Here is a 59,048-nt window from a genome sequence, read left to right on the forward strand (position 1 = left end):
GAGAAAAGGTGCACTATAGGGTCTTATTATTTCCTTCACTTCTAGCTTTGCTGGTGACAAAGGTCAGCAGATTCAGGATATAAAATCAGAACTTGTAAGTCAAAATCATGCCATAAAGTACACAATCATTTTATGGAATCACTAAACGTTTCAAGAATCAGCTGAAACCACTTCAAATGTTTTCAAGCCTCTGAAAGTTTACAAGCAAAACTCAGTCAGACTACCTGAGTTTGAAAATACAATGTAACTTTTAACCAAATTCCAGCCTAGACCTTTCAAACACAATCAAAGCCACCTTGAGAGCATAAAGAAGAGGCCCTGAACTCAATATAGAATTGTCACTGGGAACACTTACATACGAACAACACTTAGTCTCGCAAACAATTCAAAAGCTACAACAACTGCACAATTTCAATCCCTGTTTTCAATACTTTCAAATTCATTTCATGATTATTTGTAGGTACTTCTGATCTTTTAGGATGCCAAGAAAGCTTACAGCAAGTGTGCTATGCAACCGTCATGGTAGCTACACAACTACCATTTGCTTAAAGAGAGTAAAATCAAATTCTACTTACAGCCAACCATCATCATGGCCACTGAAAAAATCTTCTCTCCATCAGTGGTTGGTGCTATGTTTCCAAATCCTATTGTTGTAAGGCTTGTCATGGTAAAGTAGAGAGAGGATATATACAAGGAGTCTTTACTAGGTCCTCCTTCCCACTGCCCTGAGCCAGTGGTGTTGTATCGATATGGTGTCCCGATGCTCAGTGCCAACTGGTAGAGCCAACTATCTGTTTTGATAGTGTTAGTGACTTCGTCTATGACTTCGTAGTCCCCGATGCTGTACCATATGCATGCTAGCCAGTGGGCCACCAGTCCAAACACACACACCAACAGTACCAGTACAGCAGCACCATATTCCAGATAATGGTCCAACTTCCTGGCAACTCGACCGAGTCGTAGAAGACGCACCACTTTTAAGGAACTGAAGAGGCTACTGATCCCCTAGAAAAGAATAAAAATCATTATTTAATCTGAAATACCCAGATGATTAACACAGAAAGGCTGTACAAACCAATTCCTGCATCTGCTTTAAATCTTCTATATCATTTTTTCATGTCCCAGTTGACAGAATACAAGATCAAACCCTCCTCCCCCTTCAGTCTTCACCAGGGTAAATCAAGCTGGGCTCTCATTCAGAGGATAAATTACTTTATTCAAGCTCAGTCTTTCCAAGTAACAAAAGAATTCTGTGGAGTCCAAAGTGAGAAATGCCATGTTTATTACAAAAAGGAGTGATTCGATAGTTTGCCAGTCTGAAGTAAAGAGGAGATTCTGCTTTGACCTCAACAAGGTCAAATGTGATGGGAGAGCAGTCACAGATGGAACTACACCATCCAAGTGGAGTCTTTCCAAAGCTTCTCGGAGAACAGTATTCTATTAAATTCAAGCAGAGGTTTGCTATTCAGGTCCAAATGGGCATCCACCTACTTTAACAACCCTGAGCACCAATAGATGCTCAAAAGAAACATTAGAAAGTTATTGCAATAGGTAACCACAGAGAAATCTGCCTATCATTCCTCTCACCCACCACAGAACAGCTGGGTAACTTCCTCTAGTCCAACAGCTTCCAACTCATATCACCCTTCACGGCTGCTAATATAATTCTGCATAGTTTGTTATTTGTCAGTCTCACTGGCTGACCATGTAGCTAACAACTGTGGGCACATCACCTTTCTGAATGAGGGAAATACAGACATAAAGCATCAGCAAGAAAACCTTTGCATATAGGGTTAATTTCCATTCCAATCAACAGATACTGCAGGTATTTTTCTAAAGCAATAATTTGTGCAGTAGGTTTTTTGTTTTACACAAGCTAAATGAAGTACAAATAAATGGAAGTACAAATATTTACAGAATAGAAGCACAGGGACCATCAAAAAGTTAATAGAGACATCTGAGAGGGAACAAGAGATGTGTACGTCCTCCTCAGCAGACAAATGGTTTGCAATGTATTTTAATAGAGTTTATAGATGCAGAAAGAGAAGAAAAATATGTTCCTGATCTATTGCAATCCCATGATATACCTAACTTGTGCATTAAATTAATTAGTGGCTCAAAACAGAAGGTTGGTAAAGGAAGGTTTCTTATATAAAACATTCAGAAGCTGAAGATATTTAATTTAAAGTAGAAATTAAGACATAGAAAGCAATGAGGCAAACATTCCTAGTTACTGTGCCAAGATTAAATTGCCCTTTTCTATGCATCATTATCAAATCAGTCTAGTCAAAACACTGGCTAATTATATTATCAAATAGTAAAATACCAGAGTTTCTGGAGTTTTCCATACCAGAAAAACACTAAACTCTCCTGCACCTCTGTTTCTTTTCAAAACTAATGTTTGGAGGGTAACATACATCTGATATTTCTAGTTGTAATCTGTTCAACAAAGTTCTTGTATGCTTTACAAATCCTGTCGGAATTTGTTTCAGGTCCCCAAATCCTTAATAAATTGAAGTTCTATATTTGCATTCAAGCTCTCTTGATGACTAATACCATTGAGGGAAGTGGAATTTTCCCATTTTGATTTCTGTATTTTGCATTTTCACACGACACAGATCTAGTTTATCGTTCTTATTTCCATCTAAATGTATATCTACTTATTTGTTTTAGGATACATGTCTGTGAGGCACTCTGAAAAGCCAAGTTCAATAAACTGGGAAGTCCCTTACAATCTTAATTACACAATGTACAGGGGACAATGGACTACTGAACAAAGGTCATACCCTAGAGAAACAATATCTACATTAAAAAAGAAAACTACAGAGTAATTTAATAGTGTATTTAATGAAATTAATCTTCAGTGTATTTCAGGGAATTAACCCTAATTCTTAAAGCTTTCAACTTGCTGTGAAATTGGAGAAAACAGCAGGGTGGTTTTTTTGTAGGATCCAGTTTTATTGCATTAGTTAAGCAGCGTTATTTCCATTTTACCTGAAGTGTCACTGTTCACAACCAAGACCAAGCCTAGAGAAGGAGTCAGAGACCTAGGACCTAAACTGGGGAGTCCCCTTTTTGCACCCAATAGTTTAAGTTCATCCCAGTGGCAAGGCTTACACTGCACTTTCTACTGTAGAAACCAAAACTGAGAGTCAGACCTTGATCAGGAGATTTTTACACATTGACACTCCATCATCCACCCATATTACATCTTCCTTCTCTAAGTGACATTTACATTTTAGCAATTTTATAACTAAAATAGAAATACGGCGTATATTTCAAAGTCTGGGAGAAAGTTTGTGCTGTGATTATTTTTTTTTCCTAAGCATAATCATATCTCTAATCTATAAAACAAAAGGGAACGTTTAATTTTAGCTGACATTGAAATGTATTTGTTCCAATGACTAATTTATGTGAAAAAAAAAAAAATATGTGAAAGACAAACTGCCTTAAGTTTGGGCGATTAAGAAATTCAGTGTTCTAAACTGTGGCTGCCTTTAATTTTGTTTAATTATATTTTTTGGAAGCCTACTAAAGGATGAGCATCTGCACTAACTAAAGTAACCTCACCACTCCAGGAACAGAGAGGGGATTAGAAACCTTGGCTGGAGCATGCAATGCCACTGGGCACTAGAATCATGTAAATAACATGATTTTGACACTGAAGACCCAGCCTTCTGGGAGTAGTATTTGTCATTGTATTGCCCTATTTATTCAATTGGGCAAATTGTCAGTGCTGGTCTGTGTTTTCGCACTGAGAATATCTCATTACATTATCAGCCATTCATCCTGCCCCTTGAGGTTTTGACTACTGTATTTGATCTCTTAATCAGATGAGGACATTCAGCTTTCCCACCTTTAATCATCTCAGCTGTAGAAATCTTTTAACTGAAAAACCACCTACGCCAAAATGGCATCTTTTTGGTCAAGTTTGGGACTAAATTCCTATCTGATACACATCATCAAGTTAAGTGTTACAAGCATGAGCCACAGGAGACTTTCCCAGTGACTTCTAAGGCCATTGGATCAGGAGGGGACACAAGCAGTAGCTCTGAACTGGCCTTCCTTGTACCACCATTTCTACTGAGCACACAGTTAAAGCCATCACAAAGGATGCAGACAGTGCCAGATTTATCCAGGAATACACTTCTGAGGAATAGATGTTCAACTCTGGAATTAAATTAGCTATTCATGATTAAACAAAGCCCACGTTTATTGACATAAGCGCCTTGCAAAGTCTGTGTTCTCAAATTCTCTTGATGAAGAAAGGAAATTCAGTTTGATTGTGGAGGCACAACTGATGACAGCACTCAGTCTGAAATGTAGAGGGACCACTCCTTCCTATTAAAATTACCTGAATCTTGCCATTTCAGATCCTAGATGTTACCACACTGTCAAAGTTCGGTCTGCCCGGATGAAGGAAGTGTCTAATCTGTGCATCTGCATCTGGCTAAACTTCTCTGACTAGACGGCTGAGGAAGATGTTTCCTTCAAGTGATACACAACACGGGAACAGACCTCTGCACCTCAAGCAAGAACAGGCAGCTCTATTCTCTTATGCTTAATGAATCCCTGATAAGCCAGGCAAAAGGAAGCAAAGTCATATTTTAGAGGGTTTGAGATCCAAACATGCAAGAGGATAAAGGGAACCAAAGGAAAATGAAGGTTAACAAATGCAGGAAATCATTCAAATTAGCATGAGTGCCAGAGATGTCCTCCTAAACCAGGAAAGAGAGAGTGGAGTCTGTTCTACACTAAGGAGCAACAGAATAGCAGAGCTGCACCTTTGTAAAAGACAACAGGTTTCATCAGCTGGTTACTTGCTAATCTAATAAGACTCTTCTGCAATAAGAAATTATTGCATAAATGTGAAAAAAAAGTAAAATAAAAAACAAAACCTACCATTAGTTTCTACCATCTAAATATACTAAATTCTGCTTAAACCTCAAAATTAAATCCCAGTATGCTGAAATGGTAAATTCTGACATCATTTTTTTCTATTAGGGAACAATGTGTTTTTACCTCTAGGCACTTTTTCGATTAGATTTCACTCCATTATTTTTTTATTTATTTCTTGTTAGCTGTGGGCACATATGTAACAGCAACCAAAAAAAAAAAACCAAAACATGCATTTTAAATGTGTTCTAAAACTGAAATCCTTCCAGCACTGAAAATGGTGATTGGTACTGCATCTTTTAACAGAAAACATGGTCTCAGAAAAGGTCAGAGGAAAAAAAAGTAGAGCTTTTCACTGTGTTTTGCTGTTTGTAGAGCTTTTCACCATGTTTTGCTGTTCAGCACACTGTGGTTTTGAAGAAGTTATGAAGAGGCCAAGAACCAGAGCTGGGAACCTTTCTATGAAATGCTATAGGGCACGTTGCCACTGCAGTCAAAGGTGTGACTGCAGCACATATGGACTTTCTTAAGATAAATTTAAGCTAATATGCTTAGAGTTGCTAAACATAAGCAATTACAGCACCCTGCATTGCAGCCCAGCTGAGCTCTTTCTCTCTATGCAAGAGCAAAATGCTCCCATGTAAGCTGAGCTCGAGCACACCTGCATAAGCCACAGCCCCACCAGGAGCTCTCACCACCCTCCTGGGATGGGTTTCATTTCACATAATGCTGCAACCTTATGGCCAATCATCCGGTCCATGTGAACTGTCCAGCTCTCCTCCCTGGTGAGTGGAGAGAGAGGCATGTCAGAAGAGTGATTCACCCAATCCATCTCAGAAAGCCAGGGATGGGATGAATCACCTCCGGGAGCTGTCTGTCTCCCCTCCCACTGAATACAAAGAAGCTGAAGCCTATCACTTATACAGCTTACGTGAGGAGAAATTAAACCCATCCTTAGAAATCTGGATAGCCCGGATCTGGGTAGCATCCAAACCTGTATTATGTTATTATAGAGATAGATATTATGGAGCACTGCCTCACAATGTGAGACTTATCTTTCTCGATATGAGCTTGGAGAATAAATGCTATTAATAACAGCAGGCTTAGATTTTCTGCAGATGCAATAGCATGCTTATTTCTTCACTGGATAGCAAATCACCCCATAGAAAGTGATGCTACACTACATTTGGTTCTGACAGGGTTTTGCAGAAGTCCCCATTGGCTTGAAGAAGGAATTGAATCAGTTCATAAAGAAATGAACAATCACAAAGTAAATTGGACTGGGGTTCTTGATTTCAAAAAGGCAAATTATAAATGGTAGTATGCTGAACTATAGAAAATAATAAGTCAAGACAGCTGGACTGTGAGATAGGAGAGTCAGACAGTTGGCAACAGAGGACACCAGTAATGTCCTTACCTCCAAAGGTACAAAATATCCACAGGTTCTATCCCAAAGAAGGGAGAAAACTTAGAGGTAGGCATAAGTTATGAATGCATGAATAATCACCTAAAGGAAGAAAACAGACACACAGAACTGACAATATACAAGAAATAAAAAATGGATCAACAGAAAGATACAGCTTAGAGGGGGAAAAGAGTGTGGATAAAGTGAGAATGACCAAATGTCAGGTTAAACTTTTCCTTGTAAAGAACATTAAAACAAATACCCAAAAATTCTTCATATTCATAAATGAAAAAAAGAATAACAAAGGTGATAAAGCTGCACTGAAGTACAAATAAAGCAGGCTTAGGCTAAGAATTAAATTAATTCTTAGCTTTAGTTTTCAAAGATGATATTGATGTTTTCCAGAAAAGCTAATGCATCAAGAAGGAAATAAACAGATACATTACCTGAACAAATATTAAGGGAAAGAGAAACACGGAGATAAATCAAAATGCAATCAGTGCAGCAATAGGTTTGCTAAGCTTAAGTTAGCTGGGATCCAGCCAAGTTTTCCTAATAGCTTTCTCTGATAACACACCCCAGTCTCTAAAGAAAGAAAAATGCAGTATTTCAGTAACACAAAGGGTGAATTTATTAGGAAACACAGAGAAAACATGAACCACAACTGGGATTGTAAGGTGACTGAGGAACTTGTAAAAAGGGTGGCAAAATGGAAACCTTTAAAAGGAATTAAGTCTAGCAAGGGTTACAAGTGGTAACTCTTGGTGATTTCATTGGTTTCTTAGTGAAGTAAGCAGAAATATTGTATGGTCACAAAATCTGCTGATGGCATACTTCTGGAATAAACTGTCAGGGCAACAAATAACTTGGTGGGAATAAAGGAAAACGTGGTAAAACTTAACAATACAGAGTCTTAAGGCATCTATTACAGCACAATTTTTAAAAAAGAAATAAATTCTACAACTATAAAGATCTTTAGCTGTAAATTACTGAGAAAATGAAATATTTGGGTATATGGGTTAATCCCACAGTGACTCAGAGCAATCAGTAGGTTGCACTCACAGAAGAGGTTAATCCAGTTCCAGAATGGATCAGTTGAGTGTTTCCACCACCAAGAATTAAAATCAAACTCCAGATATGAAGCAAAGACAAATTCTCTGCCTGGAGTAGTATGTACTGCTCTGCCCTAAAGAGATGCATTCAGACTTAACTCCATGCAGAGAGAGGCAGCTGGAATGGCCAAAAAAAAAAAGTTCATAAAATTTCATAACCATGGTTTCTAGACAAGATCAGTTTACTGAGAAATGAAAATAGGCATGTTTATGCAGGGGAAGTGGGGGATGATTGTTCTTTCTAAGCACATCGAGGAGCTAAACATGAGGGAAGGAAAAGAAATATTTAACCAAGAAAGTTGGCACAGGGACAAATGTGCAGACTGAAAATTAAGATAGATTCATAGACACCATGGTTAAGGCAGATTTTGACCAATTTATTGGAAGTGGGATATGATGAACTTGCCCACTAAAGCCAGTGACAACTCAGAAGATCCCTGCCAGTTTTACCCCCATTATTTTTTTTTCTGCTTTTGTTTTTAACCTTTGCAAGGGTGAAGTTAAGCAAATACAGCCTCAAGGGGAGGATGCACCTCATCTCAGCCTACACTATACTATGGAGAGGTCTGTATCTGAGCTAGTCACACTAGTGTGTCATTAGTCAATGGTGAGAAATAGGCATTTTAGAGCAAAGTGACTCCTCAGACCTATTTTGAAGATACATCTTAGAATGTGAGAAGCCATACCCTGAATGTCTTTGTATCTCTTTCTGGACTATGCCTGGCTCTGTGTATCATCAGATGCTTAGTATATTTTGAAACACAGTCCAAATACTTTATTTAAAGAAGCATGGGCAAAACTCATATTACCTTTCCCTCATCAGAAGTAATTATTCACACATGCACAAAAAAAAAAAAAAAAAACAACAAAAACAACCACCCCAATGAACCTCTTCTTCAAAGTCAACGAATAGCTCAGCATTTGCTACTGAAGTAGTGAAAAAGGCACCATTTTTGTAAACCTTAGACAATCTGCACCCAGCAGTGGTTACACGATGGTCCACAATGTAAAAGAAAACCAGGTGCCTACAGATTTTGGGAACAACTGAACTGGTGAGTCTTGCCAACAGAAGTGGGTGAACCTGCAGGCACATGCCCAGAAGGTACTATTCTGTGTGGTGCAGGAGTGGCATCGAGGAGCACATACAGGCTGTTTGTAATTTAACCAGCAAATCATTCCCAAAAGAAATTTTTGTGCTTAGCTACTTAAATAGAGCTTAGCTCTGAAATCCCTGGTTAGCTCCTTAATGCTTCTTTACTGGAGTTAATGTTAAAATAAATCTTCCAACATGAGTCAGAAACCCTTTTATTTTTTTTTTTTTTAGGTAAGCAATTAACATAATAAAGTTGCATAGTTACAAATCAAAATGCTGGAATGAGGAGGAGAAAAGAAAAGCAACATTTCTTATTTATCACCACTTTAAGAACTCAATTTAGGGATGCATTCAATTATGTAAATGTACCAGGAATAAGGGGCTTTGCTCATCCACAAGCTATCTAGGTTCTGGGTCCAGATAAAAGCAGAGCCCATTTAATACTTGACACTGCACCACTGGTAGCAATGGGAGTAGTGATGCAGTGAGCACAAAACTGAGTCCTTGCAGCAAAATGAAAGCAAGTAGGTTTGGGGTTTCTCATGCAATCTCTGAAAGCACCTTTAAATTTACCAGTTTGGAGGGTTTTTTGTGTTGTGTTTTTTTGCTGGTTTGTTTTTGGTTTGGTTTGGTTTGGGTTTTTTTGGGGGGGTTTGTTTTGTTTTGTTTTTTAAACCCTAACACAAACATCAATAAGCTATAACTTTATTAATAAACTTCTAGTGAATTGTTTATGGCACAGCTATGCAAGGTAATAAATTTCACAAAGTGAATAACTGAGGTTATAGAAAGAAGGGTGATTTCAAAATATTTCTTCAATATAGAAGGCAATGGGGATGTGGCATCTTGCACTATTTATTTGTTAGTACATCAGTGTGCCCAACGAGGGGGAAAAAAAAGGATGATAGAATAAAATTTGATAATTTTCGCTTACTTAGGGAAGGTGGACAGAGTATAAAATGGGAGGGAGGGGAAGGTGTGTCACCTTGGGTGGACGTTTTGTGCAGACCCTGGAGTCCTGGTGGACAACAAGTTGTCCATGGGACAGCAATGTGCCCTTGTGGCCAGGAGGGCCAATGGGATCCTGGGCCACATTGAGAAAAGTGTATGCAGCAGAACAAGGGAGGTCCTGCTCTCCCTCTACTCTGCCCTGGTGAGACCTCACCTGGAGTATTGTGTCCAGTTCTGGGCTCCCCATTTCAAGAGGGATGGAGATCTACTCGAGAGAGTCCAGCGAAGGGCTACAAGGATGAGTGGGGGACTGGAATGCCTGCCCTATGAGGAGAGGCTGAGAGACCTGGGTCTGCTTAGTCTGGAGAAGAGAAGACTGAGGGGGGATCTAATTAATGTGTATAAATATATGAGGGCTGAGTGTCAAGAAGAAAGGGGCAACCTGTTTTCACTTGTACCCTGCAATAGGACGAGGGCCAATGGTCACAAGCTGAAGCATAGGAAGTTCCACCTCAACATGAGGAAGAACTTCTTTACTGTCAGGGTTCCAGAGCACTGGAACAGGCTGCCCAGGGAGCTTGTGGAGTCTCCTTCCTTGGAGTCTTTTAAGACCCGTCTGGATGCGTTCCTGTGTGACCTGCCCTAGACTAGATGGTTCTGCTCTGGCAGGGGGGTTGGACTCGATGATCTCCAGAGGTCCCTTCCAACCCCTAATATTCTGTGATTCTGTGATCTATTGCCCGTCCCTAAGCCTGTGACTCTCCATTGACTCTTCCACTGACAGCTGTGTACAGCAATCTCAGTGATATGGATTTGTGCTACTCCCACCAGCACTATTTCAGTGAGTATCTGACTGGATTATTTCATCTGCCTCATCTCCTTCATAAGCCTTTCCCTCTATTGTGAGTGAAGAGATCACACAGGACTCGAGGCTTCCCTTGGAAGTACACCACATGCAATTTGCCCCAACTGGACTCTGCATCACTTGATATGGCTCTGACTACAGATTTAAATGGCTTGTACTCAACATCTGCTTCCCAGTAACATACACAGCATGTTAAAAAAAAAAAAAAAGGGAAAAGTCCAGTGATACACATAATTAAAGTTCAGTATGCCATAATCCACATCAGAGCCGCGCAGCACAAGGCTACCAGGTCACATCTGTCTCATGGGACAACTCTGCCTGCCACCCTCTGCATCGACTCCTGCTCAGGCTCTTCCTTGCACAAGTTGCCCCTAACATCAAGGTGATATTCATGTGTCTCCACGGGGGAGCCTCCAGAAATACCTCTGACCTTGTATGGCATTAAAAAGTTGGTAATTAAACAGTGGCAGAATTTGAATAAAACCTTAGCTTGTATAAAAGCTGAAGAGGTATGGTGCAACTCTGCAATGAAGTGCAATAGAGGTGATAGGCATGAATTAAGTGACAGGGGTGAATATGGTTGACCATGTACATAATATATGCCTAAGGTGGGTACATTTCTATTTGGACATGGTAACCAAGCCACTGTATTACAATAGTGAGGTTTTCTGCACGGTACAGCAGGATGACAGTAGTCTTCATATTTAATTGCCTTCTGACTGCATAACAAAGGGGAAAATGCCAGGTCCCAGGCTTAGCACATCTGTCGTTGTATTGCTAGGAGTTCTCACCATAGTTTAACACATGGCTGACGCAGGGATTTAGTTCTGGGAATTATTTTCTCTGCATCAGCCACCTAGAATTAAGAAAAGTAGCTAGCCACAGACTATCTCAGAGCCAAAGCCACATTCTTGAAACACATTGATTTATCTTCACCTTGCATATGCCACTCAGACTGGGCTACAAACCCTCCTTCAAATATCTCCCAAAAAGGGAATGTCTGCAGTAAAGCACTGCAGACATGAACATGGCTAAACAAGTTGTATCAGCTTTTATTTGCTTTCAATTTACAGACGTTGCTATTTTAGTTGCTGTTAATTGCAGTGGTGCAAAAAAGTTTCTGCCACTGCTGAAACAGACTGATAATAGTAATTAAAAGAAGATTATAATTACAAGGATTCCATGCCTGAATGTGTCCTGCACAGATCACTAAATTTTAAAGGTCTTTAGGTCACATAATCTTGCATTATTAAACAACAGACATAGAACTTCAGAGTTTTAGGTCATTTAAATTTGTCTGCTTCCACTTCCAGCCATTGGCTCATGAAAACTAATTTTTGCAGAAAAGATGATCTTTTATACAACTCATCTGAAAACCACCTATCCATCTATCTCTGTGTACCAATCTGACACCTGGTCCCATTCTTTGAAATATGTGCCATGTCATTTTAGGGCCATGTTTCTGGCAGAGATGAGATCAAGCTCCTAGGTTTGTTTCATTACAAACTCAGAAATTCATTAATCTCAGTGAAAACTCCCAGGAAAAAAAAAAAAAAAAAGTAAAAAATACACCAATATTTTTCAACTGACAAAAGGGGCTTTTTCAGCTGTATTTAACTCTTAATTTGTGGAAGCATTTTTCATTTGGTCAAAAGCTTGTCCATCCAGCTAGTCTTGGGAATATTTACTCTGTATACTAATTTACAGAGGCACAAATGCAGCCCTCAGCAGCACTGTATCACTGCACCTCTACCTGAGTCCTCCCAGCTCCAGGTACTCTCTTAATTCCATGGCTCCACACAGAGACAAGAGCCAAGCACCTGCACAGCATCCTGGCTTCCCTGGGATGTAAATCCATGCATTTGGTCCCAAAGGGAGTTGTAGAATGGTTTGATCATATCTGAACAAGTACTGGGATCAATGTCTTCAGGCACACTGTAAATCCATCAGCTGACAATTTCAGCACAGTGTGACTCTGCTAATTTAGCCTTGCCTGGAACTGATGGTTACCAATGCTATAAACAACCTCTTGGTAGCCCAGACTGACAGAGGTTGGATATTTACCTCTCTCTAGTAGGAAGAACACATGTAAAGACTAAGTCTCAAAGTAATACAGTTCTCTAGCTTCAAAAGTAGGGAATCATGATTTTGTAGAAGTGATGGTGCATACACCAATGCAAAGAGTTGTTACATACAGCTAAATACTCAAGGAAAAAACTAGAAATTAGGAAAAAATTACAATCGCCTCAGGTAACCCCAAGACAAAAATCAAACATCCAGTTGCTACATACTTCACAAAAGGAACTTCATGGGACCAAAATCTTTGGATCCAAACACCATATCCTCCATTAATCCAAACTTTTTTTTCTATATTTTTTTAATTTAAAAGAAGAGTCAGACAGACAAGCACTTTTGGACTAAATCTGAAGTTTTAGAAAATTCAGCCTCATTTCAGAGACCCTGAGCACACACCCTCCACTCTGGTTCATACTTTGAAACTTGGCTGGATTCCTCAGAATGTTTTATAGTGACCCTTCTCACCCTTGTATAGATGAAATGTTTCCTGTATGGCTTTGGGTTAGCCAGAATGTATCTCAGTGCAAGTAATGTTTTCCAGTTAGAAAAGACATCATGCATTTTTCTGATTTCCAGAACTATCATCCTGCCCATTTTCTCAAATAAAGTACTTATCCCACTAAGGATTCCACTTTCCTCTCTCTTAGCTCATTCTTCTCCAGCCTATTTTACCTTGTTTTCCTACCCTTTCAATACCACTTAGCCACTTAATTCCTCATCCATCACATCAATTTAGCTCATTTTACGCTGTGCAAGGTATCTCCCTCCCTCATTATCTCACCTTTCCCCCTCCTTGTCGTACATCCAAATCCCCCTGAGCAGACAGTAACAGCATGGCTCTGCAACTCCAGGCATGGAAACCTACACCCCTAATTCTGCCTCAAATCATCTTCATCTCCCCAGTTCTCAATTTGTGTGTCATAATCCTTTTCATCATAGCCTTCTAATGAAGCTCTACAACCACTCAATAACAAAATAACTTTGATTTGCAGCTATGTTTGCCTTAGGTGGGATTTTTCACGTGACTCCAGACTTGTTCTAATGTTGTCCATGATGGAAATGACACTGCTCCTACTCTGGCCATGACTGACTGCATTTGACAAACTCCAAGTGTTAGAAAGAAAACTCACATTTCCTTTTTTTCAAACTCCTTATTTTAATCTTTCAGTTCATCTCCTTAATTCTGACATTATAAAATAGCACACAAGTGGATAAGGCTTCTTATACAATGACTCACCAGCCTCTGCATGAGGGCTTTCAAGCACCTATACCACATACAGTAACCTACATCTACAACAGAGAGACACAAACTTACAACTTCCTTGGCCATACCCTCCTTTATGCATGAGAGACCTGCAGTAATGTATGTCCCCCACTCACCTAGTCCCTTAACAACTAACAAAATGCATTTGATGCTTTATGTGGAAAAAGGAGGGATGGAGGTGGGGGACACAGGAAATTTGGAAAATCATCTTTCACGCAGCTGATTTCAGGGCTATTCATTCTGATTTGGGTCCATCCTTCACCACCACCCCAAGAACTCAAAGACTACCAGGACCTGTCCTCAAGGTCTTTACTACTAAGCTCTGATTTTCTGTTAGCTTTTTCTGAAATGCCACAATCACCAACTTTAATGCTGAAGTCAAATGCTCTCATCCAACACTCAGGGCCAAGATAAAGAGCTAAAACCTAGTAGAATCAAGAACTAAATGAACTCTTCTCTCTCCTACTTGCCATAAGGAGTAAACATTCACCTCCTGAGGATAAATATTTTAATTAATTAATTTTAATTTTTTTAATAACTTTTAATGAATCAGAACATTTAGTCCAAATTAAGCTTATTGATTTACTTATTCTTTACCTATGAACAGAATTTGAGCACACTGCTGCTAGTGGGTCAAAAAGTTCAATCCCAGAAAAAAAAGTACCAGTTAAAATAAATGTCTGACTGTTTACATACCTGTTTTCAAAATCACTTTAGTTCTTTTCAGGCACTAGGGAAAACTGAAGTGGCAGGGGTTTGAAATCAAGTACATAAGCAGCTACACTCCAATGCCTGCTGGAGGCTCCCGGGCCGTAACACACCATTTCATGAGGAGGAAATGTTACTATTGATTCCCTTACTGAAAAGAAGTTGATTTATTGGAAGGCAAATGATAGCAGCTCCAGGATCACTGGAGCTCATGATTCACTGTTATTACATTTTGCTTAAAGTTTGCCACGTTAAGTGTGCTTCAATTGTAATGCACTATGTCAATGATTCTCTTCACTGTCACAACTACCACAGATGGTTTATTTCCCATATATATGTTAGAGAACGAGGTCAAGCTCACCATTTAAATCTGTACTGCTTGGGCAGAGGAATTTTCTGTTTGATTTACATACTAAGCACGAAAATCTGGAGATAACACTAGAGATGCAATTTTATAAAAATCAGATTCCTCTGAGTCTGAAATTGGTTCTTTTAAAAAGCTGTATTATATTTACAACCTTGATAATACCACCTCCTTACACAGCCTGACTGTGCAACCTGCTTCCAGACGGGCAGCCCTCATATGATCTTGAATTTAAGCTGCAAGTATTATCGCTTCTGTCATATTTGCTATAAATAAAATGGAACAATGTCAAAAGATGGTACTCAGCACAGAGACAGGGATGGAATTTTAAAGGAGCTCTACAAAATCTGCACCGAAGTCGGCACTGAAAAAGAAGAATCTAGATTTTATATAGTGAGGATATATAACTACAGAACTTGAGAACTTAAAAATCAAAACAAAACCAACAACCAAACCACAACATTCAATGGTGTTCTAAGAAAAAAAAATGATAATTTTTTTTTTAAATGAACAGAGTTTTTTTCATCTGTTTATGGCCCCAAAGATAAAAGGCTCTAGAGAAAAATTAAAACAAGCCCTAATGCCATTACAGTTGCATTTTAATAATGAATTTTCTCTACCCTGACTTAATGCATGCATTATTTGTCACAGTTATTGCTTGTTTTCTCTATTATCTCAGGCTGCAAGCTCAATTTTGTAAATGTTAATACATTTAGCACTTAAAAACCTTTAATTCAATGTCTGTTTAAGATATTTATGTTTTCTCTCTTCAAACAGTTTCTAAAATTCCAGCAATAGCTCAAGAACTGTTTAAAAAAATGGAGATGAATCTCCCTCTCAATCAGACATTTAAAAAGACGTCATGCGCACACAAAAAAATTACAGCGTAATTTCAAACATGCTGTTCAAAAAGTAATCCTAGGGCAGGATTTTTAAAATGCTTATTCAGAGGCATTCTCTACTTCCGTATAAGTCAGTGGTACTTTTGCCACCAGTTTCAGCCAGAGCAGATACAGTTCTGAGTATTTACATCAAGCCATATTAGTCTGATCAGTCTGCCCTGCAGTGGGTTAGGATTCCTTAAAGGCAATCACTGAGTATGATCTGAAAAGGGAGGACATCCCAACTGGTCCAGCCCATGCTCATATGGACAGGCAGCAATGCTTTTGGATGATGAGCAAGTGATCTAAACCCCACCTCTGTTCATGTACACTTCCCCACATGGTAGTGAAATTGAAAGACACCTCTTCTCCAGCATGGGAATGCCGTGCAGATCAAGCCCCACAGTTTAAGCCCATCCCTGCACATTTGCACAGAGCTTCAGCTGCCTTTTGTTGCTGCCATATGCCTGGGAACACGCTCCTGAATTAATTCCTAATTAATAATCCTTCTGAGGCAAACTACAATCACTTACCTCATCCACATTCTCAAAGGCATTGATGATGTCATATGGTAAACAGGACAGAAGATCAATCACAAACCATGTTTTCAGGTAGTTCATCCTTATGAGTTTGGGATCAGATATAACCTCTCCACCAGGACCAACAAAGGTCGTGTGAAAGTTCAAAACAATGTCAACCAGAAAAATAACGTCCACGACACTGTCCAGCACAAGCCAGGCAATGTTGTTCTGTTTTGTCTTGAAGGAGACATTATATGGAACCATAATTGCTGTGTAGAAGGTTAGAATTAAGATGACCCAGTCCCAAGTGGTCTTAAAAGCACAATAGTGTAATATAATGTGTGGTGGGGTCTTTGGAGCTTCTTGCTTGTACTGAGGAAGAATATCAGATCCCAGCTGAAGAACCTGTAAAAGACAGAAAAGCAAGTGTTACTGTTTTCACTTAGTATGATCCAATAAAGGGTCTCACAGATTTCTGTAAGGAGCAGCAGAAGATGGGACTGTGCTCATTGGAGGAGCAGAGCATCTAAGGATATTCTTGCAAAAGAGGAGGTGGACTGAGGGCATATCATGCCAATAGCAAGGGCAGAGAGGCTCCATAAACAAGTTGCGGGTACTGCCACACCAGCTTATGCTCTGCAGTTATGAACATGAGTATTTATTAATATTTCAAAGTGTTACAAGAGTAATCCTTCATTCCTGACCTCTTTTTTAAACTGCTGTTGGGCCAGAACAATAGGCTATTGAAGGTAAACAAGACACCATCCTTGCTGGCTGACCTCATTCTAAAGCAAAGTATTGCGTGTACAGTTTCTGCCCTAACACCCTGCCAATATCATGCTTCCTTCTCACTTTTTAACAAAAGTTATTGCTCTTATAAGCTCAATATCACTACTGGATTCTCTTCAATTTCTTGTAATTACTTTCCTTTTTTTCATGTGACTGTAATCTCCTGCATGCGCCCTTCTGTAACATGTGGAACTGGAAACATTGCAAAGGAACCAAGCCAGATTCACTGAAGACGTTTCTCCCAGCTAATCTAATTGTGTCTTATCATAGTCCAACACAAGAAATAAAAGCACAAAGGAACGCACAACATGGCAGCATATTGTACTGACAATTGGAAGATTCATGTGTATTTTGGAACTAAAAACACCTGTTACATTTGCGGATCTGAGGTCTGTACGGGATAAAATAAATAACTCCAACAACTTTAAAACTAATTTCAGCCCTGCACCTATCCTCTACTGGAGCTGATGATACTTGCAGGGACAGCTGGACTGCAAATAGCAGCCCCATATGTGTAGAAATGGTCAAACACATGATGCTTCCTTGAGGAAGAGAGAATGTCTCTGAATAAAGAGCACAATAACTATGAATATTAACTCAAGAACTACAGTTATGGATTCTCCATTAATTCTTTGCAGTCTTATTTTTTAAGATGAGAAAGCAATTACTGAGATCAGACAGCCTAAATCTGGCTATGCTGAAAATCTGTTCTTCAGAAATCACCAAGGCACAACAGCAGCATCTGTGTTGGAGGATGTGGCTTCCCAACTTGTCTATTCTGACCCAATGTCAGGCTCTAACCTGATGGGACACAAACCTGCTTCTGCCTACACGTTCCCACCCTCCCCAAGGTCAGATTTAGAAATCACGACATGTGATTTCATGACTCAGTAAACCTGATGGGACAAAAAACTAACTTATGGTTACATTAGTTAGCCATTTGCTTTCCACAGAGTCAGCTGAGTTGCACATTTATCCTGTGGCCAGAAACCAACTAGACCCACTACACCAGGAGCAGTGAGAGTCCAGCAGAGACCTCCAGGAGGCCGTGGCTGCTTCCTTTGCCAACAGCCTTGTATCACACCAGCTTCAGTATAACACAAAGCCATGTGTTGAGCTCCAGTTGAACATCAATGCCCCACCGAGTGGTGTAGCCCCAATGGCACTTATCAAAGACCCTCACAACATCAAACTCCTGGAGAGACCTATAAAAATATCAAGCTCCAGGTATCCCTTCCCCACTGACCAGGAAAAGACTCACTGACAGCACTCCTATAACCAACCAATGGGCAAAGTTCAGCTGGCCACTGAAGCACACTGAACTCGCTGGTGGAGCCATGGGTCCTTCCCCAGAATAAAAACAAAGATCAACAGAGCAGCCTTTGTCCAAATCCATGAAACTTCATTCAGCGCCAGAACTGTCCCCTGCATTTAACACACCATTTGGGCTTTGACTCATAATCTGGTCATTATGTCCAGTTACCTCTTTGGACTCATCTGTGGTCAACACTTTACTGCCAGGATAAATCAGGACTAGGACTTATTTCCTTGATTTCTCCAGACCTATTTGTTCCCTGCGTTTTTCACTGGGGCAGGAGCTGGATACAGTCTCATTACAGCTGGAATAATAAGCTACTTAGGGCTCAAGTCAAATGCGATGAACATATGCTTGATAGTTCCCTGTGCCTCTGGTGGTGGAGTGCTTAGGAGCTCCCATGATACTGTAAAAGCATAATTATTATTCTTAACATACTATCATGCTAAGTTTGACATGGTGAGTGGGTGGCAAGTGGCTGTGGAGACCACTGAACTATAATGATTATTTCTTTCATCCTGCATGAATTTTTAATTTTAAACCACTAAAGAATACACAATATCTTGTTAGTCAGCTGTATTCATCACAGACTCTGAATTATTCTTGTATACAAGCAATGAAAATCGCAGAATCATAGAATCATGGAAAATAGCTGATAACTGCTATGCCTGATAAAGGTGGGCAGTACACTCTGCAAGGGATGAACTGTAATTATCACATTTCTCCTCAGACCCAGAAGTATGGAAAATGGGGCCTGTATGAAGATGGCATACCTCCACTCAGTTTGTATTCCTCACAGCAGTTTGCCTACAAAGCTCTCTGCAGCTCGAAATGACTTGTAAGAGAGGAGACTGCATACCATCCAAGCAACCTATTCCCTAGTACAACTTTCACCTATTCCTAGGTACAGCCTTCTCCCTTACCTGAGATTTTCCTACTGCCTGATCTAAATCTTTCATTGCTGTGACTGCATGTCATTACTTTTTCACTAGCTACAGTGGTTCTGGTGAAAAATTTCCTCACTCATCCTATGTAACTGCTTTAGACTTATGTGAGTATTGTTACCATATCTTCTCCAGTCTTCCCTTCTCTAGACTCATGAATTAGAAAAGCAAGATGTGAGAGCAACTGAGCAGTCATACAAGCTATTGGTATGGGACAATTCAAGGAAAAACATCCCAGTGCAAATACCTGGAAAACGTGTGTTTCCATTCTGATTTTAATTTGAGATTTTATCAGTCCACTATTATTTAGTCCACTAAAATCATAAAGTGAACAAAAAAACCCCCCAACATTTAAAGCTGCTACCAGTTTTTAGCACTGATCCCAGGACAAATTTTCTGGCATAGGGTGGCTAGGGCTGTCATTTTCAGTAGCCCATATATTTCAACCAAGTATTTTTGACCCATATATTTTTCATCACTAATGGACATGAAGATGAAAGCAGTACCTCTGTTTCATCAGTTAACCTGAAGGCATTCACTTGTTGCACCATCTGTACTGTTAAGGAGATGTTTGCAACCTGCCAAAGAGTTCATTTCATCAGTTCTGAAGAAAAAAAGGATGAGCAAAATACTGCAGGAATGATTTGGCAAATAAGTCGAGATTAAGGTATTTATGTAGCTAGTGTGCCTGTACAAGCCCAGGGACCCTGAAAGGGATACTTCCAAAGAGGTTCCTCACACAATCCCATTTCCCTGGGAGAGTAAGCGACTACCCACAGGGCTCAAGGACACCAAGTCTGGTTCCATGTTGTTGGGAGTTGGCACGTACAGGAGCACACTGCGCACCCAAAGTTAAGCAACAACCAGCAAACTGAGGATTAGACGCACAGAAATAGCGCCATGTAAGTAAAAGTGAATACCAGAGACTGTCTTCACAACTGAAAGAGCATGGCCTGTCCCAGAAACGTGGGCTTGGCACAGAGTGCTTTAGGATGGGCAGAGGAGAGGTTGAAAAAAAGCAGAGTTGGGAAGTGTTTTCCTCTAAAAATATTATTTATACACAGGCATCAGGGTTTTCCCCCCCAACCAGCTCTTCCTGCCTGACACAGGGAGGGGGCAGGTGTCTGTCCCACTTACCTCGGCTAGGCGGGAGTGTTTGTGCACCACCTCGGCCTTGTTCATGGGCGTCAGCTGCTGCAGGACGCTCCGGCTGTTCGTCAGGGCCCGCGTCAGCCGCGCAAACTTCGTCCAGCCTGCCGGGAAGAAGGAAATCTTGTCAGAAGCGCCCGGGCCCCATTGATCGCTAGTAAATCTCCTTTGTGTTCACCCAGACCCGGTCTCAGACTCGAATATTTTCTCTAAATTCCTGCACAGAACAGATTCACACTCCAGGCCTAAAGACCTGGCAAAGGAGGAAAAAATAACGCTGCTTCAAGGCAACCATGCATAAATCTGAGTGAAATCGGAATGCTCTGCCTTGTTCTTTCTTCTGCCTTTTAGAGACATTGGGTTAGAGGGATCACATTGTGCTTTCAGCGTTCTGGGGAGTTACTCTGCTGCTGAAATCTAATTCTAAGCCACAGGAGTTAATGCAAAGTCTCCCCAAGTCTGCAAAACCTGCTGAAGGAAAATCCTCCCCAGCTACACAAAGGCTCCTGCTGATTCAGGGCCACTGGAGCAGCCCCAAAAGTCTGATCCTTAAGTCTTTACTGTTTCTTGCCTCAACTAGACCTCAGGGAAAAAAATTTAAAAAAAAAAAAAAAAAAAAATGCCAACAGAAAAACAAAAAAACATTTGCTGTTAAACTAATGATAAACAGCTCCCTTAATGGTAGCTCAAGATCCACACACTGGGCCATCCCTGGGGGATTTTTTCTGCAACATTCAGAAAGAAACAATTAGTTTGTTACTGACAAGCAGGAACGTGTCATCAAGCCATTCCCAGTGGAAACATGCCCAAACGTGACAGCTGGCGCGGATACAGCAATGGACGAGGTAGCTGGGCAGTAGCAAGGAAAATGACAGGGGTTTAAGCAGTGTGGCACCTCAGTGTTAGGCAAGAAAATTGAAAATCCAAATATCTGTGGGAAATGCTTCCACAAGAGCACCGAAGGAGATGTTCAACATCCCATCCAGCCACGTATAACCTGGTATTTTACTATGGAAGTGTGTATAAAATATCAAATGAGCTATGGACAGAAAACAGGCTCAGAAGAAGGTTTTACTTTCATTTAACTTGAATGTTGAGTATGCGAAAACTGGGGGAAATGTCACATCTGAGAAAGGAAACACAACATTTCCATGTCAGCTAGGTTTATTTTTAAATGCCTGTTTTCTGATAGGAATCAGGGACTTGAAAAGTTAAATGAAGCCCTGGGGTAGATAAAATGAAGAGCAGAGAACAGACAAGAAAACAATAAAACTTCATGAAAAAGATATTTTACAGTTTGGCTTTGCAATTTACTATGCATATGTCACATTCACACAAATGTAAACCCATTGTTGATGATTTAGTGATCAGAACAGATCTAAATATCATGATACATCACCAGCATTGCACAAACCATTTGTGTCTGACTATTTATATATGACCTCAAAACCTGACATAAAAATGCACTGAGAAAAGGTAAAAAATAGAAGTATTTTATTAACTTTTTAAATCTAAACCTTAAAAGCCAACTTCAGATTTGCCTCCTGCTTCTTCAGCTTACAGGGATATTCAATTAGGAACATGCACTTTCTGTATTAAATAAGGTCAAGAGAAACTACAGTGATCCAAGCATGAACTATTCATTTCTAGAAAAAAAATTCTTGTGCTTTTCTTTTTTCTAATTTTCTACGAAACTGTGGCAAGGAGACAGCTTTAAGACAGAAGTCAGAACTGTTCTTTATCTTTCTCAGACAGTCATTTCAAAGAGCAAGTGAGCATGGTAACAGCATTGTGACAGCTCTGCTCCAACATTTCTCATAATTGCTGGAGGCCATAGAGCATCCAGCCAATTGCTTTTGGCATTCTGCAACCACGCTGCAAGAAGCAGAGAATAAGAGCAACTCTCCTCTGGGAAGATGGTCACCCACCTCCAAACCCTGGGCAGGTACAAGAGAAGAGTCATGGGCTGGCAATAATAGGAGACGGCTTCACGCACTCTCTAGAAATCCTTTCCCATGGTGCTTCATAGGCTTAGAGACTCCACTCCCCAAAAACATGAGGTTTCAAAATGCCTCTCCTCTTATAAAAGCAAAAATGGTAAGAAACCCCTTGTCATTGTCTTAGGTAAGAAAAACATCTCTTTTGCATTAACCACAGTTAAAGAAAGCCTGGGAAAGTTTGGGAAGGTGTACCCCAAGGAGCAGGAGGAGTAAGGCACATACCAAACAGCAGGAATCCTTGTGCTGTAAAACTAAAAAGAAAAAGAACTATGACTTTTTCAAATACTCTCTTTCCACCTTGGTGAGATCATCAACATCATGTGAAAGAAGCCACATATTTCAGCATTCAGGGCTACCGCTCTGCTCATCTGCTCTGACCTCTTCTTTTCACAGGACAAACCATTTCATCGTGCCCTTTCTCTACCAAGACCAAAGCAGACTTTTTGCAAAACCCCTTCCAGACCCATTTAGAGAGCTCATATTTCTTTCAGCCCTGTGAAGTCCATAATTCTGGACACTGGAAATACATTACTTTTTTGCATTTTTCTACCTGCTCCAATCTATCCATCTGCAATAGCGTGAAAAAGTACCAAGTTCTTTTGTTTCCTATTTACAACCCAAGAGAATTAAAAACATAGCAACTGCAAGATGCTGGGGTATGAGTGGGAAGGTGCAAATGTATACAGGCTGCCTCGTGTCTGAAATATCTGTCCAGGGTACATTTCTCTGTTTCTTGACCTTGTTGTAGACTAGATAAATTCAGAATTATATTTAAAACCGATGTGTATGTTTAAATAGACCAGGCAAAATTTGCATAGCTGCCTACTGCTGTCAATGTTTCTTCAAACAATTCTCTCCTTTCTTTTCCTCTATAGACAGAGACTTGAAAAGAATGATAATTTTATCCAATGTATTAGTGACCGGCTGTTCTTGCAGATATTTTCAATCTGGAAGGAGTGAAGGAGAGGCACAAATAGCAGGTGCAAGAGGGGAAAAAAAAACATACTTGTGAGAAAAAGCAACACTTCTGATTCTCTCTTCAGCTCTACTGGATTGCGTCTCTTCCACAGTACCACTTGAAAAATAATACCCTGAACTTGCACCATTGCACTCAAATTCTTAGGAACAAAGGCAACATCATCAGATCACACACCAGATCAGGCCAGCAGCTGCTTCGCTTTACAGCTTAAACTGGGTACTTCAGAGGATGATGTTAACTACCTCAAACAGAAATTTCTGGTATAACATACACATAAAATAATTGTTTCCCCTGGTTCTCTTTAATATTTTCTGATTCAGGGACAAAAACAGAAGAATTTGTACCCTTGTTTTAAAAAACCCTCATGATCTGCATTCATTCTCATGACCCAAAAGAAGGGTCAGTTCTTAAACATAAGCTAGCAAAATATTTCCTGGTCCCTGTCCATTACTCAAATTAAAATTGCTGCATTCTCAATAAATTACAGATGCAGGTTTAACAACTCCATACAGGTACAAAAATAGGACATGAAGAAGGCAGGCATGCTTATTGACATGAACTGAACTGGTCTCTGCCTTGGCCCAGCTGTAATGGTGTCCTTCCACACACCCATCTTTCCTCTTCCTCCATGCATTTTAGTCACAATCAAATATGGTACATCCACAAGCTATTCTCCATGTCTCTTGCTCCAATTCAGACTGGCAAACTGACTGTGGGGCTAACTGAGGTGGGGATGACTTGGTGGCATATTTCACACAATGGCTGAGCCAAGAGGAAAAAACGGGAGTAAGAAATTAATTTTAAAAAACAAATCAGTATTCGTTTCAAACCTTAGGCACTACCACATGAGCTGCAGCTGTTAATGTTGTGCCAGGATGCCTGAGGGATTGCAGGAGCACGGAAGGGAGGTAGACAGTAGTCAAACGGAGCAGACAGAGCGCCTCAATGCCTCCTCAGAGGGGAAAAAGCTTTCCAGATGGGTCTATGATGCTCACTCAACCCCAGATTCATACACCACTATAGAAATTATATGGTGTCTAAGGGACAAATGGTATTTCCAGCTTAGAATTTGATTCTATCATCATTCCATCGTCAGAAAGTCCAACCTATCTTGCATCCCATCTCTCACTCACCTCCCTATAGCATAAATCTTCCCATCAGCTCCTCAACCAACCAGGGTATTATTGTGCCCACACATCTTTCCTCCTGTGAGCCTGAATCAATCATTGTGTTTTGTACTGGACAGTTGGGATGGGAACAGCTCTGCAGCAGCTGCTCTCCTAACAGCCCCATTCCACCGCCCCACTCGCCGCTTACTCTGTGTTCAGGGACTTTCTGCAAACCACACACACTCTTGCACTGCCATAGGGACTTCTCTCCTTGCCCTTCTGGTCACCAGTCTTCCCATTAATGCACCCTGCAGGTCGACCCAGTACACAAACCCTTTCATCCATCTCAAACACTAGTTTTTCTTCTCTGCTGCCTTCTCTAAGGAGAAACGTCATTCAGATCAAAGATGTTGATGTGGTGGATGACAGAGTATAAAAAGGACTAGAGCAAAAGCTGTCCAAAGAAAGTGCAGCAAGGGAGGCTTCTCCTGGCAGAAGTGATGCTGGAAGTCATCAGATAGAATCACTGTTTCCTAATGGCAACCTGAATCCTTCTGATTCCTCCTGAGCTCACAAAGGAGACAGAGAATTCATGAGACTCCACCTAAAACTGTGAGCCTCCTGATGGTGCTCCTACATGCACCAAGGAGCAAGTCCTGGTACCCACCACACACAGACCTCCAGCCAAGGGGCTGGGTCAAACCTGGACAGTTCCCTTCACCAAGAAGTTCCTGCCCAGGTTAGCGAGCAAAAAAGATTTGGGCTCTTCTGCTCCCTTGGTGTTTAAGCCACCTTCCTTGTAGAAACCTCAGCAGTCAATAAGCCTACCCATTGCCTTCAAAGACAACAGCAAGTATCTTCAAATGTAAGTATCTGCAAGTCAGAAAACCCTTCAAATACTCCTCATAAAATATTAGAGATGAAAAATTGCAATCTGACTAGATTTGTGTACAGGTTGAAATACAGATTTAGCCACCTAGCTAGCAGCCACATTGGAAAAAAAAAAAAAAAAAATCTCTAATTCATAAGCTATACTCTGTTATTTTAAAGCTAAAATCATACATCACAGTTTATGAAGAGTTTAAGAATCTCAAGGCAAGATGTTAACGTTCTTTATAGTGCACTTTCTCTGAAAAATCCACACATGACTAGTTCCCCCCAATAAAACATTAATGTAGCTCTACTGGGCTACAATTAACCTTTTTGTCAAGGTTTGTCTGGTCTTAAAAGGATGGGAAATAATGAAGGCTTTTAAATCAGTTTAACAGGGAACTATCCAATACTTTAGACTGCAGTGAAAACACTTAGGTTAAGAATGGCAATCTGTGTTAAGAAGGACCACAAAGGGTAATTAGAGTAACGCTTGTGTTGATTCCTGTCTGAAGGAGAGTGTGAGCAACACCTCCAGACCATGGAAAGGTTGTTGTTCTCTTCCTGTGGAGCATAAAACAGTTAACATACAGAATGCTTAAATAATATATACTCTATGACTTATCCACAAAAGCAAAAAGCTAGCATTACTCAGAAATAGGCAATTTGGAATTCAGTTGATAACATGGATCATCTTTTTGCATCAATAGTCACCATCTACAAATCCCAACTATTTCTAAATGTTCAGACAGGAAGATCTTTGCAATGGCTGGCTGCTTGGTCTATTGAAGGTAAAGTATAGCTCAAAGAGCTCATTGTCTCTTCACAAAACTTAATCATCCTGGTTTTTGAGAGAGAGGGATTAATAGCATTTCTGAATAAATAGAGTACCAGTCAAACAAAGCTCAATCACTCCCATGATGCAGTAAAACAATTTACAAACTGAAGAACCACAGAGTCTACTCAAATCTAATTCAAAATATTAGGATAAAATTCCCAATTTGTAAGTTTGTGCATTCCACTGTCTGATAATGCACTGCACTCCTGGGATAATTTTTACACCTGACCTCTGTTCTTGCTCAGTGTTGTATTCGCAGTTATCATCCACCCACTGGAAGCTCAAAAAGGATGAAGAATCACTGGGTAATCTTGGCCATATCACTTTACCTCTCTGAGCTTCAGCTTCTTCTCTTTAAATTGAAAATAATGCTAATGACCGACTCTGAAAGCCATTTTGAGATCTATTGATGAAAAGTGCTAAGATTTATGCATCACTGCACTACATTTGGTATAGACTGCATTTTTAAATATAAATCTGACATAGTTGTAAATTTACAGTGCAAAACTTCTTAAATTTCATGCTTCTGCAACAAAAGCTAAACTTTATACACACACAGGGCCAACAAGGACTTATTTCCTTCAAGTATGTAAAAACAAAAGCAAATTTTGGGGTAGAAAAAGAAAAAAAAAGACCAGGTATTGTAAATGTCAGTCAAATGGCTGTAAGGAGTTTGTCAGATAGCAAAATGATGCCATTCAATGGTACCATTCAAGGAATAAGGGCTATAACAACCAAAGGCTCAGAGTCAAAAAGAAGGCAGCTGCTCGAAAATAAAAAGCTGAATATAATAAAGCACAGAGGGATGGGAAGAAAGAGAGGACAAGTATGTCAGTGAGAAATTATGGCTTATGCGAATGGACATGGAGAGCTAAAGACATATGGGAAAAGTCCTTCTCTGGCTAGATTTATTATAGTAACAATGAAGTTTTCAAAGAACTCCCAGAGTATGACCAAAAGGCTTTCTGTAGCCATATGCACAAAGGGCAAACAGCCTGACCCAAGTAATTACGGGTTGCTCAGCTTGATCTCAGAGCCAGGCAAAATGAAAGAAAAGATGATCTGAGTTTCAATATGTTTAACAAAAAAAAGAAGAAGAAAGGAACACAATGAATGGTTTTCAATACAGCATGATATTAAATGCCCCACAATGTTAATTCCATTATTCAATAAGGATATAAATTTTGTTCAGGAAGATGGCCAAGAGCCTTGACAGACCAAACTAAGCCAAGCACAACAGCCAGCCACAGCATATGGATGATGCACACTGGAGAGGCACGAGCCACTGCAGCTCCCTGCATCAGTGCTCCCTTGCTGGGGCTGGGCACCAATGTGGACCAGCATGATGGACTTGATGACAACCTCTGCAACTGCCTCTGGCTTGCTCCCACCTACAGCCAAGGACCCAACAGCTGCCAAACCAGCACAGCCACAGTGCTCATCACATAACATCTCTTCATCCTCATGCTGCATTTGTATCACCTAAGAGCCACATGTTGGCCAAATCCTCTTTTTCAGTAATCTTCACTGAACTGACACTCTTGACAAAATACTGAGGCTGCACAGTTCAGTACATCACAAGTTAAATGGATGAAGAACTTGCTACCTGGCAAATATCAAACAAGGAGTAGTGGTAAATAGTGGAAAACAGTCAAAAAAAATATTACTGGGAGTCTTCTGGACCACAGTAGACAGGTCTCCTTCTGTTGAGTGCCTTTCTCTATGGTTTGAAAGTCATAAAATGACTGATAAAGTGCCCAGACGACAGGAAGATCAGAGGACCTGGGAGGCTGAAATCCATGCCACCACCACAGCATCATCCCTACTGCTGCCAATGAGCTGGATTAAAGTCAACTAAAATGTTTATGTATCTGCCATTACCAAGATCTTTAAATTCAGGCTACACAGAGCTTTAAAGGAGATCAACTCATTTACTTAATCAAAAAAAAGTGGAGTGATGACTTGAATATATCTCTAAGTGCCTTAACGAGACTTTTTTTCATACAGTGGAAAAAACAAATAAGATGCCATTGAAAGCAGCTGAAGCCAGGTTAATTTAAATATGACACTTTTTTCAAGCCAAAAGTGCAATGAAAAAGCACCAAAAATATGAATTAATGTGGTGGATCTTCAGACTCCTCAGACTTGTAAATCAATACTGGCTGTTTGTCTGGAAGGGATGGTTTAATTACACAGAAGTTCATGGGTTCCGCAGAGTAGCTTAGTGAAATGTAATGCTCTGTGATACACAGATAAGGCTTTTAAACTCTTTATTTATACTTATTTCATATATGGCTTATGAGTGTTCAGGTAGAAATGGTAGCCATCTACAAACAATTACTGCTTGAAAGATCAATTTCCAGGCTAATTCAGTCTCTCACAGGGTTAGATTTTATTTCAATGGGATTTCTTTTCCATAGCACATTAAACTTCTAGAAATGTGCAGACAGTTAACATGCATTGTGGGTTCCTGATGGAGCTCACAAAGGCCTCAAAATGCAATACCAGAGTCATAAAAGTACTTGGTCTGTGTAAAGGAAACTAAACAGCCCTGGATATGGAAGTTCTCTCTTAATCATGGTGGGTCTCAGATACCACTAAAGCAAGGTGAGGCAGAGGCAAGGGGGAGAAATAAGGCCTCAGAGCATCACCCCTGGGAGTGAGGAACCAACCACCTCTTCATGACAGTTCAGCCTCTGCAGCTTCTGCTGAAAGTGGCACTGAAGACAATAATAGGGACGCTTCTCCTGCAGGAACAGGAGCAAAGCAACCTCAGAATGTCTCCCTGATTACTAGCAAGCTTTGCTCATCCAAAATGGATGGTTTCAAATACCAAGAGACTATATCCTAGCATCATTCCTCTGAGTTGTCAATTTTTGACACTAGAAGCTCACCTGGTGTCCTAGCAAATGACCACTTCTCCTGTCAACCCCACAATGCTCTTTCTCAAGGCCCAGGTATCCCTGGATGCTGCACTCTAGACTCAGGGGAGAATGGAGTGATGATCTCCTTGCTGCCTGAAGGCACTGGGAGGTGAAACACTACAGATCAGAGTAATAGGAAACAGCACCAGAACAAGTGGGTCTCTAACATCAAGACCCTTGTTATTACATGCATGGAAAAGTGTAAGAAAAACATGGTAATGAAATCCAAATTGTGACCTATTAAATTACTGTTATGGATTACTGTCAAGGTGAGGTATTCAACAGGGTACACTGTGCTTCAGCTCAAGGTAGAAACCTCATTTTTATGCTCTAAACCCTCCACCCACTTCTTCTATTATCACCAGGATTGATACCCCCTCAAGGAAAAAAAAGTTCCCATGTGCAACTAGTTATATATGCTTAATAACTTGCAGTTATTAAAGATAAAAAAGGATCAGAATTATAGGCTTAGCAAGGATTAGCAAGCATAAGTGTGTATTTCTGCAACTACTACACTTTTTATAGCCCTGTCACACTTCAAGATAGAGTTGTATCATTATATAGAGTTACATAACCATAAAGAGTTATATCACTGCAAGTATTACAGCATTGTCCCAGACAGTCTTGATTATCAAAGTCTGGCTCTTATCAAATGGAAAAAAAAAAAAAAAGTCGGCTTCAGGATACTGCTGTGCCATCTCCTGATTCCATCTGTTAACAGCACATGGTCCTGAGATGTGGGGGCCTCGTCAACACACCTCTCTATCCTGATTCAGCATCCCACCAGTATTTACCAAGACTTCCTAATCACCTCCAGCAGGTGACAAGCCTGATATTGCACTCAAAAGAGACTCAAGATGTCCAGTGAGAATCCCAGCTGAACACACTTCCAAGTTTACCTAGGGGCCACATTTTTTCCTTGCTGGTGATAATAAAGGGAATAAAGCCATTGCACAACTAGGTGAAACTCCACTGTTAGCCAAAAAATGCCACTCTTTCTTCTACCCTTAAACTTTCAGTTCAATATAATCTACAGCACTCCTGGCTCCAAATGGTGTTAACATTTTAAGTGGCCCCATCTGCCCTTCTAATAGTTAGGGCCCTGAAAAATGGCTTCATTTTTTTCCTGTCAAATAAACATAAGATTATTACCACTGTGTGTCTTTGAAGGGATTGATAGTCTTCAGATGTTTTTAAAAGACCATTGGGTAAAGAAAGAATAAAAGCACAGCATGCTGATAAAAGCACCCAACTGTGACCCTACAATGATAAAAACATTAAAAAAAATAAAATTCTTTGGGTTCTATTCTCTGAAAAAAAAAAATAATATAATCTTTCATATGCTTGTAATGGCCTTCCACCTCTGCTGTGTAAGACATTCAGCTAGGATGCCTGGAGATCTGGCCCTCCACCACCTCAGGTAGGACCTATTGCTTGGTAATGAATCCAGGTCAGACAAATCACCAAAGAGGAGCATGGCAAGGAAATAAAGAGCTGAGAGAAAGATAGCATAGCACCTCCACCAGAAAATAAGGCATTGGCCCAGCAACCACAAAGTGCAGCCATCATCTCCTGCCCCATCACTGATTTTCACGCCTCTTCTTCCACACTGCCACCATTCCCAGTTCATCCCATCACCAACACAGGAGCTGGGGCACTGAAAACCACAAAGCAAGTTGTGGAGAATGCTCTCTCTGCACTCCAGACCTGCAGAACTGCCAGTGGCATCTTCACCCAGGATTGAATACATCAGTCATGTGGCTGATGTTTCCTTCTGTTATCATCTTCACTGCTTCTACCTGAGAGGCTTGGGGGATTTTTTACACTTGAGCACGGTTAGACACTCAAAGTAATTTTCCATTTACAAGGATACAACAGTACTTTTCGGTCACTGTTACATTGCTATAAATCATAGGTCTCCCACACATCGCCCAGCAATAACAGATACCAGAACAGGTAACAAGAAAACAAGTCAGTCATATCTTCAGTGTCAAGCTGCCTGTACCCTCTCAGAAAACAAGGGGTTTGGTCTTTGCCACTATATTTTGTCAGAGAAAGGCAGCTTTTAAATATCCCTTTTCTCCAGTCTTGCTTTCAGTCCAGTAAGCTTCAACACATTTCTCGACTGCAACAAACTCACCATTTCCTGCATAAACTGGAAAAATATTTCATTACTTTAGTTCCCTCCTGCAAGCAAAGTCCACTCCTCCTCCTCTTTCCTTCCTCCTCCCTCCTGGCAGCACTAACACACAGCAAAGGGTGAGCCCCCAGGTAAGCAGAGACACATACACACCATCTGCTGCAGTGCCCCAGACCTCTCCCACTCCCATTGCTCCCTCCAGTCCCCGTCATGTCAGCTGCAGTGTTTGTACTGAGCCTGTAAACAAGGACATTTTTTACAGTATTGGAAACATCTAAAAAACAAACAAACAAACAAAAAACAAACAAACAAAAAAACAACCACACACCACTCCTTGCAATGTGCTTTGCAGTAAGACAACTGTTTGGTTTTTTTTTTTATTTCTATGTCCTGATTTCACAAAGATGATGAACTCCTTGATACTTCTGAGCAGCTCTGCTTCCTCAGCACTGGGGCAACTGTCCCCTATCCCCCAAAACTGCTGCTCCTTTGCAAGACCTACAGGAGATGCTGACCACGTCACAGCCCCCGCCAGCAGATCTGGCAAACCCAACCGTTTATTTCCAGGAGCCAGGACACACAGACATCCTGCAGCATAGGTACACCCATGGTATGATTGAAATACCAAATCCTTGTACCTCCTAGGAACAGGATACACTAGAGCTTCACAACAAAGCAACATACCTTCAAACAGTGCAGGATATATTGGTACACAGAGATTATTGCATAATGGCATCAATATTTTATTTCTATTGAATTTTTTATCTCAGATTTACTGCTCCCATAAGTAATAGCCAGTAACTCATCTGCAACATAGTTACTTATGTATTATGTATTGCATGGTCCTGGCAGAATTTGTGAAGAAAAATCCTTCTTTTTAAAAAAAAAGTCCTTTCAATGACAAATCCCAGCACTTAACAATAGTATTTTACTGAAATGCATTTTACAAAAGTTTAAAAATTTTTTTCTAAATTGTAATATGGATGTTTACCAATCTCATAATTCAAAAAGGAAGTGGCCTGACAGCTTCTAAGCACATTGTAATGTTATCTGCAAGGACAATGAATTATGCATCTCTCATGGCACTAACTGGCAAAACAACTGTGATCCCAGTGCCATGGGATCCCACAGATCCACCCGGCTGAGACACAAAGGGTAACACAACAGTGCTGGTTTCCCATCCTTGTAGTAAAATGGTGCAAATATTTGAATATTATTTTTGAATATGAAGAATATAAAAGACAAGCTCTAAGTTAGCAAAAGCAGAAGAAAAATTGGGTCAATGGTTTGTAACTGTGGAGCTTGTTTGACGTATTGATCAATGTCAATCACTGCTCTAACCAAAGCACCTTGAGCAAACTTCTGGGACCCCAACCATGTGCCTTAAGGGCACTTGAGAGATGTGCCTGTACTGCCTTCTGCAGTGTTTTGGTTTGTGTTTTGGTTTGTTTTAAATATGACTTTGACAGAAGTAAGTGCTCTTTAAACATGCAGTCAAACCTCTCTGGCTGCTGATGACAACATTTTGCAACGTTCATAGTTAATCCCTGGCATTTTAACTAATGGTAGCCTTCACTGGAGAGCAGCAGTACACGAGTTAGGCACTTCACAGCTATTGCTCTTTCCCATAGGAACAGATATTGTTCCTACAATGGATGCCAGAGGGACTCTGCTCCTCCTCAGACACAAGACAGAGCAGGGGAAAGCTCACTCCCAAGAGCACATCCTTGTCTCCCCAGGGAAGGCAGCAGAGTATGAATCTTCCAGGCTGAGAATCAATAAGAGGCAACATTCATCATTTCAGCATTTGGGAGCCACCTTCAATATGTTTCCCTGTCCTGATGCAGCCACACACTGTTCAGTGAAAGTAACTACAGCAGAAACTAGAGGTGAAACAGAGGGGTTTGGTGGCTGGTTCCATGTGAGATACATCTCTGTCCTCCCAGAAAGCATCAAATGGGAAATCCTACAAGAATTTCCTTCCAAAGACTGGATTCTTCCTTGATCAGCTCCCACTACATATTATATAAACTGCAGCGAGAAGCCAGTCCCATGCCTTCAGACCTCTCCATTTAAAGTGCTTTTAATTAAGTGGCATTTATCTTTAAAAATTTAGATTATTCCCAGGCAGAAGAATTCCACATTATGGAGCTGAAAGTGAAATAAAGGAACATTTGCAGGTTGCTAATTCAACTGTAGAGGCAGTAACACTTATGATGGCCAAGAAGGTATTCCTACATCAAGATCTTATAACTTTATGTATAATATTTTTTAAACAAAAAAAATCTCTTAGCCCAAAGAGAAGCCTTTCTTTTCATTTTAAGTCTGCCTTTACAAATCTACTTTTCAGTTATCCAAAAACAAAGTGTTATCTAAATCATAAGAAATTACTTTAAATCCTGTTTGCATTCCGATGACACCAAGTTTATTCTAAAGAAGTCAGCACAGAGCATACATGGCCCTTGGTGAGAAATCAAGCCTTCTCCAAGCGTGAAAAGAAAAAATGTAGCAAGGAATTAATCATCAGAAGGCAACTTCCAAGTTAAGATGGGATTCAGATGCTGTAGCATAAATGCGCTTCTTTACGTAAGTGTGTGTTATTTTACCCAAAGCAACACATACGTGAACCTGATACAAGACACACATAACAAAAGCAGGGGATGCTGCCAGACCCTCTGCATCTTTCCCACCAGCTCTCTTGTCTCTCTTGGTCTGGCCATGGGTTGTTAGCTGATGAGAGCACAGCACATCTCAAACACCACCCCCAGCAGCAGTCACGTAACAAGTACAACATCCACTGCCATGCAGTCATCACTGCTGGCCAGCAAGAAGGACCCAGCCAGCCTCTTTCTTCCACATTTCATCTCCAAGACTGAGAAAGAGTACAAAGCATTTGAATTTTTTTTTTTTTCTGAAGATTCCAATCCCTTAGGAGAAAGATCTCCCAAAACACCACAGCATCAAAATGACTCAAAACTCCATAATTTTTAGCAAATGTCAGCTGTAGTAAAGAACTAGTGAAATTACAAAGAGAAGGGAAGACTTGTGACTGTGTCAAAATGTTTTTTAGGGAATTTCCACTGCTGGTGATTTTTTATTTTTAAGCAATTAATTTAGGAGAGTGGCACTGCAACTCTGACAGCTCACAAAACATTTCCTGAATTCAAGACACAGATCACAGGCACAACACGTCTCTGTCACAGCACTGAGCTCAAGCATCTGCATCATTTACAAAAAAATAATAGTGTATTTCATATTTACCTTTTGTTGAATCATCTTCAATTGGTTGTTTGAACAAAGTGATATCCTTAAAAGTGCACAGGAACAAAACCACCTTTTCATGCTCATTTCTTATAGGTGCAATTTGCATGTAGAACCAAACTGGGGTTCCTGAAGCAGAGAAAAAGGTGACATTGGACTTTCCCCAGCCCATATACAGAATAATTCATAATTATAAGTTATTATAACACACACATTGTTTAGGACCATATCTCAGTATTTCTACATCTTCCAGACCTTTTAATGTTATGTCCTCAAAGGAAAACAACATATTCCCATTTTTAGAGCTTCATTAATCTATTTAGACAATAAGCAGAGACAGGAGGCTTTATAAATCTCCATTCTGAAATAAAATGTATTATTCTTCCCTTCATGCTCCTGTTTTTTTCCCAGTACATCTCACAAATTAGTGTAGGTAAGAGAGCAAGAAAAAATGGATGGATTGTACCTTTGACACCTTCTTCACATAATATGGAGCTGTCAAATCCAAAACTGATGGAGTATACTGCTCCAAATTCAGTGCTACTCCTTTGCTTAAGAGGACCTGAGCTAATCCAGACATAGCCCCTACAGATCCTATCAGGACAAATCAGGAGATGCAATTTTCTTTTTGTGTTTCAAGTCATACCCTCCACCTCCTCATTGTCCTGCCCAGTGGAGCACTCTCCCAAAGTAGTCACCTCTTACTTAGGTTTCAAAATAATTAAAAGATATTTTTTAAACCCTACCATTTATCAAATAAAAAAAGGCCTATGGTGCTGGAGTAGTTAGTGTGGCTTTCAGTAAATCCTTGGCTCCTGCAGGTGCTCACGAGCTGAAACTGGGCTTGTTTCCTCCCGGTCTGAAACGCACATGGCAGTCCTCTGTGTACATGCAGATGTGCTCTGCAAGGGGTGAAATCCTAAAAGACTTTAAGCAATTTGCCTTGAAACATCCTGTTCACCTGCAGGGATGTGAACGTCGGAGATGCTTTCCATCTGGCACAGCTCCATGCCCATGGCTGTGTCCCCTCCCTCCCAAACTTGCACCTACATACACTGCACTATAAATGCCTTCACAGCCAACTAATTACCTTTGGGATTTGATGTGCTTTCAGCCAGTTGATATAATGGCTTTTCTCCTGAGCTCCCTAAATGCCAGCCTGAAAGCTGACACATTGAGACAATCTGCTTGCCCACTGTTATCCCACTGGCATCACTTCCCCCCCCCCCCAAATCTCCTCTAATGCACTACATCTGGGAGCTGTGCCAGGAACTGCAGGACAGATGCACAGAGGGCAAAGATATCCATTTGGACTAGGACTACTGTGGGGAAGGTTAAAATCCACATGGGTTCATAACAAAATTCAGCATTGCTGAACTGGGATCAAACAAGTAACTCACTAGCAGTAAACTGGAGAAGTGGGAGAGATGGGGAACTGCTTTTTCTGCTAATTTCAAAGCTATCATGCTGATTGCTTGATTCTCTCAGTTCCCAGTTGCTAACCCAAGAAAAAAAAGACTCTTTTAATAACTTCTAAAACAGTGTGCTGCAGTTCTCTGGAGTAATACTGTACTTGCACTCATACCTGGAAATTCATCAACACCTTTTAAAAAGCTCTGAAAGTAGAGAAGAAAAAATAACCTGTACAACAAGCACCGATAAAAATCAAAGACAGAGGCAAGGTGGCTACTGCTGCACAAGCAGCAATCTGAGCAAAAGGAGGTAAAGAGGTTTCCTGAGTATTACCATATACTCATACATGTATAAGTATGCCTAATATGGATGCTGAAGGGGTGGGTAGAGCTGAGGACTATTTATGAGGGAACACAGGAAAGCAGAAAGTTGTAGCAAGCTTTCAGGTCTGAACCTGAAACCTGCAAGCTGGGTTAAAATGCCAAGGGGGTGTATGAAGTCTGCAGTCAGATGGATGATGCCAGAGAACAGTAGCTCTTAAAGATCATCCCTATGCCAAAGGAAAAAAGGATAATAAAGCAACCTGAAAATCTAAAACTCTCTTCTGGAAGCATGAAGGGATGGGTGAGGAAAAAAAAAAAAAGGTTGTGATACATAATCAAAACCACTTAGCACCTCTGGACCTGAAAAAGTTAGAAAATGTGGGTGGAAGGATGCTCTGAGAACACTGCAAACTCCATGCAGGGTCTCTGCAGATGACAAACACAAGTCCTTCCACAGAGTAACTGTCTACATTCTGCAGAAGAATATTCATACCAACAGAAAACTATTCTTTACTTCTCTATCTGCTCCAATATTCATCCTGGAGGATATGCAGCCATTTTCTTGAAGGGCTTTCTTACAGAAAGCTCTAAGTATGACAAATTGGTTCAAACCCTGGGCAAACCAGCTGCTGAACTGGATCCAAAAGGTGAGCCTATTCGCAAGAGGTTGAAGTTCTGGGCTTCAGGTGATGAAGAAGAAAGCTGGCAATATATGTTATGAATGGGAACTGACTCAAGCCTGAGAAGAAATATGAGTACTTTATGGTCCATAAAGTCCTTCTGTAATCCTGCTTAACTTACAGAAAGTATAGTCTTGGAGGTATGGGCAAAGGTGAAAATTTCAGTAAGGCAACTGCAGCTCACTAAGTCTCTGAAGCATCATCAAGCGCCAGAAGACAATCCAAAACCCAACACAAAAATCAGCTTGTTTGTTACAGAAAAGTCACCTGTTTTACACTTAAATAAAATAGAAACAAACCTAGTTCAGGACTGCCTTGTGCTAGAGCAGTTTTTGCCAGCTCAATTAATAAGAGAACCCAGGTTCAGGAAGAGCACTGGGTTACTGGGATCCTCCTCAGAAATCACACAGACATAGGACATGGCAATGCTGGGCATCACCACCTGCAAAGATACCAAACAGGATTCTGTCCCAGGAAATTCCCCTAATGTGAGACATCCAGGTGACCTGCACAGGGACCAGGCAGAGAAGCAGAAAATTTAGAGAAGTGACAAATTCATATACTGAGGAATCAAAAAGAGGTCATTTAGAGGATGCTCCCAGGCACCTGCAGAAACAGCTGGACTTCAGAGCTGCTCGTTTCTCTTTTTAATTAAAGAGTTGGCTGAAATGCTTTGACGCAGGCAGAACTGGAGAAATCTAAAGATATTTCCTACTGTTTAAGTGCACATACAGGAAGATTTAGTCTAAAAAAGGAAAGTGGAAGTAAAGCATAGTGCACATGCGTTTCAAGAAGACGAAGTATCCAGGATGCTCTCTTCAATGTCATGAAAGGTTTACGTGAGTTTGCAGTGGAATTGGGCAGTCAGGCACAGTTAGCTCTTTCCTGAGGCACACCATTAACTTCCCTCAGGCAGGACGTGCAGGGGAAGCCTCCAGCCTCACCCCAGCACCCAGTCCAGCCAGGGAGGAACATGGCCTCAGCTATTAGGCTCCAGTGAAGTAGAGAAACCCCAGATGTAAAGGCACAGCTAAGCAACAGAGAGTGGCCTTGGAGATTAGATAACAGGAACTATCTATCTTGTATAAGTTTGAAGCAGCAACTTAATTGCTCATTAAGCCCCACAGCTGTGTGCAACCCAGTAAGGACCAGACAACCCAGCACCTTGTGCCAAGAGTGAAAAGTATCCCATGAGGAAGACATACGGCCTTCCTCCCTGGAGACCCCCAGGACAACCACCGGATGGCAACGCACAAGCGCAACAGGAGAGGACTTACAATAATGAACTGATTGTAATAACCCCACCTTCTCTTGGAATCCTAATGATTATGCACGAGTAGTTAGATGAATACATATGATTTTATCCCACATAACCCCAGCTACCTGTCCCTGAGGTGTGCAGGTTTGGAGGAGCCATCCCGCTTGCCCCTGGTGCCGTAACTTATAACCTGCTTTATAACCCTCCCAGAGTTACAGAGTTTGTTTCTGCACATCACCAGGTAGTTGAAGCAGGGGGAAAGCACCCCAGCCCCACAGGAGCTGCACCCCATCCTGGGCAATGAAAGCCAAACCAAGGAAAGCATCTCCATCGAGACTGCTCCTGGCTCGTGTTTGACATAGCCACAGACCCAGTCAGCTAGGTTCGTTCTGCTCAGGGTAGAGGAACCAGCTTTTCTGGAGCACATTTCACCTGACAGTTTTGGCTTTCTACCTTGGGAAGGTGACCTGTGCCAGAGGAGAAGGCTGTTCATCTCCCATGACAACAGCAGGAACACCCCCCATCACAACAGCAGTAATTTCAGCCAGCAGCCTGGGAGAGATGTCCCTGCTGCACAAACACAGCGTGAGGCCACACGACTGCAGGATTTGCTTAGTGTGGGCTCTAATGTGGCTAAGCCGGAAGCTGTACTACCCACATACATGTCAGGACAGAAACCGGGGCTAGAGTGACTCATGGTTAAAACAAAATGGGAAATCTTCTCTAGTTCTGGCAACCTCCTGTAAACCCAAAACCACTAATAGGAAGAGAGCTCAGTCCTACATCTCATTAAGTTATAAAATTCCCTTATTTTCCAATTAATCCTTTTGTTATGTATCAAATTCAGTACTCTCACCAGAGCTCAGACTTTTTGATTTACACACCACAGAGGCATTTCAACACTGCTGAGAGCATCCATTCACAGCAGTCAGGGTCTGGGTTCTCACCAGCGTGTTTCCCAAGGGATGTGGGAGAACCTCATTCAACATTTCTTTTCACTTAAACCAGTCAGTTTCCCTTCAGGGAAAATCTTCAAAACTAAATATATTTCGGAAAGAAGGAGTCAGACTAGAGACAGCAGAGAACAACTACTATTCTTGGCAATCTGAACACTCGTCCTGAAAAAAAAAAGTTCTTTTCTTGACTGGTGGCAACCAAAATACCCATTTCATCTCCAAATTTTTTACATGTCAAAATAAAAATTTATTTTAGTCTACCATGCACATTAAACATGCTTTATGAGTTCCAACAATATACACAAATAGATACATACTGTTTTTCTTGTAGAGGAGAATTTCAAAGCAATTAGACTCATAATTGTCGAAAGTCTGTCTGACTTTTTCAATGGTCTTCTTGTCTGTCAGTTCACCATACATAAAACTGAAAAAGAAAAAAGGTTCCTCTTTTTTTTTTTTTGTTTTTACACAAGCAACAACTTCGTTACAGTCACCTTCAACAAAATAAGCATTGGAGATGCTATTAACTGTCATTTACCAAAGTTTAATTATTATTTCTACTTCATTTAAATATTTAGTGTCAAAAGGAAACCAACAATAGTGACTAACCATGATCATCTTTTTACTGTAAATGACAGCAAATAAATCTACTCTAATGGTTCCTTAAGTGCTTTTCTGAACATATCTTTAAGGATATATGGTTAGAAAAAGAGCTCATAGCCTATAAAACCATTATTGCTACAGCTGCAGGCCAGGAGAATATTGCTGTCAAAACAGAGAAAAATGAACAAAATTTCTAAAACCTCCCAAATTTTGTTCAATCCTCTTGAAAAGGCTTCTGGGAGAGGAATGAAAGCTACTACAGGTAAAGGCTGTTGGCAGAAATGATGGCTACAAATCTAATCTCACCAAGATACATCTGGGACATTATAATAATCAGAATCCTTTTGCTAAATAGATTTAACTAATAAGACATGATGACTGTAAATCTCTGAAAATTCAGCACAGAGAGCAAGAGTATGAGTTGTCTCAGTGTAGCTAAGTTAGTGCTACTACCAAGCATAACCAAATTCACCCTCATTTTCCTTATTGTATATTTAATTTCTTTAATATTTCTGTGAAAATATGGAAAACATTAAAATGATTTTGAAGACTCATCCCTCTCCAGACTGAGAATATAAAAATGTCATTTTAATTCTGCTATTTCTTGCCATTTGACCATCTCAACTTTGCTTTCTTTTCTAGGCCAGACATTCAGCTGGTGTAAGCAAACCCAACCCCCTGCCCTTACTTTTGAAAGCCTTTGTAAGGCAACAGCCAGGCTTTTATGTTCATTCTTCTATGGATTAAAAATAAGCAAAGACTGCTCTGTGCAAATTCCCAATTACAGAACTGAAAGAAAATGGAACATGAAATAAAAGCTTTCAGACACTTGGATGAATGTACTTTTAATTGATCAGGCTTTCCCCCCCCCCCCATTTTCTTTGTTCACAGTTTGAGCTTCAGTTGAAACCTAGAGCAGATAACCCTGAGAATATGAAAGGGAAAAGAAGAGCTATCAATGCCTCTGTGGTATCAGTACAGCTTCTCCTTTATTGATCAACAGACCTCCAAAGGTTCAATAAACATTTATTTTATGTCTACTCTTCTGAAAGAAACAATAAAACAGCACAGTAGTTAGTGACTTGGCAAGCATTAAAATACTCAATGAAGGCCAGATTGTGAGTCTTTTCTTTACTCAGCCAACCAAGGGAGGCAATGGGGCTGCTTCCAGAATAAGACGCTGCCCAGCGTGGGTGATGGAGGCAAACACAGGGCACCAGAGCAACTATGATATCGAGTGGTAGAAACCTATGATACCTACAGGCACTTCTTCACTGGTAACACAGGGAGAGCTACTGGTAAATGGCATGTCACAACCGTTAACTCTGGGACAGCAGCGTGATGGAGATGCCATTATGGTGACTGACACCAGGAAATGGTTTTACTAGGGCACCAGGCCTCATTAACATACTGCTGATCATTAACACACACGTCTGGCTGTAGGAAATGCAAAACACAGCCTACTGCTCGTTGTCAAATCACCTGCCTTGCTTTCTAGAGCACAGCTGATAACCTTTTATACATTTATACCTGAGACGACAACAAAAAGAGCCTGATTTTATTCTTTTTTAATCTGTGTCCTTTTGAATGCACTGATGAGTTAAAGCAGATTGCTCTCCTGTCTGCAAGACAAAATAAGAGCTGATCGCTTTCACAAAGCCTGTTGTGCAATTGAATTATCTTTTTTTGTTGTTCTCTTGAGATTTAAAACAATGTTTCTCTTAGGCCTGAAGAAAAAAACAACAAGAATTTGTTGAAACGTTTGACTTTACATGGTTATAACACAGAAAGTCATCATTAATTAGTATTAAAATGACATATCATACACAGCACTCTGAGTGGCGGACAATACCAGTTAGTGCTGCTGAATATGCTCAATCAACTTTATGTTTTAAATTAAAGGCACTTTATTATTGCAGTAAGCCTGTAATACTCAAATCCTACGTTCCAGAGACACATATAAAGAGACACTTTAAAGCCTCATGGAATAATAAAAACATTTTTCAGAAGGCGATTTTTAACAGCACCAAAGAAACTTCAAAGCCACTTGCTGTACAAGTTACATAAGATCTCCACTTATCACAGGTTTAATTTAATTTAGTCTGTCCTATTTTGTATGCATGGAGGGACTCCTACTTCTTCAGTCAATCACTCTGTCTTTTTCTGCCTCATGTGTTTTGTTATTTAGTGTTTGTCGAGTGCCTTCAGTGCAAACTGTACAAGACATAAATATCAAAACCACCCTGCTACTGGGAATCTTACTACCTAGAAAATAGACTTGTCAAAGAGAAACAGGACTTGCTGAAATACTCAGAGAAAGGCACAACTTTAGATAATTTCCCCATCTCCCTAACAGACCATTTGCTATTTAAGATGCTTAAATAAAAGCTCATTTTCATTTGGCACAGCAATCCACACAAGTTCTAAAAATCCTGTGCATTTTACCACTCACTTACACCAATTATTCTATATATCAGCCCCAGATCCACATGCAACTACAGGTGCCATATGGACCCAGGAAGAGCACGTACTGATTCCCATCTTGCAATATTCACATAGCCTGATCCCCACATACACTGTGCCTTTTATATAGTGCCTGTGAGACTAGGGAGACTGGCACTTGGACTGAGGCATTTCTAAGTGATTTTCCTGCCAATGGGCACATTGTTGCTGATGAAAAGATGAGATAAAAGTAAAAAATCAAAAGGATTACCAGCTTGTCATAAGAGTAACTAATTGCTGGAGCTGGAACAAAAATCACTAGCACCTTCAGTGCCCTTAGTTCATCCATCCTTCCCTGTGACCAGTATCAGCTAAGATCATGGGATGCTGAATATAATGATGACATATGAGCAGCCCCACTGTCAGATATGGGGTGGGAGAGACAGAAAAAGAATATAATGAATATTCACTGGACTACCCAGGAGAAATCATGGGTGAAAGCTGATTTGAAGGCACTACAGGTAGGGGCAAACTGACCAAATACTGGAAAATTTATACATTGTCCTTTATTATACTCATGGTCAGTACCAACAGTAACTCACTGAATCAGGGGCTAAAGATTTACGTTGTTTGTACCTGTGTATTTTATTTTGGTTGGATTTTTGGCACTAAAAGAGCTGTAAAAACAGATCCTTCCAAAGCCTGCAATAAAGCTCTCCACAATAGCACTCCTATCCCAGAGCACTTGCCATAGAACAGTAAAGCAAACATTATATATAAAGCAATTTTTATGTATAACATAACCAGGACATAACATATCAAATCTGGACTGAGAGCCTCACTCAGAAAATAATATAAATAATAGCCCAGATATGAAAATAAAAACACTAATAACATTCTGCTGAGTAAGCCCAAGCAGGCACCATTGGCCTTCAAGAGTATTCTCTGTTCCATAACGCTGCACAGCTCTTCAGCAGAGAGCAGCTCCAAAGGCATTGCTCTGGGAGACTACAAGCTGCATGTCAGACTCTGCTGTACACCTCTCCAGCTCTCCTGCAATCTGCAAAGACAGGGATGTCTCCTAAGAAGCAGGAAACATCACACTGCATATATAACTCCATCAGCTAAGACCCACACACAAAAGAAGTACTAGCCATGCCTTGAGTGTAGAGAAGCCTCTCCAAAATCCAGAGCTGTATATATAGATTGAGGATTAAAGAAATAAAAAACCCTTCGCTTCCAATTGCATTTCCCACAATAATTCCTCCTTGGATTGGCATCTGTATGATTCACTTTTATGATCTACTTGTACATGGTCAAAACAGGGTCCTTACAAATGGTGACTAGAGCCCATGACATTCACAAAAAGCACTCAGATGGAATAAACCTCTTGGTTTCCCCAGTATTTGAGGTGCAGGGCAATCATTATCAGACAGGTATTGCTAAACCTTCACTTCCCTCCCCACCACCACCTCCCCGTCATTTTCCTACAATCCCATTCTGTATTTTTATTATTTTATCATTCATAGACTATAAAAGTGCTGGCTTACAATAAACATATACTGTTCAATTTACAGGATAGCAGAGAGCAAAGGGGAAAGCACACATGTATGTCTGGGATGGCTGCAATACGCCGTTTCTTTCAGCCTTGCTGAGTGTATCAACCTTGCTGTGACTGTGTGAATGAATGTTTGGTTTCAGCAGCACGTGCCCAGCTCTTCTCCATTGCCCGTAAGAGGACACCTGGCTGCACAGAGCAACCCTGGACCCCCAAGGCTTCCTCCTCTTCCTGGCAGATGAGAGCTGTGACTACACATCAGGGTGTGTTGCTTTTCTGGAGTAAGTGATGACTGACGTCCAAGGACAGGCTCACTGCCTGCCCTGCTCCTGCCAGCTGGAGCATCAGTCAATGATCAGTGTCTGGCAGCATCTATCTCCCAAAAATCATTGCTGTAGATACTCATCCCCCTCCTCCCAGTCCCCTGGAGTTGGTCACTCCCTGAATACATACAGGGAAAATCTACATAAACTCCTATCTCTGCCATTCCTTGTTGCCTCTGTCCCTGGCTTACTCTGCTCACACACACACCCCCGTGCACACGCATTAGGGATTTAGTCTTTCCCCAAAGCATCTCCTTTTAAAGGATGCAGCAGAAAAGGCACAGATGCGTGTCTAGCCATAAATCACAGCTGCCTCCTCCTGAAAGACCACCAACAAAAGGAAAAAGCCATAAAGCTGCAACGCTCAGAGCAAATACATCATCAGCTTAATCGCCCTCTTAGGAATAAAGAAGCAGTTTGCACATTACTGCATTCTGTGTGTAGTAACAGGAACCAACATGAGCTATAGAATAGCCCACTGCCTCCTGGCAGGGTAACAGGAGAACTAACACAAATCTAGTAAAAAAATCCTTTGAAATATATCACCTAAACCCCCACTTTCTTTATTGGATCACTAGCTAGAGCACATTCGTATTGCTACTAGCCAGGACACATTTCAAATGAGACAACAAATGTTCACAATATTTACCCCCTCTTCTGGGACCACCTGCAGTTCACCTTCATTCACTGCTAAAACTTTTTAAAAGCTTTTCCACCAAACATTCCTGCAATGCACATTGCATTTATGCACTTACCAGAAGGTGACAGGAATTTCCAAGCTGGGCAGACTTGGCTTGCTTTCAAAACCAATTTGGTGAAATATATTAAATTTGTTCTAAATAAAATTTTAAAAAATATAAACATCTTGAATTTAGCTTCTTCTACTTTAGGATCCTTTAAATATCCTAAACATTACCCCAGATTTAGCAAAAGACTTAAGTATTTGAACAGTTTGTCAGGTGGAACTAACCATTAATTTTACTGGAAGTTAGTCAACGATATGTTTAACTGAATGTACATAGTTAAGTGTTTTACCACGTCCTGGATAAGCTGCTAGTTTTATTTATTTAAAGTTTGTTTCAGTACTTTAATTTCTGCAAAACAATGCTTTTCTTACAACAACCCTTCTCCCAAAACCTAATTGTTCCTCCCAGCAGACGGTAATTTTACAAGTGCAGACAGTCAGCATACCTGCAGGTGCTACTCTTCTGCATGACGTCAGCTCGATGATATCCAGAGAGTTTACAAAAACCGTCATTACTATAAACTACGGGCCAGTCCACAATCTGGGCATTTCCCAACAGAAAACTGGATTCTGAGAAGAGAAAGGGAGAGAAAGGGCGGTTGTCAATGGCAAAGTGCATTTAAATCCTTCCTGTGCTACACAGCAGATACGGAGTTATTCACGACGACAACTTCTATCGTGATAATTCAGAGGGAACTAAAATCTAAATGGGCATTAGAAAAGGAATCAGGATAACTCCCAGTAATGTCAGTAGCTTCTTGCACCCCAAAATACTGGTATAAGCATCACTGCTTCAACAATTTAAAATGAAGTTAACATTCATTTATTCACAACATCTGGGCAAGGCATCACGTTTGATTTTCATTTTATACGTATCTTGAAATCAACCATAAATTAACTTGTAAACTTAGTTTTAAATGCTGAACTGTATGCACGCCCAACGTCAGTGAAGATTCTCTTGCTTGAAACAAGAAAATTGTTCCTCCTCTGTCCTGCAGGACACAGTCAGTATCCCAGCCATGAGGGACAGGGAGTGCCGGGAGCTGCTGGCAAGGGGTGAGATGTGACCACCACATCTCATGGTACATCATGCCCAGGAGTGCAGATATTACACCACCCACATGGAAATTCAGCATGATCTAGGAGCTGGTGAGAACTAAAAGGATGAAAACACTGAAATAACACAAAGCAGGTATTGAATTTCAATGGCAGCCTATTAAAAATGCAGACAGGTTGGTTGGGCTCATCCTAGTAACATGCATCCATTGCTGCAAACACAAAACATAAGCAGGGAGTGTTTCTAGGAAGCTGAACTTGGGTTTAAATAAATATCGCTTCAGTCATCTGTTCTTGCAGTCAGTGCCTACAGTTTATATGCACGGACTGGCACCAACAGATTAGGAGTTAGTCCTAAAATAGTTTTATTCACCAGTTTAGAAAGATTCTTCCATTCCTGCTTTTAGCAAGGCGTTTGCAAAGCAGGAAATGCCCATTCTGCTTAAACACAATGTCATGGATTTTTATGTTCTTCAAGACTGTAAACATTCCTAATTTTGCCTCAGAAATAATATTCTCTCTTAGCAGAGGTTCTCAAATTGTAGCCTGTGATGATATTCAGAGTTTTCTTTATTTTTCCTGTTAGTTTTCAATTTCATTTTGACTAACTGGTCCCATTCATTGATTCTAAAAAGCTATTAAAATGTAACTATTACCAATCACTGCTGTATAGAAATTACAAGAAACATTCCTTTCAGCAGTTCTTGTGGGGGAAAAAAAAGAATGAAGGAGGTTTCTACAAATTTTCCCCATAATAGTTGAAGAATGGCTATTATTAAAGCCAGTTATGCCAATTATTTACAGACATATACTGAGGTGCAAACATTCATTTTCACATAAAAGTGACACTGGGTTTGCATAAGCTACACATGTGCTTCTCAGAATATTTATAACTGTGATTGGATTGTACATTATGCAAACATTATTCTGTTAAACAAAGAAAGTATACTAAAAAAAGATTTCTTTCTTTTTTCTTTATAAGCATGAATTTGGAAAAAAATAGCCTGGAGATTATTGGATGTTCTGTAGAAAAGCAGATTTAAAAATATTTAAAAGCCAACCAAAGTGAGCAATAGAAGTTTAGATTTTATGCAGTCTTACACTTCTAAGCTCAAAGAATTTATCTCAATCCATCACAAATATTCTTAAGACTAAATGCCAACTTTAAATATTTGCTTCCCTGCCATTAGGGAGATGCCCTCGCTATAAGCAGCAGGAGACATGGAGTAAAGCCCAAGCATTACATAAAACCTCCCTGGTTTTCCACAGCCCATTCTGGAGCAAGGACTCAGCCCAGCTTTCCTCGGCACAGCACAGATACTAACACTGGGGACATTCCAACCAAACCAAAGAGTTGCTGGAACTCATCCCACTATACTGATGTCCCTGCAACACCTTGTATCTTCTCCAGTTTGGAAAAGGGGAGACATTACCAGTCTCCTAAACCCACCCTGTGGCAGCCACCCTACCACCACCACACCCCAGCAGATGGAGAGGAGAGGAGCATAAGCAATTCTTAATTTCCCATCCCACAGAGGAACAACCAATATTACAAGTCCCCTGGTTGTATTTGGAAAGAGATTTCTTTATAAGATTATCTTTCACCAAAACTTTGTTTACCTATCTAGATACAATGGGCACAATGTGGGTGATGAAAGACTCCAGTACCAAGCTCACTTGTGGATGCTGTGCACAACTGGATGCTCTCCAGAGGCCCCCATTCCAAATGCAGATAACCTTGCTCCAAAGCTTCCCTGCTCAACAGACATAATCCTGATTGTGTATTCCCACCACGTAACTGTTTCAGGGCATGGAGTACACAGCAGAGGATACGTGTGGCAGCCAGCAACTAACATACAGCATTTAATGGCCGTCTTTTATGGATTCTGTACTTCTTTACAGCTAAGGGTCTCAAAATACTTGATAATGCATTCATTAAACTAATCAAATCCGCCAGAAACTTGGGAAGGAACAAAACACAAAGCCAAGCTACTAATAGCTAAAAAAAATTAATTTCCTGTAAAATTAGAAAAAAATAGACACTAGAAGTATCTTGGTAGATACCAGAATTTGTAAGGTTAGATCAAATATATAGTATACATACTAGAAACTTGACCAGGTATTAGAATGTTTTCTTTTTTTCCCCATGAATTTTCCTTGATTTCTTTTTCACCCTTGTCTCCTAAGTAAGGCTTGTTCATCTGTGCCCAGCAAGTGCATATACGTGTGTGTCCTACTCCAGCTAAAGAAAAACCCTGAATCAATGTTTGCATCTTGTTAGAGACCAATGAATCTAACTGCAGGCTCAAAGCCACAGAAATCTGCTTCATTAACGCCACTGCTCAGTGGGGAGCTTGATACAATTTAAGGTCAGCATCTGACCCTTGGGTTTTATTGTGCACCCAAGTCTCAGCATCCACAGGACTCCATACCTAGCCTGCTTTTTATCAGGAGTCACGTTATTTTCTCCAACCAATACACATATTAATTTTTCCCTATTTCTACAATTTCTCCAGATCAAAACCTGAGGCAGACTGAACTTTACTTTAGTCAGCCCATACCCATCTGTAAACATCCAAGCCATGCACTGGATGACAGGACTCTTTAGAGAACCTCTTTTTTTTTCTTTTTTCTCCTTAATTTCTTAAAATTGCAGAGTGCAAAGGGACTCAGAGGAGTTTTTGCTCTGAGTCCTCATCTGTGACTCCTTGCATATTCTCTAACATCTCCATTTTGGAGTCCAACCTTGGGCAACAACAGAGACTCCTCAGTAGAGGATACAACCTTAGGATTTACAGAAGTTTTGTGTGGTGGGACAAGAGATAGCTTTATATCATATTATCACCACTTATGAAAGTCCATTTCTACAGTTACATCCCCTGAGGCTGGGTCCTAACAGCCAGTCCTGGACCAAACCCATCTGCATGCCTAACTTCTGTACTTCTGTAACTCAATGACATGGTCTCCTTGTTAAGAAAGGTCAATCACAGTTGTGTCTCAGGTTAAGATTTCCATCAGTCTGACTACAGCAAATGCCAGTCTGTTTGATTTCCAGCTGGCTGCTTGAACCTGGTGTAAGAGATAAGGGTTGGAAAAACCTTATTTCCTCTCCACCTCCAGCTGCCGTAGGGCAGCCTAACACCAAAGGTGGGTCTGCTCCCTTCCAAACACAACTGGCTATGTGTTCCTCCTGGCCTCCTTTGCCAGCAGCTCCAAAGCAAGGACCCTCAGCCAATGGCACCTTGATGGCCCCCATACACCCTGCTGTGGTGACTCTGTGATGATAATCCCCCTGCAGCCTCTTGGCAGAAACCATGTCTTCATTGAAGCAGATCAGGTATAGCACAAGACAAGTGTGCTACAGACCTGCCAACGGGCTGCCAACCGACTTGCTCCTTCCTGAGATACATCCATACTCACTGCACACAACAGGGAGAAAACACACCCAGACCACATCTATTCACTTGACACCCAGGGACTTCTCCCACCAGTGTTGTTGCAGGCAAGCATGGGGTGCACCTCCATCATCAAATGCCAGGTTTACTCCTGATCATCCCCCTCCCCTGATGGTCCACATTCCACATTGGTTAGTTCATAACAAAGATCTTTTTCGGTGTGTCCCAAAGGACTACCACACAATCAGTCTTTTCTAAAGCATGGGCATGAGCCCTGCAATGCCACACACCAAGGACTGCTGCCCCCCAGGGCATATGTGTTCTGCAAGAAAGACTCAGGCTCAGACTCCCCTCATGGGAAAGGCAAGCTCTCCTTGCCTGTTCTAGTCTTCAACAGGTAAGACTGGCATTTTGCACCCTCTTCAGAAAAAAAATAGGAGTGTTCAGAAGGTCTGCAAACTGCAGAGTGATGAGCACAGCAAGGACACCAGCACTGGGATCTCCACAGCTGTCATCTCTTGGACTCAATACACAAGAGCTATATTCTGCAAGCTATTTTATTTTAATAACATATTGGAGATATACTCAAGAGTATTTCTTAACAGAGTTTAGCTACTAATAACTGGACAACAGCAAATTCAGCCACTACGCCTACACCAGGACACTTGAATTTATGGTTTTTACATGTACCATGACTTCACTGAAAGAACAGGTTCACAACAGGGATTGCCAAAGATAGCCAAAGTCACTCAAGGCAATGCATAATACCATCCACATTCTTCAGCACCACACTGGTAACTGAAACTTGTGCAATATCTGTGCTGTGGCCCAGAAAGGAAAGTGTTCTCTCTCCATGAGCCACAGCATCCAACCTCACAAGTATTTTATTACGGAGGCTGGAAACTTCTCCCCTGGTCTGCTAGATATTGGCCACTGCTGAAAGCAGGACAGTAAATCTGACAGGTCAACGGTCTGACAGACCCAGTCTGATCTAGCATATGAAACTTTACACAACTGTGATCCAGACTACCATGTGGCAATACCTCGTACTCTGAAAACATTAACATGCAGCTAACTTCAAAACTTGCATGATGATTAGCCTGAAACATCTGGTAGTGCCTTCATCCTTGCTTGGATTTCTCCAGTGCACCGAAAATGTATTTCCACTTCCCATTTCCTTAGAGATAAAAGTCAATTTTTATTATTTCTAAGCTTGTCTTGATGTGATTGCCTCCATCAATCATTCTCTCCAGCCATCCCCCTTTCTGATACACCGTAGAAAGCCCAAATCACAATTCCCTAGGTTGTGTACGTTCTTTGACCAGATACATCTAAGCAGCAGTGTCTGTCTGTGGGAGAGCAGGGGAGCAGGGCTCAGCCAGCACACTCACTTGTCTCAGAGTTGCTGGGCTCCTCTTAGGAAGTCAGCAGGCTTTTTATTAGCCAATATAACTGTCCTATTTACAAGGTTTAATACTGATGGCAAGCAATTGGGGTTATTAGAGGTATGCAGTTAGCAAAATTTCAGGTTGGAAAACATAACTGAGGAAAACAATTGTTAAAGGTGCTGTATTTGCTGTTGCTGCACTTCTATTTTGTAAAAAGGCTCTTTTGTGTAAAGGCAGCCTATGCTGCAGAGCAGCAAGCCTTTAATCTTACTCTACCTTGCAGTAGCTAATACCCAACACAGCCCTGAGCCTTGTTTTGTTTTTAAAAAAAAGACCAGAGTGTACAAGCAATTTTTTTTAAACCAACGAAACGCCTAAAGCAGTGTAAAATTCCTGTTATGTAATCACAGGAGAGCAAGAACAGCTAAATCATTGCAGGAGATATGCTTAGCCAAGTGAGAAACACTGCCTCTAATCATCTTTTCTCAAGAATGCTTGGGTACCACTTGTAACCTAAATGGTTTAAATCACCATTTCACAATTCCTTCTCATCCCAAGAAAACAGGCAACTCATCTTTTTAGAAAAGTCATCGTTGAAAAGATGCTTAAAAGGAACAAAGCAGTAGCAGAACACAAGTAATAGTAATTATTAGAATAATAAAACAAAGCAGTGTTTCCAGCTAGGGATAAACTCCTAACTCAAGCAACTTTACACAGGGCTGTCCTTCAGTATTGCCACCCTTCTACTGCAGAGTAAGCGCAGCCCGGACCTGATGGGCCTGTGAAATTTCTGGAATCTGCCTTTCTTGCTAATGCTGTCTTACAAAAGCCCCAAACCACTTAAACTGCTGTCAGCTGACTCTCCTCAGAACTACACAGGGCCAGCATACTGCTGCAGTCTTGTTTAGACAATCTTGGAAAATCTGTGGGGCTCCTTTGTGCGTGTGTTGAAGGTGGGGAGGGGTCCTAAAAAGTGTTCTCATTTTTTATTTTCTTTTAGAAATCCTGAACAAGTCTGGGCCCTGGTACCACATATTTCTAGCAGTGTTGTTTACAGTGACTCCCACCACATGCTCAAGACATACAGCATCCCCACAGAACACAACCGAAAATCCTAAGCCCTTTAGGAGGGCACTGCCCTCTGGTATCAGCCTCAGTGGGCACCAACATACCTCCAGCTTTGGGGTCAGCTACCAGCAAGCCACTGGGCTTGAAGCTGCAACTTTCCACCAGCACTTTGTACTCTCCTTGCTACAAAACCATACTGCTGTTTTCTAACAAAGCTATTATTTCCCTGGTGTCTTCCAAGCATATAAAATATCAGTGTCATCCAATTTATCCAGCACACTAAGTGTTGCTTGCCTGAAAAAAAACTCTCAGAGGACTAACTCTTTATGTCACCTTTCTGTACCAATGTTGTTTTTATTTAATACTCATATCATGAAAATGCAAAGAGGGCCAAAACCCAAAGCAAGATGCCACAGTAACGACTGTGCTAAAATGATCTATTTCCTGCCCCAAATAAGTGCTCCTCAAATAAAACAAAAGATAAATAATCCAGCACTGGCTGAAATATTAAACCCACGTTTAAGTCACTTAGCTGAGAACACAGCAGCTTGCAGCAATATAGCAAGAGAGTTCAAGAAGAAAGATTAAAGTCTGCCTGGCATTTACCTCCTGAAAACTTAAAAACTTAACTATAAACATTCTGAAAGTCCACAAACAGCACAGTCTTCTGCCTTTATTGTGGCACAACACCACTGACCCAAGCAAGAGTTTTGAGCTGAGAAGGGCAAGAGAATATCCCTATGAGTTGCCTGTGAAATGATGTTTCATACAATTCTGATCACATTTTTTCCCCACACACATTCATTTATCCTAGAGTTAAACTAATCCTCACTCATCCCGCTTATCAGCTAAATGCCACTGCTGAATCTGTTCTCTGTTAAAACAGAACACAACATATATCATAGAATCATTTCAGTTGGAAAAGACAAAGTCCAACCATTAACCTCACATTACCAAGTCCACCACTAAGCCATATCCCTAAGCATCTCAACTACACGTCTTTTAAATAATTCCAGGGATGGCTATTCCACAACATCCCTGGGCAGCCTGTTCCAATACTTGACAACCCTTTCAGTGAGGAAGTTTTTCCTAATATCCAACCTGACCCTCCCCTGGCACAACTTGAGGCCATTTCCTCTTGTCCTATCACTTGTTACTTTGGAGAAGAGACCAACACCCACCTCCCTACAACCTCCTTTCAGGGAGTTGTAGAGGGTGATGAGGTTTCCCCTCAGCCTCCTTTCCTCCAAGCTAAACAGTCCCTGTTCCCTCAGCTGCTCCTCGTAAGACTTGCTCTCTAGACCCTTCACCAGCTTCATTGTGCTCCTCTGGACATGCTCTACCACCTCAGTGTCTTTCTTGTACTGAGGTGCCCAAAACTGAACACGGTACTTGAGGTACAGCCGCGCTATTTCTGATCCAAGCCAGGATGCTGTTGGCCACCTTGGCCACCCGGGCTCACTGCTGGCTCATGTTCAGGCAGCTGTCCATCAACACCCCCTGGCCCTTTGCTGGGCAGCTTTCCAGGCACTCATCCCCTGAAGCACACTGGAGCTCTCACTCAAGGCACACAGGCACCTTCAGGGAGCAACCCAAAATCAGATTTCTAGCTTTATACAAACAAGAGTGCTTGCTTCACACGTCCAGATGAGAAAATTGTGGTAGCGGCAGTTCTTCAGGCACGGAGGCTCCTCTTGAGAGCACTCAGCCTGAAGCTCATCCTGGCTGCAGTTTCACAGAGCCTGGCTGGACCTCAAAAAACCTGTTTGGCAGAAAATCATCTGCCTCTCACATGCTCCCCTTTGTGCAAGTGGCTGAAGCAAAGCCATCAACAGGACGGCTTCCAGCTCTGTACCAAGGTGCTCAGGTGGGTCTCCCAAGAGGCTACTCACCAGCCAGCGGTGGGACTCCCTCCCACTGTCACATGTGGGTGCAGAATTAGGGCCCTGGCTACCTGGGTTACTCACAGCTTGCCATTTAAAATAGCCAGTCACCGAGTGCCCTGATCAAATAAGTCATCAGAAAAGCAGGTTATTAGAGTGCTAAACTCCAAAAATCTTCTTCTATCACTTAATTGTATCAAACCAGAACATCCTATCCCCTTAGCTTTCCAGGAGAACAACTTAAAATCCTGGGTAACCACTAAAGAGTACCCTGTTAAAACAGGCTAATTAAATGTACTTCCACAGCTTGCTTAACATCCTTTGGCTGTATACTCCTTCCAACCTGGATGGTTACTCTAAAAAAAATTAATTAAAAAAAAATAAAAATCAATAATTTCATTTTTCTCTACTCTCCCAGACTTAAACATTAAGCTGGGAACCAACAGCTCTCGCAGTGACCTCTTGTGGCAAGGGCTCGGCAGAGCTCCAGCCTCCCCCAGAAGAGAACAACCTTCTGCATCTGCCCCATCCCACCACCTGTAACACCCACCAAAAAGAAAGAAATAGCAGAAAGAGAAGACCCACAATTTACGAAGAAGCTGATCAGACCTCAAGGAAATCCAGCTACTCCTTTAGCTAGTGATACGGCTTTCGTTGGGTTTCTAAAGTAATACAATGGTACAAAGCTGCCATAATCAGATTTTACTTTTAAGAATGTATAAAAAAATTTCAGACCATGTAAAACTCCCTCGCTTTCAGCAGCAGTCAGATATGCTTAATCTTTCTACATGGAGCAAACCAACTTGAAAAGGAAGGAAAGCAAGGCACCTGCAACTGAAAACTCCTTGCAAATGTCATCTAGTAATGCTTGTTAGTGTAAAAATCCACTCGGCATGGATTTATGTATCAGCAGGCCCCCTGCAGTTGTAGAAATTGCAAAAGGAATCCTGTGCCTTCAAAAGGCAACAAAAACCCTAATGACAGAAGCTCCTCAGCCATGCTTTCAGTAACTTAGCTGCAGTCAACTGAAGTGGAGGACAGAAACTCTCACCTCCCAGCTCATAGCGCCGCTATGTAGAGGTTTAGGGAACTGCTGAGGTCTGCGTTTCTTCCAGAGGATTCCTGATGGCAGACATCCTGCAAGCTTCAAGCAGCTTGCTTTAAAGAACTTTCTCTCTGCAGCATGTGTAACTTAATTTGGATTAGATGAAAACGCATCTTGTTTTAATTTAGGGGAGAGAAGTCTACACGTATCATATCCCATGAGAAAAATGGTGTTTCATTACCCTGCCCCTAAGACATCAGGTACACTACATGGGCTAATAAGAAGGACCGCAGAAACAACAGACACTTTATCTATAATAGCAGTGGGATAAAAATGAAAAAGGTGTCTTAGCACTCCAGATATGACTTTCATTTCCCTCCCGCTTCCAGGGTGACTGCCTTAACCTGTAAACTTTCACCCCTCAAAGTTACAGGGACCCAGCAGGGTGTAAACCTCTGTCTAAAGTACCTGCTTTGTAAGAACATGGCATAAAGCTGAAAAAGGCCAGGAATTAAATGCCAGCCTCATTAAAGTTCATGGTAAAATTTCCATGTAAACTGTAAAGAGCCAAGATTTCAGCCCAAGTGTAAAAAAGGCATTTGTGAAAGACGTATATTCCCAAGGAAGCTTCTAAGAGTTATTGCAACAGAAACAATAGCCAATAATGACGACTCTTACCATACAGAAAAGCCTACACATAGTCTTTCACTAAATTAAGCCCCTCTTCCAGACTGTTAGCAGTCTTCATTGAATATTGCTGCAAAGTCCCAGAGTTAACCTTTTCCCAAACGCATCCTCATCCATAAAAGCCAACTGTGCCATTAACATAGCTTAATGGTTTGGCTGTTGGAACATGTGAAGGGTGAAGATGGATTGTGGACAAGCAAGACAGCCACTTCTCTGCCCCTGTGTGCACGGCTCGACTTGCTGGATCACTCTGCACGACAGCCAGGTCCACGAAGCCCAGCCCTGCTCTAAAGATTTGCCCAAATTTGTACCCACTGAACCTCCCCAATGCTGAGCCGAGGTCAGTATCAGCAGCTCCGAGTGCACGGCAGAAGCAACCAATAATAGTAGTAATAACGGGCACAGACAGCTCAGAACATCTTAGGAGAGAACATTGCCCCAAGGAAGGCCCTTATTAAAAGTCAAAAATACTAATGGCAGCAGAAGGCAGTCACCTTGATGTGATTTAACCCAGCGCTCTCACAAAACACTTCCTATTTCAGCTCTGCAAAACACATGGTGTTCTTCAGATGCAGGGCACAGCCAAGGCTGTGGCGAGATCGTATCAATCTTGGTGAGCCACAGATAAGACCTTTACTTGATGCATTTTCGATGTGCTTTAACAGGGAGAAAAAAAAAATTGCAGAGTGCACTGACATTGCCCTGAAGAAAGGTCTCCATGTCCCTTCTTACCAACCACAGTAGCTAGTCTAACGACAGACCCCGCTTCTCCCTGCAGAATTTGCCTCTTCTCGAGTGGACCTCAGCTGTGGTGTGGACAAAGAACCCACAAAGCAGCTTAGAGGTTACCATCCAAATGCTCTGAGCAACACCTGCAACCTGCTGCTGTCCAAAACACAAAATATGTCACTGCTCTAAAACACTTCACAACCTCCAAGGTGTAAAGTTGCCTCCAGAAGACAGGTCCCCTGGACAAAGGGACACCGTGGGAGCCCCTCATCACTTTGGCAGTTGCTTCATTCTTCCCAAACGCATTGTCTGGGAGAGGAATGTCTGGCAGGGTAGCCCAGAAATCCCAGTCCGTGCAGAGGGCAGAAGAGCCATGGCCACCCCATTCCTTTCTGCTCGGCTCTTTGACGCTTTGCTCATGACCAAGTCACTGTAAGCACCTCTCCTACAATTTAGCTGTAGCCAAAGTTCGGGTTAAAAAGAAAGTTTCACAACATTTCTGAACAGAAAATGCATAAATAATGCTAAAAATTGAATAGATGATTGCTTTCAATGACAGGCTGGTCACCACGCTAAGTCTGCGCACCATGTTTCCACTATGCCAGTTCTGAATTTCTACATTTTAAAGTTATTGCAATTTTGCTATAAATTTTGTCATTCAGATTCAGCTCTGGCAACTCTGTGTAATTTATCTCCACCTACATTTCATTTTGAAACCATTGCTTCCAATTCGCCTGAAGAAGAGCCTACCTGTCAAAATATCTGTCTAATTTTTCCAGCCGTACCTGTTGCCTAACAGAAGATATTACCCCTGTCTACAAACCTTCTCCTGGTTCTTGCAAAAAGATTTATAGTTGAGAAGTCTGATGGGATTGCATAGCATGAGAAATCTCAAAACACAGTGTTCTTTAACAGGAAAGGTGATAAAAGGGCTTTTTTTTGAGGATGCTGAAGATGTATTTTAAAAAACAATCATCGGTCTTCCCTACCTCCCAGTCCTCAATTTGCCAATGAAAAATCTCTTGGAAACTGTCAAATTCAAGTATAAAACCAAAACTCGGCACACAGACAGCAGACCAAATCCTCGCCTTCTACCCAGCACTGGCAGGAAATACTGATCCAGATTTGCTCAACTGGATTCTGTTAAGTTTGGATTAAACAGCGCCAAAGCCAATGAAAGTTAATATTTCTATAAAGAACAAATAAGGTTATGTCCTCAATGACAAAAATAAGAACAAAATCATGTTTCAGGGCATAAACTGACCATTTATATGAGTTAAAAACAAATTCCCAATCCACTTTTTTCTTTGTTGCCCAATGGGGCAGATTTGCCTCTGATGCCTAGGTATCATCAGAGGGAAAGAAAAAGCAGAATGAAGGACCAGATCAGCACAACCTCTAATCCTAAACCAAACAATGTTAAAAACTGGAGGGGGATACGTGCTTTTAAAGTATAATATTCAAAAGCCTTCTGTGCTTTCCCAGTTTTTGACATCTCAAAGCTTTACCGAGCTTTCACCAAGGGAGGACGTGATTTAATTAGAGCATGATACAAAAGCATGGCAATCCCAAACCATGTTCCCAGCTCTGCCACTGACTTGATGCATGACCTTGGGAAGACAACTGTGATGCTCTGAGCCTGCATTTATGCCACAACTTGAAGAACTGTCCTCTTCTACTAGGAGCTGTGAAGTGTAATTAAATTCGAACCAGCGCTTTGAAATTGTCAGAGGGAAAGTGCTATAAAAACCCCCTATTAAGTAAGCTTGTATTTAATATTCTGGTAAATAAATACACTATTGTGCGACAGAGTTCACTGCTGATCACAGAACTGACACAGGCTACATGAGAAACACCCCTCCTCAAAAAAAAAAAAAAAAAAGGTGATGCCCTAATATAAGGCTGGCATTTTAATATACAATATTTAAAAAAAAAATCTAAGTCTTCATTCCACTCCTGTGGAAACCAATGAACCACTAATTCACTACCTGCCATCAAAATCAACCCTAAGCCAGCACACGGGACTACATTCAGTATAACAAATCAAGCAGTAGGAAGGTGTAAGAGAACACTTTTCAGAACATTTTCACATCACTTTAGTGTCTTGGTTAACAATACATGTGGCAGCTTTTCCCAATGCCCTGCTCTACCCATCTTCCCTGTCCAGGTCCCCAGATGCATGCTGCCACAGCAGTACTCTGGTATGGCAGGTTTGCCCCAAACTTGGGCTGTCCAAGAAGTCATCTTCTAGTAGCTGCAAAGTCAAGGTTTCTCCATGGACTTGATTTGTGCAAAGACTCCTGTGTTTCAGTAGTTATGTGCCAGTGCAAAGACTACATAAAAAAGGACTGTAACTAGCACAAGACTTGCCTAAAGCAGCATTTACACTAACACACCTAGAGAGATGGGGGTCTGCAGCCACGCTGCAACTTTGATGGAGCTATACACAGCACTCTTGGTCAGTGCTTTGCCCTGGATGAAAGGATGAGATTAACTCCAGAAGCCAGGAACAATTTGATGGCCACGCAGTCCTGAACCAGTTCTGGAAATATTCACCTAACAGAGGAGCTGTAGATGAGCAACTGCAGACAGTTCTTTACCTATTTGCTCGGCCACAGGATTACCATCGTCCAAATCACGGTCACTCCCTCATCCGCCTTCCCAATATCTTTAAGACTTAGAAGTGTCACAGAATTGCTAAGACTTTGAAACCCTGAATGAAAACGGTTACAAGCCCAGTTATTGGAAAACTAAAGAACAAGAAGATGGGAAAAAAATTACTCGACGAGCAGAGAGGATATTAAAAATTAAATGACGACTACTTTCAGCAGCGGCTCACACGCACACAGACACACGCAAAGCTACGAGCCCCTAGTACCGAGAGCGAGGTAAGAAGCAGCGACGGGGGACAGGGGAAGGGCCGCGGAGGGCAGGCTCCGGCGGAGCCCCCGTTACTTGAAGGCACCGCTCCGTTATCGTGGCCGCGGAGACGGCGGGCGGGTGGGAGGGAGGCAGGGAGGGATGGCCGGAGGGATGGACGGA

General features: G+C 41.2%; 1 protein-coding gene across 1 annotated transcript; it reads right to left on the reverse strand.

Moving 5' to 3' along the window:
- Positions 1-531: 531 nt before the first annotated feature.
- On the reverse strand, positions 532-45,323 carry LOC103772244 (potassium voltage-gated channel subfamily H member 5). Its single transcript, XM_008939571.1, has 6 exons — positions 45,202-45,323; positions 39,402-39,508; positions 34,455-34,583; positions 20,322-20,437; positions 16,149-16,541; positions 532-1,005 (listed from the first exon to the last, which is right to left on the reverse strand). The coding sequence occupies exons 1-6, from the start codon at positions 45,222-45,224 to the stop codon at positions 568-570; spliced, it is 1,206 nt and encodes a 401-aa protein (XP_008937819.1). The 5' UTR covers positions 45,225-45,323; the 3' UTR covers positions 532-567.
- Between the last annotated feature and the right edge of the window lie 13,725 nt (positions 45,324-59,048).

This window comes from Merops nubicus, unplaced genomic scaffold, assembly GCF_000691845.1.
Source record: "Merops nubicus isolate BGI_N331 unplaced genomic scaffold, ASM69184v1 scaffold9244, whole genome shotgun sequence".
In the NCBI taxonomy this organism is placed as follows: domain Eukaryota; kingdom Metazoa; phylum Chordata; class Aves; order Coraciiformes; family Meropidae; genus Merops; species Merops nubicus.

Bases quoted from the DNA above. Each gene is read 5' to 3' on its own strand.
- LOC103772244 (XM_008939571.1), bottom strand. From the start codon at position 45,224: ATGCAGAAGAGTAGCACCTGCAG. The intron at 34,584-39,401 runs GTATGTATCTAT...TCTCTGCTTCAG, and splicing joins TCTCCTCTACAAGAAAAACA to GAACCCCAGTTTGGTTCTAC. The intron at 16,542-20,321 runs GTAAGTGGGACA...TGTCTTTTACAG, and splicing joins AACACTCCCGCCTAGCCGAG to GTTCTTCAGCTGGGATCTGA.